This window comes from Cyrtonyx montezumae, unplaced genomic scaffold, assembly GCF_038088225.1.
Source record: "Cyrtonyx montezumae isolate F1298 unplaced genomic scaffold, pur_monq_1.0 scaffold_12, whole genome shotgun sequence".
In the NCBI taxonomy this organism is placed as follows: Eukaryota; Metazoa; Chordata; class Aves; order Galliformes; family Odontophoridae; genus Cyrtonyx; species Cyrtonyx montezumae.
This window is the reverse complement of record NW_027071848.1, coordinates 18,375,690-18,447,778: the sequence shown is the minus strand read 5'-3', so window position 1 is coordinate 18,447,778 and position 72,089 is coordinate 18,375,690. Positions and strand designations below refer to the sequence as shown.

The 72,089-nt window shown below is 38.9% G+C and overlaps 1 protein-coding gene across 1 annotated transcript; it reads right to left on the bottom strand.

Moving 5' to 3' along the window:
- Nucleotides 1–17,638: 17,638 nt before the first annotated feature.
- B3GLCT (beta 3-glucosyltransferase) lies at nucleotides 17,639–67,260 on the bottom strand. Its single transcript, XM_065730240.1, has 15 exons — nucleotides 67,060–67,260; nucleotides 60,371–60,432; nucleotides 55,971–56,010; nucleotides 49,128–49,237; nucleotides 44,444–44,520; nucleotides 41,499–41,610; nucleotides 37,162–37,298; nucleotides 36,025–36,088; nucleotides 31,004–31,135; nucleotides 30,025–30,094; nucleotides 25,676–25,789; nucleotides 24,128–24,227; nucleotides 23,053–23,172; nucleotides 21,218–21,362; nucleotides 17,639–18,022 (listed from the first exon to the last, which is right to left on the bottom strand). The coding sequence occupies exons 1-15, from the start codon at nucleotides 67,145–67,147 to the stop codon at nucleotides 17,855–17,857; spliced, it is 1,539 nt and encodes a 512-aa protein (XP_065586312.1). The 5' UTR covers nucleotides 67,148–67,260; the 3' UTR covers nucleotides 17,639–17,854.
- Between the last annotated feature and the right edge of the window lie 4,829 nt (nucleotides 67,261–72,089).

Sequence of the window (72,089 nt, the reverse complement as noted above, 5' to 3'; positions counted from 1 at the left end):
ACTCTCAGCAAGTTTGTGCATCACACCACACTGTGGAATACAGTGAACTCATCAGAGGGATGTCATCAGGAGAGTCCCAGATAGGCTCAAGCAGTGAGACTAGTTGAACTTCATGAAGTTCAACAAAGCCAAATGCAAGGTCCTACATTCTGGGTCATGGCAACCCCTGCTATCAGCGCAAGCTGGGGAAGAAAAGGATTGAGCACAATCCTGACAAAAAGGACTTGGGGGAACTGGTGGTAGTCAAGGAAGACATCTTTTACGGTGACGGCGGTGAGACACTGGCACAGGTTGCCCAGAGAGGTATTGAATGCCCCATCCTTGGAGACACTCTGTGTCAGGCTGGATGTGGCTATGAGCACCTGGTTGAGATGTAGGCCTCCCTGTTCATTGCAGGAAGGTTGAGCTAGGTGGCCTTTAGAAGTCCCTTCTGACTTAAAAGATTCTATGATTCTATAAGAGAGTACCATGACCAAGAGTAATGGTAACAAAAGTTTCAGCAGGAATGGAAAGATCAGGGCAATTAAGAGCCACTAGGATAATCTGTGAAGGCACAGGTGGCATAGCAGACAAATTCAGACTCGGGCTTCATTGCCTTATGGAAGCTTATTGGAAGTAAACAGAAATAGAGCATTGTCCTCCACGTATAATTCTGTTTTTCCTCATGGCTGATTTAAGCTGATTTTCTTGCACGTCTGGACACAAAGGTGACATTTCTGTCTCCACAGAAAGAAAATACAAAAATGTTTTCATTTGGTCATGGTGTTTGCTTTTATAACACTAAAACCTTTAACTGTAAAAAAGTTGGATCAAAATAGTAACATCTTAAATTTATATAACAAAAAATACTATGTACTTATAATAATATATATATGCATATAAGTCTACATGGATAAATACAATCATGTATTAAACACAATTTTCTTAACATATAAGTATATAAGCATATATTATAAACAGATAAATTAACAAATTAATGACAAAAACTTTTATTACATTTTGAAGTAAAGCAAGGCAGTTTAATTTTTTCTTCAACATTTTCCAGGTTTACCTCAATTTGCTTCAGTAGAAGGCCTTTCACTGGATCAAAATGTCATTTTTCTGATGAGTATATTTCTACTAGAACTTTTTAAGTCACTGTGCTGATCTGTTTGGCAGTAGGAGAGTAGATTGTGCTGGAGAAAAGCCTCAAAATCAGTGTTACTCACATGTAATCTGCAAGCAGACACACTTAGAATACTTGCTGACAGTCTTCCACTTATTGTTATGCTTTCCTAAAGGTTCCATTTTATCTTGTGAGCTTCCTCTGTTATACTGATATCAAAAGTAGAATTGCCAGTACAGAAGGATATTCAGCCACAAGGTTTTCTCTGCATTTAAACAAGATTTTGGGAGTACTTATTACTGAAATTTTGATATTTATTTTTGAAAAAGCACCTTGATTGCATGTAATATTCAAAGCCTTGTGAACAACCCTATCAAATGCTGGTAAAAAATTGAAATATAGTGTTCAATCTTTTATTTTTGCAGACAGGCATGCACAGAGATGAGGAATGGGCATAGCCCAAACCTTTGCTGTGGAGGAGCAGTGTGCAGGCTGACAGTGTGCCCTGTGCACTGCTCATGGTACAGCAGTGCACACCAAGCAGGATTAATGGAAAGGGAGAAAATGGGCTGCCCTAATGTCGATAAAAACTGCAGATCTGTAAAACTGGGAGAAAAAGAGAAACTCGCAGACAAGCAGTGGCTGAAGCCATTTCTTTTATCTCTTGTTTGTTCAAACAGCTAAGCACATTTTTAATTGCCTTTATTTATGGGGAAAGTAGACACACACGTATCTAAATATATTTATGCATGCATAAACATCAATATATATATTTATCTATAGATGTGTATGTCTATCTATATGCATATCAGCCAACATAGAAGACTAAATATGACTCCAGTGGGAGCGAAGTGGCTGAAATCAAACTTTGTAGCAAAGAATAAAAGTAAAGCAAAAAATACAAGCAAGTATTGTTTTTTGCTAGTAATTAAAGAATGAGATCACATGTTGCCTGAACTCTCCTTGAACTTTGGTTCTCAAGCCCTACACATTGACTCAGAAGTGATCAATCTTCTCTGATCCTGGAATCAATAATTCTCTCCCTACAAATAGAGGGAGAGGTCCCATGGCAGCTGGAGTTAAGCTGCAGGCATGCTCACTGCTCATAAAAACTGAGAAGAAAGAAGGAGAAAGGACATAATGAGCTATATTTCCAGCCTACATCTCTATCTAGTAATTAATTTCTTGCAGTCAAATGGATTTTGCTATTATTCTTATTTTCTTACTTGTCACAACAGGGTCAGTCAAACCATTACTATGGCAACCTAGGTCTCTCTGCAATATATGGTCATAAATTGGCAGCACAGTGCTCCTCCATGACAACCACAGGGAACTGGGATCCCTGAGTCCAGCCGAGCTGCTGACAAGACAACATTTTAACATTGACTCTAGAACCAAATTGCAATTGAAGCTGAAAAAACACAGGGTTGAAAATGAAAAATGTAATTAGAACACAAACTACGTTAGGAATCAAGGTCACACATTGTCACAAACAGACCTTTAGTTCATAGTTACTTAAAAGCTCCAACCATCTGTTCCCTCTGGAATGGGAATGCTCTGCTGTTAACAAGTGTTACTCATGGGAGTAGATATGCTGAAGTCAGGCCTGAGGAGGGGTGGAGGAGGGTTTCTGCTCAGGTTGCATGTTACTAGGGAGAGCTTGAAGAGATATGCTTGTTATGCACAGAGAAGGGATGCGCACACTTGTGATATCACAGACTGGATTTGTATCACGTGGATATGTTTCCTACCTGCATCCTGCATCCAGCATTCTGGGCTGGGGATCCAGCTGGAAAAACCTGCTTTCACTCATACACTGGCATGAGAAGAGCCTGAAGAGTGCAGAAAGATGGGCTTCCACTGCTCAGTAAATGAATGGTGTCCCTCAGCAAGGGTGTTATCTAAATAATCTCATACTTGATGATTTTGCAATTTAATTGTGAAAGCTTATGGAGTGGAACTCCATTAATAGCAAAAAAGGCATTTGTTGTTGGTTTGTGTCCCTGTGCTGAACTAGAAAGCAGATTCAACAGCTGCCCTCATTTTCTCTTCGTTGTTTTGTTCACTAGTGGCAAATTCTTCTCTATGGTATCATGGTTGCCATACACTCCCCAGGCTGTGTCTTGGTGCCAGTGCATCCCCTGGGACAGCAGTAGGCTCCAAGAGGAACTGTGCATTGCAGGTACTGGTGCCTGCATACCCTGCACTGAGTCTGTCCGAGGGCAGGGCACACCTGGCAGTCACCCTTTTTGCCTTACAGGCAGTTTGCAAACAAGAAATAGCTGCAATCACTCCAAAACAAGTATGAATAACAAATGGTGCTCCTCAGACCATCCATCCACTTAGCCTCCTCCTGACCATCCGTCATGACTTTGCTGTCATATCCCAAAACTGTCCCAGAACACAAGGCCAGCTTGTGCATTTCATTAGGGACTATGTTTAGACTGTTTTCAAACTGCCCCACCCTTACTGAATGGCAGCTCTACATCTTTTTTCCCTTTTACTTTATATGACTCAAGAAGTGTTTTCAATTTGTAGTAACACAAAGAAAATGCAAGGTTAATCAAAGTATAATTTAGCTCACCTTTTGGCAGTTTTTCACCTTATCAGTGCTTCCTGACCTCTAAAGATGAAGGTGGTTTAAGTTAATTTACAGCTATTTTGCTCTGCAGCTGCCTGCAGTGCTTGTACAATCAGTTCTGATGCCTTCAGTGCTGGAGGATGTGGCCACTGGGTGACAATAACCATTGGAACTATTTGTGGCGGAGCTGTGTGGGCACAGCTGCTTACATCACTGAGCATCTTGTGGCATTTGATGACTGTGTAAATCAAAGAGGAGCAGCAGCAGGCTGCTACCCAGTAAAAAGAGATGAAAGGCAATACTTAGTCTGAATGCAGTGCCCAAGACTAAATATCTAAGCAAATGTAATCAAAACTTCAGCTATCTTGTGACATTGCTAAATAGGGGTTATCTGCTTTTCTGAAGCATAAAGAAAACTATTTAAAAAAATAGTTCTCTTTATTTTTGTCAAACTGTGCTCGTATTTTTTGGTATGTTCACATAGCAGAGAACATCTATGGCAACTACAGCTAGAAAAATATCCACTCTCGTAAGAAAGCACCGTCCAAACCAAAACCTCTCATCTGTGCTTCTTTTCAGATTTTCTTCAGCCAAGAGTCTTGTGTTTCATAGAATCATAGAATCATGGACTCTTAAAGGTCATCTAGTCCAACCCCACTGCAATGAGCAGGGACACCTACAGCTCCATCAGGTGCTCAGAGCCCCATCCAGCCTGACCTTGAGTGTCTCCACGGGTGGGGCATCTAAAGGTGCTCAGAGCCCCATCCAGCCTGACCTTGAGTGTCTCCACGGGTGGGGCATCTAATACGTCCCCTGGGCAACCTGTGCCAGTGCCTCACCACCCTCACTGTGAAAGAAACAACCGTTTGCATTATTTCAGTTACATCACCACTCCATGGGTTGTGAATCACCATGAAAAGCTGTGCTACCATCCAGCCCTAAAGGACACAGAGCAGGAACAGAACATGCTGCAGTTGCGTTTTGCATGAAGGAAAACATCTGTAATTGCACAGTGCTGTGTGTTCAGTATATCCCATGGTAGCAAGTTGGGATGTGCTTCTCTGCTGGGGTATATGAGGCGTGTCAGCCTCTACTCCAGAGAATAACCCTGCATCTGTAGCAATGTTCCCAGCATCTCCAGTAGGATCAAGGCAGATTCATGGACCTTTGCCAGCAGGAGCAGGGAAGTAGTTGTTCCCCTGTACTCAGCACTGGTGAGGCTGCATCCCAAATACTGTGTTCAGTTTTGGGCCCCTCACTGCAAGAAACACATTGAGGCCCTGGAGCATGTCCAGAGAAGGGCAATGAAGCTGGTGAGGGATCTAGAGCACAGGGCTTATGGGGAACTGCTGATGGAGCTGAGATTGTTCAGTCTGGAGAAGAAGGGGCTCAGGAAAGAACTTATTGCTCTCTACAACTGCCTGAAGGGAGGTTGTGATGAGGTGTGGGTCAGCCTCTTCTCTCTTGTAACTAGTGAAAGGAGAAGAGGGAACGGCTTTAAGTTGCATCAGGGGAGATTCAGACTTGATGTTAGGAAATACTTCGCCAAAAGAGTGGTCATGAATTGGAATGGACTGCCCAAGGAGGTGGTGTAGTCATCAACTCTGGAGGTATTCAAGGAGAGCTTAGACATTGTGTTGAGGAACATGGTTTAGTGAGAATGATTGGTGACAGGTGGACAGTTGGACTGGATGATCTTGTAGGTCTTTTCCAACCTTTGTGATTCTACAATTTTATGATCTGGTGGATGTCCCTTCATCACCAGTTATGTGCTCACACTTTTGCACCTGGAGTAGCTCCATCCTTTCCCTGCTCTAGGGGTGTTCTTAACATCGTGACAGAGACAGAAGTCACTTACCTGCACCACTCCAGCTCTGCAAGTTGTCTCTTGATGTATGTGTCTGTATGTGTCAAACAAGATGGGTACATTTTACATAGGAGATCCAGGAGTTTCAGGGAACAAGATGGAGAGTGCATCTGCAAGTTTGTTTAGCATGATGAACAGTGATTGTGCAGCTCACACGGCTGTCTATCAGAGGTATATTTGGGTCTGTGATAAGGACCAGCCCGTAGCCAGGCCATGGAGAACTCTTGGTAGGTACTGGTCCTGGCAGACAGTTTCATGCTGATAGAAGCAAATGTTAGACTGGTGATTCTCCCAAGCATTACTGCTTTTACCCCATTAGGAACTCAGTCATCAGAGAAAAGGCAGAATTGAAAAAAACATGTATAAGAAAAAAAATTAATGGCCACAGTCAGTCAGTAGTCACCTCAGAGCCACTGCCTGTTTGAAAGGGAATTCACTTACAGAATGAGGAAAAGCCCTTACAAAAACACATATAAGAAATGAGGTACTGTGGGAGCAAGCATACCTTGAGTTCAGGAAAGAGAAGAGAGGAACAATTACTGCAGATTATTGAATTGTTACAAGGATTTTCATTCCAAATGTTTGTGTTTTGTAATTAGTTTCTAGTAGTTTTGTACTAAGACATGCTGCATAATAAATGCATGTTTATTAGGAACATTTTAATCTGTGTTTAGGATTATTATTACAAAGAATGGAAAATTGAGGACTCTGTTTATCTTAGGATTTAAAATAGCACATGAATAGCATGTACAAAGAGGAATCCTTTCAGAAAAACAGGTGTAAGAATGACAGGCTGAATTACATTTTGTTGGCATAGGTAGCAGGTATTGTATTTTTGTGTGTGTGAGCGTGTAGCCTGATTTGTCTATAAAATATTTCCTTTTCAATTAGTAAATAAAATGAGAGAATAAACCCACTTCATGTATCTCTGTGTTTTCTTTTTGCATAGTTGCAGTTAAAGTCATATTCTGTTACTCTAATCATATTAGCTGGTAACTTTGGATTGTTTTCATAACTCTCAATAAGGAGAAAAAATAATCACCCTAAGACTTAAGGTAGTTTATTTGGAAAAAGATTTTCACTTGCTTCTGCTAGACTGGCAGAAAGCATGATAAGTGAACAAATCACAAAAGCTGTCTTGCTGTCATGGCTTCAAAGAGGGTTCTCTCCCCAGGAGTCTGCATGCATGAAGTGACAAGGGGCTTCTGTAAAAGTCAAGCAGAGTTGCAAAAAATTAGCCATCATAAATCACCCAGTTCTGACAGCGAATTACATAGTCCCATTTTTCATGACCCATAACTAAAATAAACAAAGCTTTATTTTCCCTTATGAAGATAGATTCTCTATTGTAAATAGGCTCATCTTTCAACAGAAGCAACAAAGTCCTAGTTGAAAAGGCTGTTTGCTTCGTAGACTCTAATGTCTCAAATACAGCAACATCAAAGCTCTTGTAATGTATGTTTGCCACTGCAGAATTGAAGAGGGAATTATCCACTGCTTGCTGGACTGCTTTGAAGATGCCAAACTGTCTGCATCAGGAATATCTGAAAATGAAATGAGGTTATTAACTTCAGTGTTACATGCCAGCATAAGGAAAGCAAAAGTGAGCATTCAAGGCACAAAATTGTCACCTATGGCATGGTGACACAGTGCTCATCTCTATCTTTGGAACATGCTGCAGCCCACAGCCACCACTTCTCACCTGTATGAGGGACTCCAGACCTGTGAGTCATCTACTTTTGTCAACTTTAAAGGAACAATGAAGCAGGCACTTTCTCACTCTGTTTTTTCTAATTCTGGACATTTGCAGAGTCCAAGAATGCTTCCCAGTTGCCACTGGATATTTTTCTGTGTTAGATAAGACTGCCCTACTGCAGTTAAGTTCCTAAATAGAAGAGGCAAAGAGATTTTTTCATTCTGTGAATACTATTTCACTTTCACAAAGCAGGCAACATGACTTTGTGATGCAGTTTTACAATTGCAACAGTCCAACATTGTATGGTCATGGTCTTGAACATTATAATTAAAAGGTAATTATATACATAGATTTTTCGTTGTTTGGTCAGATGCTTACCTACAAAATATCATAACAAAGCAAAACAAATAAAAACCTTAAACCATAAACAGAGTTAATACTGAAGTGAATGCAGATGTTTTCCATTTTGACTTCATGAAAAAAATCTATAGAGAGAACGCCAATAAAATGCTGACTTTCAAGCAATAGTAGGCATTCATGGCTCCAAATAAGAAATATAAATGTTTTTGTTTGCACAGTGGTATCAGAGGACTTCCATGTGGTAGTCTCACAGACAGGCTGACTGGAAAAGCTGTGGATGCCCCAACCCTGGAGGTTGGATGAGGCCCGAGGCAGCCTGGATGGCAACCAGTCCACAGTAGGGGGCTGGAACTGGGTGGGTTTAAGGTCCCTTCCAATCCTATCTAAGCCATTCTATGAAGTACTTCAGAGTTTCCGTGTCTTCAGTCATTACTTTTTACGGAGAGGTCTTGTTCAGCTGCATAGCTTCACAGATTCTTTTTTTAAATTTGTTGTTTGTTTGTTTGTTTCTTCACAAAGGAGTATTTGAGGTAGTTTTACTCTATTCATCATTCTCCCTCTCAAATTGTCCCCCACTCTCTCCTTTCTCTCCAGGAGTGAGCAGTTCTCAGCTCAGGAAGTAATTGGATTTTGCACACGTTAATTATGGGACATTGGACATTACATTCTGAGGATTCCTTAGGGAAAGGAAATCCTTATGTATAATTTTTTATTCATTTTCCAAGGTTACTGCATTCTGCTGTGCTTTGGAAGAAATCAAAAGGTGTTAAAGGTGGTAAAACTTCACATGAACATCTGCACATTTTCAACAGGATTGACATTTCAATTTGATATTTTAACCTTTTTAGCACATACAAACAGAATCTGAGTAGTCAGACAGATTGGGCCACTTCCATCCATTTTCCAGTCTAACTGCACTTTGTGTCAGAATATAGCAGTTCTATGTGAAGATAAAGAAGCAGAGTTTTCCAAATGGAAAAGAACAGAGCAACACTCTCAATGACCCACAGCATCAGTCAGGGTATTCCTCGCTCAGAGGAGACATCTTAGTATGTCAGTGCCCACTGCTGATGTGCTGGGGCAGCAGCACTCCTCTACATACCAGGCACCTCGCCACAGCTCTCAGCTGCTTGCAGTTCTTCACCTCATGCTGCAGACAACTCTGGGAGGTGGCTGTGCATGTGGGAAAATGTGCCCATGAAGATATTTTTTAACCTGAAGCAGTGTGAAAAAATACTCCTTTAAATCTCAGCAACAAAAATGAACTCCCCCCACTCTTCTGGTTTCCTCTGTTCTATTGTAGCTTTATCATATCATAGGCTATAATGATTTGGAATGCACAGTCCTGTGCCCCTGGAGTAAGGCAGTGGCTCCCTGGTCAGCCCCTCAGTGTACCTTCCTGCTGGTGGTGAGGGTGGGCTGGGCCACCAGCTGAGCTGCCCCTATCCAAATTAAATGGCAGGGAACTTGGTTGGGGGATAGAAGTAATTAATAAGAGCAGGATACAGGATCATGTTGGTTCTGCTCTATGCATAGAAATGAGGGGTCAGCTTCCAAACCTGTGTGTCACTGCAGGGCTTCAGAAGAGCTGTCACACTCAGGGCTCACACAGGGCACACACCAGGAAACCATTTGACTCAACTCAAGGGTAACTCAACTGAAGGGTTCGACATAGTTCCACACAATCAAGAAATTCTGTTGGACAAAAGGAAAACATTGACCCAGCAGATTATAAACAGTCCCTTGGCAATGTTCTATTTCAAATTTCCTGACTCTTTACAGAGTACAGGAGAGGGGATGAGCCAGCTTCTCCTCTCAGCTAATGGTGCAGAAGGGTTGGTGGGATAATTCATCTTGTTGCTGTGATATGTTTTAAAATCTCCACACAAAACGTTGCTAAGTACAATTAGCTATTTTAAGAGGAAAGAGAGGGGTGAAGGTGGAGGGAAGGCAAGGATTCTTAAACTTCTCTTGTTGTTAATGGATCTCAAATCCATTAACTGCAATATGAAATGTTTAAGAAAAGAAGCAGGGAGCCTGCTCTGCTGCAGTAGCTGTGCTGAGGAGAGAACTGTGCTGGGTGACATTCCGAGGTCTCCAGAAGTGGATGGTCACAGCTCTCTTGAACAAATGAGCCTACACAAGATTAACAAGATTGCTAACCAACGCTGTTCTATGTTACATTGTCACAGAGCAATTCCCCTTAAAGCAGTCCTGGGACTGCTCTGTCCTGAAGAAAATGGAAGATATTTGTTTGTTAGAGATTTTCTTGCATTTAAACTCCTGTTTTAAAGTATCTACTGATGATTCCATTTCTCCGTGGATAAATTTCCTTTCAGAATTTGTACCTGTGGTCAAAAGCCTTGTAGCTCTCATATCTGTTAAAAGAGCTCAGCAAGAAGTGATCCCATAGATTTATGGAATGGAAAAATAAAAAAATGTAAGAGTAGAAGTCTGGGTCAGGCTACTGACTCTGCATCCTTGCTCTGGTTCAGATGGAGGACAGCATGTGTGTCCTAAACAGCTTCAGGTTCCTTTCCTCTAGCAGGAACAGAGTCAAGCTCTGTTCTGAATACCTCTACAAATCAATTTAAGAGAGATGCATATCTTCAAAAGAAACAGATAAAGCAAAAAAGCTAGTAAGTGTTATTTAAAAGCAGCTGTTGCTGTGACTGTGTGCAAAGAGCAACAGTCACAAATCAAATGCAGCGTGTCCTGCAACAAAGCCCATGTGGATGTAACCCTAGGACCCAATTAGTCCAAAGGAATGTGCTACAGTTCAGCAGCGTGTTGATGCAGGCCAAGGACTTCAACATCTTGTGATACAAAGCTGTTCTTCCTCTTTCTTCTGTCTGCTTGGAACAGCCTTGGGAATTTTGCCACTGAGAGGCTTGCACTGAGGTAGTAATAGCTGGGTCAGCTCGATTTTCTGAGTGTCTGGGGAAGATGCTAATGCCCACACTGAGTCCTAGTCACCAGGCAGTGATGCATTTGGACATGTTTGGGAAAAATGCATTGCAAGCGATGGCTGTTGATAATGAAATCTGCCTCTCCAGCACCAGGTCCTACACAATATTGATTCACTGAGGCACAGGGCTTCCCTCAAGAGTGCAGTTACAATGAGGACACAAGCAGTGGGGAGACAGAAAAGAGCAGGAGAGCACTGCACAAAGCTCCAGAAGTGTCAATGACACAATCCCACTGAATGCTGCTAAGGAGAGATTTCTGGGTGCTGTTTTAGAAAGACACAGGCTCAAAGTTGATCAGTTTTGCACAGCCAAGGTGTTCAGGTCATTTGCATTTTGACTAGCTGCTCTCTGAAAGCTACTACGTATTTTGGTTGCATGTCCTGGATGGGCACTGAGGTCAAGATCCTGACCCATAAGAAAAAAGAAAAGCAAAACAAGACAGGATCCTATGAGCCTGCAAACTGAAAGCAAACACAGCAGTGCACAAAACACTGTTAACCAATTTGAAACTGTGCAAAACGGGAATTCTCCACAAAAGAGCACTGATTTTTCAAAAGAAACATTTTCCCTTAGGTGCCATTCTAACTAAACTAAATATATTAAACCAGAAGTTTAATATATTTTCAGTTTTATTTTTCTTTGAAGAGGTCTCTAAACTAAGGTAAGGAAATAAGGTAAAAGAAGGGAATTTTTTCTGAATATAGAACTTTAGAATAAATCCCTGCTCTTGTTCAGATAATTGAAGCAAGCAGGAAACCAAAGTAACTGTTCTGAAATCCACTTCATTCACATGGAAGGCTGTCTCAGGTGGATAAAACAGGTGTGAGCTTGAGTGATATTTGGAGACAAAGAGGACTCTAAAAGCACCAGTCCATACACATTCTGCTTTCCATTATGTGATAAAAGAGCCTTTAATCCAATGACTGCAAGCAAAGGAGGGTCCAAGTGCGTATCCTGAAGTGGTTCTGGTTGCTCATTTCCATCATCCCACTAAGAGTGAAGTCCTGCTGTCCAAATCTGACATCCACAGAAATTTCCATCTGGGCACAGGCTTCATTGCCCAGACTTGGGAGAATTGAGCAAAGAAGTATGTCTCTATTTTTATCCCAAATACAAACCCTGAGAATGACTCTGAGCTTAGGGGTGTGTGTGTGTGTGTGTGTGTGTGTGTGTGTGTTGGAGCCCAACCCACTGTCTCCTCCAAGCAAAGCCAGCCTCAGATCCTGCTTTTATTTTTCCATAGGCCACAAGTTAGATACAGTGCTCACTGTAGCTGACAGCCTCCCATTCATCATGTGAGATAAGCTGTCAGGTAGCCCCGCTTTTCTCCCAGCTGATGCTGCAGCTTCCATCCATCTTCCTTCTTCATTTCAGAAAGCAAACTGTTCACCTTGGCTTTGCATCTCAACAATGAACCAACAGGGATACCTTTCTATTTTTAGCCCGTGAAAATATCCTTTACAAAAGCCATATATAGTTGGAATTACCATTAATGGGTTTCAAAACATCAAGTTTCAAGACTTGGTGACTGACACTGCTTATTTCATGTAGATTTTCATTTACATAATTCTGTTGGCCTTGATCCCCCAAACTCAGATTTATTCACATAGAAGAACTGGTTGAGCTGACATTTATAGTAAATTTGTCACACTCAAGAGGCTCAGGATGGATCTGCCAGTGGCACCAGTGCCCAGACCAAAGGCCATGCACCTTGAGTTTCTCCCTGCTACATCAGGGGAGCTGCTGAACACACAGTTTGGGTTGCATGTAGGCTTGCTGAGCTGTGACGCCTTGTCTGAGGAAAATGGAAGTAAGCCAAATGAGAGGGAGGCATGAGTTATTTCTATCAAACACAGGATTTCAAAGAACGGATTTATCTCTGTCCTGCAGCGGAATATTTGGCATTTCTAGTTAGACTTCGGAGCAGATAGACCTCAAGCATTTTGTCTTCAAGTATGATCCCTAGATCAGACCATGACTCCTGTTTGTAGTGCAGGGTTTAGAAGTGGCTGAGACTCTCTCCCTGAGTGATCAGTCCTCCTGTTGAAGAGCCTACTGACAGGTTGGTCCCATGCTATTGACACATCAGCTCCAAAGCTTGCTCACTTCCTGGCATGAAAAGCAGCTCAGTTTCCCTGGGATCCTAAAACTACACTGACCAAAGAAAGCATGGCTGTCCTGCAGAGCCTGAGCTTTAGGGTCTTTTTCTTTGGCACATGGTGGTAAATTAGCAATTAAATTGGAATGTATGAGTGGCAATTTAGCCAAACCATGACAACAATTTTCTTGTCTGGCCCCCCCAAGCACTGACATGGCAGAGGAATACTGAAAGTTGTCCAATGCTCTGTGTTGACTCTTCAACTCAGAGATGGATCCTTCCTTGTACAGCCATGAGATACACTGACACTCTCTTCAAACTGAACTTTGTGCAAACAGGCATTACACAGCATCACAGAGAAGACAAAGGTCTGTTCAGCCCTGTGTACGTATCCAAACTCAGAGCCTTGGTTTGAAACCACTGTATTCCTAGGCCATTTGTGGACCTACTTGGGATTTTGTACAGTTCCTTTTCAAATCTGTTCATAGTTTTCAGTCTGTGCAAAGCCTGTGCTGTCAGGTGTTGCAGGCTAGTTTTCTGCTCTGGAAAGAGAACTTGCCTGTTTTGAAACTTCCCTGACAAGTTTGTTGTACACCTTTCAAGACCTTTGGTATGAGAGAGAGAAAAAACCTTCCTTGCTCACCTTCTCTGTATCACTCATTATTAGACAGACCTTGGCCTCTCCTGTGCCTTTTCAGATGGATACAGAATTGTAAAATCACAGAATTGTAGAGGTTGGATGAGACCTCTAGAGATCATCTAGTCCATACTTGCAGGCTCTTAAATGTTCTGTTGAACAAAAAGCGCTCCATGTTCTTACACCTCCCTGTTAACCTTGGCATTGTTGCTCACTATCTTCAGAAACAAAAAGTGAACAAACTCTGGAATGTGCTACTTTTTATTCTGAAAGTATGATGTTTTCTACTTAAATCAGTTTTGACAAGCAAGCATCTCAAGGGGCCACAAGAACCTGACTCATCTCACTGCTTTCAAAGTGCCCATTCAGTGTCTCTCTGCGCCTCATACAGGCAGAGAAAATTTAACAAGCCCAGCCACAGTGCCACTTGTTGGGATCTATTCACTTGGATGGCTCTGCAGCACAACACTGCCTTCAGAGCACGGAGCAGTGTTGTGGCTCTTGAACTGTGCTTCCCAAGGACGGTGCAGATGTTGTCTGCCCCTGGAATCGTGAGCTACAGTTGCTGTGTTGCATGAAACCGAAAGTAACTTGTGCTGTTTTGGGACCTTGAATCAGGGCAGGTGGATGTCAAGGTGAGAGATGACGTACCTCGGCTTGGAGTCTGAGCTCTGCAGAGGTTGTAGAGTGAAGGTATATCTATGCACAAGGGGACAAAGCAATGGATTGCTGCTGGAGGCTGTCCATGGTTAAGGTAACTGCACAGCCCATCGTGGCAGTGGTGATATGTGCAACAAACTCCTCAGAAAGGCTTGCTAAGACTGATGGTAGTAACAAGACCTAAAATCTGAGCACACATACCAATGTGAGCATGTAAAGTTGCATAGACTGTTAGATTTTTACAGCTTGACCCCAATATCTCTTTACTTCCTGCATTTCCACAACCTCCATCCTGCTGGTTGTCACCCATGTGACATTCCAGGACATTCAGTCAAGAAAGGAAACAGATTTTAAGAATGTAGCAGCTGAATTACTGGCGAAGGTCAAGGAGTCACTGGCTCCCGCAAACAGTGGCTACCAGGATGCTGGAAAAGCAGGAAATGCTTGATAAGGGTTTGAAAGATGGGCAGGGCAATTACAGACTTCTAAAATGAGCTTTTGTTGAAGTGTTAATCACACCACTTAGATGTACAAGCAGCACGCCATGGCTCCTGCAAAAAAAAGTCATGTCTTACTCTGATAGGACTTCCAATCTTCTTCAGAAACCTCACAGAGTTCCTCACAAGAAGACAGTAACTTGGCGATAATGGGATGACTGCCCACGTTTTGTTGTGTTAGAAATGTACTTCACTGTTTATTAAGTGTGAAGTCCAAAGCTAGCATTTGTAAGATAGAAGTCTGGGGCCATTCAGCCTGGAGAACAAAAGGCTCAAAGGAGTAATCCCATCAATATCCACAAATACTTGAAGGGAGAGGTGCAATGAGTGTGGGGCCAGGCTCTTTTCCACCGGGGCTGGGACTGGAGGCCGTGAACACAAACTACAACACAGGAGGTTCCATCTGAACACCTGGAGCACTGCTGTGCTGTGCAGGTGAAGGAGCACTGGCACAGGAAGCCCAGAGGCAGTGCAGTCTCCTCGTTGGAGATCTTACAAAGCCACCTGGACATGGCCCTGGGCACAGGGCTTCGCTCGGGTGGGCTTCCCTCGTGCTCTGCTGCCCCTCATGGAGCTGGGTGCTTGGATCAGATGTTCCAACCTCAAGCAATCTGCAATGCTATGAGACACTGGATTCGCAGCGCATGTTAATTTTTTGAAGTTATAAACACATCGAAGTCCAACAGTTAATAATGATCACAAGTTGTTTCCTTCTCACACCAGTTCTAGAACTTGATGTAATCAACTCTGTGTTCCCAATTTAATTTGACTGCTATAAAAGCAGTTTGTGAATTTCATTTCCCTCCTTTTTCTCTGACATTACAACACTTAACAATCCTCTTCTTTTTCCTGTAAAACAGCATTACTATTCAGGCTCATTACAGCACAATTTTATCTTTAGGTTTCCAATAATAACAGTCCGGTTGAGTCTTCTAAAACTAAACTTAATATAGAAGGCTTCACACTTTGTTTTCAGAAACTCTCTGGGTTCCTGTGCTTGAGAAAGAAAAGGTTTTGCATTTAGTTCTTGGAATAAAATGTCACTTTCATCGTAATGCTGTCTGGGTTGCGTGTTATCAGTTACCTCTCAAAAATTAGGAGTGTTGGGGACTGCATACTCAGCAAATTACTGCTTCATTGCCTTCAAAACTATAAAGAGCACAGTCAGAATTTTTGTGCCTCTGGGATTCTTGCAACAAAGCTCAGAGCAAATGGCAACAGGAAAAATGAAGTTGTAAGACTTGCTATTGCAAATCACATTGGATGAAAAAGTTTATGTAACTAAGCAATGAATGAATTGGTGGCTCCCAATCTTTAACACAGAAGCAAACAAGTGAAAAGATAATCAGCTTTGGCTGATCTATTTGTCCTCCACAGGGCACAAGAAGATAAGAAATATCATCAGTTTGGGGTTGGAGTTGATTGGACCGTGTGAGAAGACATTCGGAGAACACAATAGCAGCATAACTATGGAGAGAACTTTGTGATATCATTAAGATTCCCAATTTCAAAAGGACTCGAGTAGAAATGCATTTTACATTTGCACAAAAACAGGGATGAAGATTAACCTCGAGGGGAATTGTGTAAGGTCAGAATATGAAAATTAAAAAAAAAGACATTGAAATTTTGCTCGCCCTTTTAATACGACTGTCCATAGAATATCATTCAGCTGATAGATTTATGACACAGGTGCCTGAGTGGAAATGGCCACAAACTGAAGCAGAGGAAGTTCTGCACAAATGTGCATGGGAACTCCTTCCCAGTGCAGTGACGGAGCAGTGGCACAGCTGCACAGAGAGGTGGTGGAGTCTCCTTCTCTGGAGACGTTCCAGACCCGCCTGGACGCCTACCTGTGCAACCTGGGCTAGGGAGCTGCTTTGGCAGGGGGTTGGACTCCATGATCTCTGGAGGTCCCTTCCAACCCCTACAGCTCTGTGATTCTGTGATACTCTTCTTTTTGCAAAGAGGAAGAGGGCACAACAGGTTAGACAAGAATGCCTTTATTCCGTTTTCAGCTCTCACAGTTCTAAACAGTAAACATAATCAACAATACATCCACGGTGCCAGAGAACACAGCCCTGTATCAGTAAAATGTCTACTGTTTAAGGCACTGATAGTGGGAAGAAAAAATAAAAAATACATAACATGGATTTCTCCTATGCCATCAGTACTTTATGAATAAGAACTTCCTACTCAAATGCTTAAAATTCCACAAGCTACATTCACAAACAAGTGTTTATATGACTTCAGTAACCGGAATCAGCGGCTCCCCTAGTTAGATCAAGAGCTAGTATTGCAGTACTTTGGAACTGAATCAATTTCTAACCTACCAATAACCAAAACAAAACCACAAATGACCTCAGCAGTATGGCTTTGAGACCCTGTATTTGGTTACAATATAGCAAGTCCAGGAAAGATATACAGCATACAAGTGTCATATACTTTTCCCTTAGAAGGAACAGCTTTACAGTATAAAAATTAGTTTAAAACACACTGAAGCCAGTTTTTGTACAAACGTTTCTGCAAAACTCAGTTACTCAAAGAAAACAATGAAGAACAATTAAATATGAATCACTTTTTACATACTGTAAGCACAAAATTACTTATCTTGATGATATAAATTAGGAACACTACAGACTTTTTAAAGCTGGCATCCATACACTATTGAAATGCACACGTCAGAAATCCTGAAGTGTTAGTTCTTCAGAAATCCTTAAGTCCCATTTATACTTGCCAAAGAGATACACCACGATTTAGGTTTCTAAAGGAGCTACAGTGACCTCCCGTGGCCACCTTCGAAATCCCAGTTCTTAACCTTTTATTTAGAAGACGCCATTCCTCAGAAACGCTAATTAACTTAAAGGTACAGAGCAGTTCACACTTGGTCCACCAGGAACCTACAGTATTTCCGTTTGAAATGAGCAATAAGGGATCATAGCTTTCAAACAGCCTAGCTCCTGGTCGCAGAAATGAAGTCTTGTCTCCTCTCTTGTTCACCAGGAACCTGCTCAGAACAGCTTAGAGATCTGCTTTCTGTTTGCAACAACAAATGAAGGAAATGTAAATGGATGTTGTATCATTCACAGACCAAAACAGAATGCAGACAAAGTTGCAGTATGTGTCCAAATGTGTGGCAAGTCCATTAAAAAGCTGTAAGTCCATTATAAAGCTCTAAGGTATTGAAAAAGAAAACAAGCGTAACAAAAGAATCCAAAAGTTGACTACAAGATTTCATCCACTGCTCTGAAGAGATGTAACTGACAGGAACAAAACATTACCTGCTCTGTCACAAACAGATGATCAGTATAAGAACAACACAAAAATCACAGTAGTGACTGCCTCTCACCTGCAGGACATTAATCAATACTTTAATTCTCCTCCTACTTATAAGTCCTCTCTGTTAAATTCAACTTTCTTTCCATTAAATGCCTCTTCTGTGTTTGGTGCCAGCCATGTGAAGTACACCTTCACTGGATCAATATTCCAATGTTTGTGAAATGACACCGGAATCTGGTGAGAAAGGAACTCTTTTGGGTAGTCCATTGGCCGTGCCTAGGAAGGAAGAACAAACCAAACCCATCTGTACTCAACAAGGAAGAACTCCAGAATCAGAAAGTACCACCATTCAGTGGCCTCTGCATCACAACAAATATTAAAACGTACAGGATAATAACAAAGGTTATTCTATATAGAATCATGGGAGTTGGAAAGGACCTCAAGAGGTCACTGAGTCCAACCCCCCTGCCAAAGCAGGTTCCCTACACCAGGTACACCATCCTGTGAAATTACAGGAGATAGTCCAGATCTCACAATCTGCAGCCACCATGCTATGAAGTACACTGTGTCCCATTCCTCAGGGTGAAATGGCCACCACCTACAAACACAAGCAGTGAGCAGTACTGTTTTATCACGTGTTTAAATACACTGTCTGGATTCAATAATAAGAAAATCACTACTGTCTTCCTCTTCCTGAGTGATGCTAAGCCTAACACTGTGACTGTAGGATCCCAAATACAGCTGCTGAAATGTGTGAAGTTTTATCACAGGGAAAGATGATGGCAAGAAATATTATGGTGCCAGAAAACTGCATTATTCTTTATCGGGTTATATCAGAAGGGACAGAATCACAACAAACTCACGTGATGCAGCTCAGTTTTAATATGCCAAGCATGTTTCATTTTCTCAGACAATTGAATGGCATGAAAGTGCATCACTATATAAAAATGCCCACTCTGTGGTGGTCTGTGGTAAAATAACTATTTTCTTTTTTCAATTGTAGACAAAGTATTTGTAACAGAAATGCAGCAAAGATATGCAAAACTTTACTAAGGAAGCTTCTGTGTTACTAAATCATTCTTAAAATGCTGGAAGATGCATTCACTTTTTTTCTAGGTATGAAAGGAAAGAAGAAAATTGAGTGATTAGGACACTGACTGGATGCCTAAGCTCATAACTGATTTAATACTGTACATTTCAGCCACTGGATGGCTGAATTAATGAATTGTACATGCTGCATTCTTCCAGCCCTTTCCTCTACACTCCAGACACAAAATCAGGCAAGAAAATTTTGACATTAAGAAATTTGAGTATGTGTTTTTGATGTTTAAACCACTGACTGTTTATTAAAAAAAGAACTCCACTTGCAGAATCAAGAGGGAGCCCAAAAATCATTTTCTAGTTGTCACAGAAATTCAGTTCTGGTTTCCTTGCTTTAACAGTATTTGTCACAGAACAGTGGAAATCACAGAGTAAGCTCACTCAAAACTCAAAACTGGAGCTCTTTTCTCAGGCTCTGGTTTTGACTAAGGTACATTGAATTGGGATTTGTTGTAAATGATAATAAAGATGAATTAAAATTCAAGTGTAATTCTCTACAAATTGCTAGAGTTTCACTTTCAAAGTGATTCGGTATCAAATGCACGTTATTAAGGATTGCAAATAAATGCTTTGTTTTGTACGTTAAGTGCTACTCTTACAAATCTTTGAGATCACAGAGCTGTAGGGGTTGGAAGGGACCTCCAGAGATCATGGAGTCCAACCCCCTGCCAAAGCAGCTCCCTAGCCCAGGTTGCACAGGTAGGCGTCCAGGCGGGTCTGGAACGTCTCCAGAGAAGGAGACTCCACCACCTCTCTGTGCAGCTGTGCCACTGCTCCGTCACTGCACTGGGAAGAAGTTCCCACACACATTTGTGCAGAACTTCCTATGCTTCAGTTTGTGGCCATTTCCCCTCATCCTATCATCACACACTGCTGAGAAGAGTCCAGCCTCATCCCTTTGCCTCCTGCTCATTAGATATTTATAGATGTGGATCAGATCCCCTCTGAGTCTTCTTTTTTCAAGTCTGAACAGACCCAGGTCTCTCAGCCTTTCTTCATAAGAAAATCACAGAATCATATGCAGATGCACTGATCATATGAAGATGCATTACTTGCTTTCGTCACATTTATACTGAAAGAAGTGATGATGAAATAAAGCAGGAAAGGAAATCATTACATTTCTATTTATGTAGTCAAGGAATTAAAATTCTGTAGTGTTCCAGTCTTCCCATTCCACTAAATAGTAAATGTAATCAGAAAGAAATATCAGCATGGGAAACACTGATAATTGCATTAGCTAACTTCCTCCCTGACCCTGGCAGCTGATTTGGATTACTTGGTACCTTACTAATTTTCAAGCAGCCCATTATTTTAATCTCAGTTTATATTCAGCTACACCAACTTTTAAGCAAGAGGAACATCCGAAAATCACCCAACACAACACTGACTTAAATGCTGATTTTTTTTTTAAATTTTATACTGTTTGGAAAAAACACAGGTGCTTCTTCTCTCTGCTGCCATGGGAGGAAAGAAAAGTATTTATTTATTTCACAATGCAGGACATCTCTCTGGGTTTTAGTGCATTATGTTTTCCACTTCCATGTTACAGATACATTCTTAACTATTCTGGACAGCAGAAACAGGATTCAAATCTATGCCAATCCCACTCTCCCAAACTAGAGAATACATTTAACAGGAAAACTGTCTTTTTCCTTTGTGTTGGTATAGATCAATTTATCAGAAGATATCTGTACCATTCCTTAGAACCTGCCATAAAAGCAAGAGCAGGAGGAACACTACTACATTATATTCGCATACATTCAGTAATAAGAGGATTCAGAATGGTAAACAGTGAATTAACAGAAAGATTGGAATAAGCAGAGAAAATAAATTCCCTGAAAAATTACACAGTCATGTCTCCTTTTCCTGAAGAAAAAATATTTCTGTGTTGTGTTTAGTTTTCTGAGGGTTTTTTTTTTGTTTGTTTGTTTGTTTGTTTTGTTTTGTTTTTTTCCAATGAGGTGGTGAATGCCCCTTCCCTGGAGGTGTTCAAGGCCAGGCTGGATGGGGCTGTGAACAACCTGGCCATGAGGGAGGTCTCCCTATCTACAGCAGGAGTCTGGCCCTAGATCATCTTAAAGGTCCTTTCCAACCCAAACCATCAGGGCCCACCTCTGCTACAGAGTAAATGAAATATCCTATAAACTGCTATACTGTAATAGTTTGTAAGTTTATATGTAACAATTCACACTTTGACAATATTCACATACCCTTGGTCAAATGTTCCAGAGAGAAGTGAGCTGTACTAACAGCATTTTGGTTATGATTACCATACAGTGGTCCACTTTGTAATATTTATGAGTCTTATTTTATGCGTACACTTAAAAGAACAAAAGATATTTTAAACACTAGTATAAATAACTCTCTGACCTGATGGAAGAGCGGACTGTGTGTGATAGGGATTCCTAAGCCACTGAAACACATCCCAAGGACCATATCATCAGGTGCATCCATGCTGTAACACCGGCACTTACTAGCAAGCAGCCTCTCAACAGCTGTTCTGCTGAAAACCATCCTGAGGAGGAGAAAGAAAAAAAAAGCAAATGAAAAGCACTGTACAGTAAGTACTGAAGAAACTAAATGACTTGAAATGATTAAATGTTGCTAAATGATATAAAGTTGAAAGACAACATACAGCCATCCAATGTAACTTATCTGGAACTGGAAGATTTGAGAAGTCATTACTGACAAGTAATGCAAGAGGAATTTTCTGAAAGATAATTACTTCATATAATGAAAACTAATTATATTGCTATTCCAACAATTACTTAGCTAGCCATCATTTTTTACCACTGATAATTGCTCCTACATTTCATCAGGATTTTAAAGGAACATTCTATCTTATTCAAATATATTTTCTAGTTAGTTCTCATACAAACAACGAAAGGAGAAGAACTGTAAATCTCAATTGTCATTCCTTGAATCCTTTGCTGTACCAAATTCTCTCTGCAAATGAAAAATGTTCCTTGAAGCTATAAGAAAGGCTTCCTGTTCACCCAACTTTCCTGCCCATCTAAATAATAACAAGAGCCTGGACCTTGCAGATCTTAAATAAGCCTCCAACAGACCAGAAACATGATGATGTCTTAAATTCATCAGCTGAGGGAATGTACTTCTGTAGAGTACTCCATGTCTGCTTTTTCTGAAGTTACATCATCAGTTAGTCCAAGGCAGGGTACTCTAACTACTACAAATTACACTCCAGAGATTCACACTTCAGATTTACTATACAGCTTTATGAGTTCACAACAAGCAGCATGGTATATTTCTCAGCTCAAGTATAAACCCTACATAAGAAAGATCCTATGGAACTATGTAAAGCAATTAGGAAAGTTAAATAATTTTTATTTATTCAGTCAGTCCTTTTTTAGTCCCTACTTTTCACAGAAAATGACTCTAAGGACACACAAATGTCCACACTACCTGCTTTAGACACACAAGATGCTTCTTAAGATTGCTCTCACTGCAATATGAGCCCAACTGAAATACCATATGTTTGTTAATTTAAACCAAATTCTATACACAATCACAGATGCCCATATTTCTCACGCATGAGCTTAACCCACGATTTATTAACCCACTCTTTATTAGGACAAGAATATCAAATTCCTTCCTCAGCTACCTCTCCATAAATGATTGCATGAATTTCAAAAATACAAAGTGTTTTTTCCTTTTTGCCCACGCTTGGACAAAAACAAAGAACAGAAAGGAGTAATTTCATTGCAGTGATCTGAATGTGCTTCTTTAGGTTCTCCTGCAAGCTCCACCACAGTTCAGATCAGAAATTCATTGTTTTAAGGAAATATCCCAGCTGTCTCTGCACACAACACTTTGAATCACACTGAGAGATGGTCTGCGTGTGTGCAGAATTAATTCGTCAGATGAATCAATGCAGCATGACATGCTTCAAGACAATAAGTGGTGCTGACAACTGATAACAGGCACACAAGTTCACAGAAGCAATCAAGCCAAAACAAGCCCCCTTAAACACGCATGGTCCTCAGCACCAATCACTTTGCTCTACAAATCTGTTCCTACTGGACTGCACAACTTTTTAAGGCATTTAGGTCTTTGAGCATCACTGCTTTTTAATTGTATTAGGAAACATTACTGAACCTGCTGCAACTGATTCGTACTGCAATTCAAAATGTTTGCATTCAAACCAGGAACTAATGTAGATCTCATTAGGAGTTGAAACAAATTACCCTCCTCCTCCAGTGATATAACTATATCCTCCTGTTCCCAAGCCATAACCATAACGCTCTCCAAGAAATACTGGTTCATTTGGGTCATAGCAGCTGAGCAGTTTTCGGAGTCTGAAGATACTGAAAGAGGAAAATCCATTGAAGAAGAAAAAAATTAAACCATAAAGGCATTTATTTCAAAACAGACATGGCTAGCTTAAGTGGTATTCTAGTAAACAGCAAAAACATGACTGGAGAAAATCCAAATATTCTACAGAAAGCAGAGGTACAAACTCTTGAACAGAAATTTGTGATGACTATTTACTATGAAATATGACTGTTTTATTTGCTCAAGAGAAGAATTAATTAGCCCAAAAATATTTTTCTGAATCGAGTCCCATTGAGAAAATGTGTTTTTTCCCAAATCACAATAAGAACTTTGCAAATATTCACTTTATGTCAGCAATCAGAATACAATAAACCAAGATTTAATTATTACAAACACTGCATTTTGTATAGTTACAGCCTTTTCCAAATTCTCCCTGTTTTACAATTTAATGCAAAGTATTACCTTGAACCATTTATTTTGATATTCATGACTATGTGATCCTGATTGTTGACCAGTGTGCCTTGTTTTTCTTACACTGCAGTCAGTTTTCATGCAAATGAGATCTCATTTTCTAATAAAGTCAAGTCTCTGAATACAGTTTTGGCTGGCTCTGACAACTGACTACATAACCTTCTGACTCTTTTAAGCAAGGAACACAAGCTGAGAAGTGGATTGCAAATTACCAAAACCAATCAACTCATACACGCCTACTCTGAAGAACCACAATGGGTGACCTTATCATATTGAGACTATAGGATTACATGGTAACATTATATGCACAGTTTTTATTAAATTACAAGTTTACACAATTTTTAACATCAATTTGGGAATGTTGAACAAAAAGTGATGATTTTCTTCCTTGAAACAATATAAAGCTAAATATAAAAAGTGAAAGAGCTTCATATCTTAAATACTAGAAAAGAGACTAATTGCTAAAATTCCTACCAACATCAAGAACAGTAATTCCTGAAATATTATAACTTATACCTTATCAGAGTGTCATCATCCACTATGACTAACCAGGGAGTTCTGGGAGAGATATGATTCAAATACCTTTCCAAAATGGCAAAAGTTTTCCCACAGTGACCTAGAGGGAGAGGAATAACATAACATGTACATTTAAATACCACGACATTTTGTACAAAACAGTCATTACTGAATTTAAAGAGTGCTTGCTAGGCTAAAACATTTTGGAAATGACTAGAAAAATACTTGAGATGCGAGTTTAAATTATCTCCTTCATTACACTGAATGGTGTTTGTACAAATAGTCGTTGCTTTCTATGCGAGAACAAACTTTTGAAGCATGCTTTATTATGGGAAGCCTTTGAAAACCTGAAAATCAAGCTTTATTCCAGTTATCCTATTAACATGTTGGACAACTCAGGGCAAACTGCTACTCTTAATTTTGGAAACCAAAAAAATGAAGAGAATTAGTAGGATTGAAAAGGCAAGATGCCCTTTTTTATAAGGAGCAGCACAACAAAAACAAGATGATTCAGACTTACACTGATTTTTTTTGACATCTCAGAAAAAAAACAACTGCAAACAGTCTTTAAGACTGAAGAACAGTACTGTGCATTGCTATCAATACTGTGATTAATAAACAAACATTAAAAAATACAGATGGAATATTATAATTGAAGCTACTTTCCAGTTAAAATATTTTGGAAAAAAAAATACTAACTCACTGCTTAAGAGATAAGACAACCCTGGCTTTGCTGATTTTGTGAGAAGATAAATTTCAGGCAGACTGACACACAAGTATTTACAAATTAAATCCAAGATTTCTAAATTACATTCCGTGAAAGATGCACAAAAACAATACTGGAGCAAATCCAGAATAGTTTACTTAGTTTAGAAGGCCAGTAGATCAAAGTTCCTATTGTTTCCCATGGCAATGCTTAGAAGTCATACAACATGTCTAAAAGCAACAGAAGAAAAAACCCAAAAAACTGAAGTCATCATATTCACAGCTTTTTTTTTCTTTTTTTTTTCCATTCAAACACAAAGCAAATGAGCACTCTAAACTCACATTTCTCATTAAAAAAAACCAAACAAAAAACCAACTACAAACATTCCAGTGTTAACAATTAGTTTTTGTGCCTAAATAGAGGCACAGTAGACACAAGCATACAATGTTTGAATACCATATCGAAAGTAGTTCATGTTCAGTAACCATTTGATGCTGTATGAGGCTTTCTGTCACTAATCCATGACATGCTACAGCAATTAATCCTACTTGAGAGTAAGCCCAGCATAATAACACCAATTTTTGTCTCCCACAGTAAATCTACATACCCTTTTTATCATATTTATGAGTATTTAGTTTTCTACTCAAAAAATATAATAATCTATATACACAGGTGACCTATACTCTCCAACCTTTTCCTGTGTGAAAGAAGTATTGTTCTAGTTTCAGATGCAGGAATATATTTCTGAAATAAATATCAGTGAAATATGCATATCAGCCTGAAAACATGCTATCAGTACACAGTTACATGCAAAAAGCTGCCAACAAGAGTAAACTACTTACCTCTTTCAGTATTGGGTACGCCTAAATCTATAGTAGGAATGGAAATGTCTCTGTAATCACTGTAGTATTCAATAAGTGCAGCTTCTCTTTCCCAAGTCTGCTTTACAACTGGTACTGCAAAACAGTTGTTGACATGGAAACATAAGTTACTACTAAACTAACATGTATATGCCCATGTTAACTGACACATTCCTTCACACTGTAACAAAAGCAATGTTTCAAGTACAGCACTATGGTTGTAAACATTCACTCTTTTTTCTTCCCTACAGTATTTAAAGAAACAAATTTACATTTTCACGAAAGTCAGCCAAGACAGTTTTATTTATACTGCAGCAAATTTTCTTTAAAATATGTCTAATAGTTTCATTCACATGACACTGGGGACTGTAACGTTTACATCTGTATTCCAAAGTATGGAATTCATTACTTTTACCCCTGCTACACTGAACTTGCATCACACATCAGTGGGAACATTATTAGAGATCCATCACTCTTCCAGTATTGAAACTGTCACATTTTAGAAACAACACATCCAACTGCACAGCATACAGAATATTCTGAATCACAAACAGACCAGATGCATCTTTGTAAATGCTACACTCATGCTATTACGCAGTATTTGACAGTTAATGCTCAAAAGCACCTGTCTCTGGAGGCACACTCACAGAACATTTCTGAATATCACACAGCCAGCTTTTAGCCCTCGGAAATTCCATTCAGAGGAGCACTGTTTAACACTTGTCCGTAAGAGCAATCCGTCTCTTACTAGTTTGTCATTTGACATGAATATCATCAACATTGAAAGCAGACTACACAAAATTCTAGTGATTATGCTGCAAATGCTTCAACAATGTCAGTCCCAAAACAGTCTGACAGTTGGACTAGATGAACTTTTTAAGTTCCCTTCTAACTAGAACTACTCCTTTCTCATTTCTGGTTAATAAACTATGAGAAACCTTAAAAGAAAGAAAAAAAAAAGCCTATCACCAACCAGAATGGTAGGCACACCTGCAGGATGTTTGGAAGAGAATGATCGGATTAATATCAACCAACTTTTTTCCACTTTAAAAATCAAGTGGTCAGGACTAAGGTGAGCAGCTACTCTAAAACAACATGCATTTTGTTCTCCTTGTTCATTTTGCCCTATGTTCTTCAGCACCACCCACCAAGTCTTGCTAGCAGTAGCTGGTTATTTAAATGATCACTAAAGCCCCAGACCCTATACACTTTACAGCTGTAAAATGTAAGTAATTCCCTACACTAGAAAAGCTGCTTTCCTACTAGGAGGAAATATTAACATCATTTCCCTTTGCTGCAATCTAACTATGGTGTTTGTCAATAACTGACTTTAGCCCCTTGCTGGAACTATTCTTCACCTAAATGCTTGCTGCCTACCTAGTTGCTCACTTCCCTCTAATCTCATCACTTCAGGAGTTATTGAAGGAATATTCTTGATCGACCAACAGTCTGTTGGATAAAATCAGAATGAACTAAAGGATGTCTGCTAGGGTAGAGTAGTAAGAACACAACCCACTAATAGAGAAAGTTGTAAATTTGGAAGAAAAATGCAACTTCACTTCCGCAGTAAACAATATTGTTTAGAAGTTTTAAACAGGTTAAAATTGCAAACAATTTCTGCATTAAAAATCCACAGGGAATTGTATACAAAAAATATTTTCATACAAGGTTAAAGAGGAGGCCTGAAGTCCAAAGTCATGAATCTCACAATACTTTACCTCCTATGTACTAAAAAAGTCACACTATATCAAGTAATACTGCATAATCATACATTAATTGGCACAGAATACCACATAAACATCTTCCTTCCAATTAGAATAAAAAACAAGTAGGCAAGAAGTGATTTTCTGATTTTATAAAAACGTTCCATTTCTAAAACATTGTTTCCTGGAAGAACAAAACCAGAAAGCTTCCAGAAACCAAGCCACCAATTCAGAAGTGTCATAGAAATACATAATCCTTCTAACCTTCATCCAATCGCAGTGACACACCTACAAAGGCTTTTTCACTCTCCTCCAACCAAGGACCTAAACCTCCACAGGGTGCTATAATACAAGGAACTATTACTGTCAGAGGTTGAGCCTCTCAGCTTCTTTGGTGGAATCCCCTCTTCTTTGCATAAGTTAAAGCAAAAAACAAAAAACAAACAAACAAAAAGAGTTCACTGAAGCAGAGACCTGAGCCTCACCACAGCTCAATGGCCTAATAAGGGAGCTAACAGCTAAAGCATCATTCTCTTTCCCTTGCTTGTTTTGACAGAAATGTCACCATCCAGACTAATGCCTATTGCAAAATGAATCCTGCAATCATTTCCAATTTCTAACAACTCACGTTTTCTAGAGAAAGAACAGAAGTTTGAAAATTTCTGGCCAACTACTGATGCAAATAGTTATTATGTACTAATAGTAGTGATCACATGGAAGACATAACTCCACACCGCAGAGATATTAACAGAAGGTCAGCTCTAAGCACTTAACTTTATTTCAGTGTGCCACTTTTAGAACACTGTTCACAGTCTTTAAATCTTCCCATATTATCACATACAGTACATGTTCAGAGAGTTCTATCTGAAGCCAATTCTTGAACAGCTTTTGCACATCAATACCAAGCCTTCCTGTTGCACGAACGTAGATTTTGGCATACAATAAAAAATGACTTACCAGGTAAAAGGAGCTCTCTGAAGCTGGCATCCACTAATCTTTCAAACTCTTGAGTAAGATTATCCTCTATTGCATAACACTGGAAACTGTGAGGAAAGTTCAAGAATTTTCCTCAGTCTTCAACAGCTGCTTCTTGAAAGATTATTATGCTATCTTTTTGAAGCTTAATGTTCCTTTTTGACTTTCTAGCTTTTGATTTGTTTTGTTTCAATTTTAATGCAAGAAATTAAACATGGATCCAGAAAGGAGAACTCTTCAGTGAACTCCAATTACAGGACAGTCAATTTTGTTTTGTCAAGAGCTACTTGCTGAAGATCTCCAATGACTAGTACAAAATAGTGGAATAGGGCCTTCATCAAGTGCAGTAACAACGTCAAGAAAAGAACTACATTAATCTCATCCTGAAGGAAAAACCAACACTTAGCAAATAAGTCTAAATCTTCAAGTGACAGAATTTACCATTTTTGGTGCATTAGCAAACAGCGACTCAGTTACAAAAGGAGCTTTTACCTTCTTCCTATGGCTGACAGTAGATGTGGCAACCTCCCCATCCACCTCCAAAACATAGTACCAGTATCAGCCATTTTTAACAATAATATTCACTTTAAATTAAACTTATGAACAAAGTATGCCAATGCTATTACATACCTGCAGTACTCACAGACTCACAAAATTCAAAGGCATAAATGGAAATAAATCTATTCCCAATTTCTTTATTAAGAAAACATCAAAGAAATAAACTAGAATGGACTGTTAGGTGACACTGAGTAGGTAGAATAGTCTACTGTTAAGTTGGAAGGAAAAATTCTAAGTCCACAAACTGTTAGATACACTGGAGCTGACCCTCATTATGCATTACCTGAAGCTGGGTATCTCTGAGACTTTCTTTTCCTTGTCTCAGAAAGAAGGCAAAACCCATTGAATTGATTTGGTTGAGCTTTGCTAGTTTGGCTGGTTGTTTTTTTGGTTATTGTTTTTACCATGTATGTCATGGTCATATTATCATGTTGACTACCATTATTTGTAGAATACCACATTTCCAAGTTAAACACAACAGTGTTGTACACTTGACAGACGACTGATGCAGACATTGACAAAGTACTGTGTTGACCGATTTTTACAAGAAAGAAAATAGCCTATTTCAAGCACTTTAAAAAAGCTGTGTTCACCCAACTGCTTAGGGTGATTAAAGCAATGTAAGAGCATAAACTATCTTTTATTGAAGTGGAGAGTAAGACATAACGTAGTACAAGAGGACAGAGCTTTCAGCTTGCTCAAATTTCTGAAGCAGTCACATGGGCCACTGCTAATATAAGGAATAATCCAACTACTTGGGGGAACACACTGAACAGCTTTAAGAGTAGCAATATTAATATCACTATAGCTCCACTTTCCATCACAGAAGCTAACTTTATGCAAATTTTCAATTCAGATACTCCATTTTAATATTGTCAACCAATCACTAACGATGAAACACCAAATTACTGTAACTTTGCCTTAAACATTTTGCAGCCCTCCTGAAGAGCTCTAAAGCTTTCATGCTTCCCTGTGGATTTTGCAAATATTTAGACCCAAGAGGTACACAGACAGCATGTATCAGCTTGTTTTCTAAATATTAATTTCATAAACTATACTGTACAGAACTACTGTCTTGACTAACCAACAACTTACTTCTGTCTCCATGAAATTTCCGACATGTTTTTACAGCAACAAAGACATCTTCCTTTTTTATTGGCTCTCCCTATTTGGATAGAACAAAAATGAAATTGCAGGCTCTGGCTTTAACATTTTATAGGATATGTATGCCTATATATATAACAGAACAGAAGTTAGCTTTTCATTGTATAGTGTATCGAGTAGAATAGTACAATTGAAATTAAATTTTTGTCTCTTAGCAAAAATTGGTTTTAAATTCCTAAAATAACATTAACTTTTTCCATTGATAAAATACTCTAACATGAACTGTAACATCTATCACTGGGAAAAAAAAAACTTGTTGCATTAAGAATGATTCACCTGAAAAAAAAAAGTTTTCTTAACTTCTTTGAAATTAAAATAATGATATTAAATTAAGATAGAAAAAGAAGCTTAAAGACTACATACTAGAAATCTGAATTTTCTCAATTCTAAAATAAAGTCGTTTCATCGCCCTATTTATTTCCCTTTGGGAAACCAAATAACCTAGAATTTTGCTCTCCTGGAATCATTGAATTCTTACTGGCCTCTGGTGGGAGTTAACCCATAATACCATAAATGTGTTCTCCTAGAGGTGGAAGCAATAGATTGTACATGAACATACCAAACACTGTATTTTATCTTTAGTCTAAACAAGATTAAATTTCCCATCTGTGGGGAAAAAAAAATCTGAACTTCATTATCTCACAGAAATATACAGAGAATTATTTCAGAGATCATAAGCTGCTCAACCACTGTAATAAAAAGATCAATTAAAGCATATATGATATTTGTTTGCCAGGAAGTATGCTGTGCCATAGAAGGCTGAAAATAACGTTACATACAGCAACAAACTTTTTTTTAATTTACTGAAAATTATTTTCTTAAGGCATGAGATTTTTGAAGCCAAATATTACACATTTTAATAAGACCTGTACCTTTACTAAGCAAGTGGTATTTAGAATGAGGTACTTACACAAAGTGGAAGAAAATTACTGAATGTTGTCACACACTGATCAACCCTATCTGAGTTCACATCATCTGTACAGAATTCAGGCACTGGAGTAAGATGTGGTCCATCCCCTTTCTGCCAAATATATAGGGCAATCTGAAAAAATAGAAGACATTCATATTGGTAATGAAAAATGGATTAACAGTCTCAAGGCTTACAAAGAAATCATACTACAGGACATATTTAGAAGAGAAAATGGAAAATATCAGATGACACAGATGATTTGTGCCCTGGTTCATTTAATAGCTGTATACTTTAACTTTTGCTCACATTTCTAGAGCTAACATCTACTTATTTTTTGCTATAACAAAAATACTACAGATAGTCAAGTTTTGAAGGATTAGATCAGTTTTACGTATTCAAGCATGTCAAAACAACCGATCTTTACCTTCTGTAAGACGAAGTGGAATTAATATTTGCAACTTCCTTTAACAAACAACAAAAAAAATCCTACTTCATTTCTTTTTCGAAATTATTTTCATGATTTGGAATAGGTAGGGCTAGTTCTTCCTATAAGTTTTCAGCTTTTCAAAATTGATGCATACTCTGCTGACAATTAAAAATGCTTGAAATCAGCAATGAAAGTCTGAGAAAATGTAAAATACACTGAAGGATAATGTAACAAGTATTCTGAACTACAGTAGTTTCTTGTGCATTTAAAATTCAACAATCATAAATCTCAGCAAAAATGTTCAGAGAAAGGGAAAGAAGACAAAGGAGCTCTTTGTGTTTACATTCATTTAATTAGTAATAAAATTAACAATATTTCAGTCTATATTTTATGAAACATCAAGAACACTTAGACTCACTCAATATTCCTATTGCAAATCTTGCATATTGCTTATAACTTTACCAGATTAAATATTCACTAAGAATAATTATACACTGGGCATTCTTCAGATCACTTAGAAGATTAACTTGGTTTCTTACAAAATTGTTCAAAAATTTGTTAAGAGTAAAAAGAAGTTTCTGAAAAGCGAAAAGAGTATCTCACTAAGTACGGGTATTCAAAGCTTCTGACCTGCACAGTCGTGCACTTCTAACTCTGAATGCTCAGACTCAAAAATAGGTCAAAGATGTGAAAACATCTTCCATTTTGTATGAGAGCTGTGTGAGCTCACTAATGCAGGAGCTCTGAGACCCCAGTCTGCTTCTGCTTAACTAATTCCAAAGTCACAGCTTTTACTTTTCAAAAGGGACCCTATGCCAACACATCATAAATATTCAAAGAAAGACCCTCCATGCTACCTCATGAAACTGAGTTACCGTACAAGAATTAAGATTCATGAAATTAATAGTGTAGCAAAAAGGAGCTTGACTCTACCCTACAGGTGGAATGGAATGGGTCTCCTCCAAGGCAGGAAAAAAAAAAACTATCTTGTCTTCTATTTTCTATTTCCAATGCTTTTTACAAATATTCCCCAATGATTCTTGCATGAAAAACAAGTATGTGTTTCACTGGAATTTTGGACCAGACCCAGTATGCAAAAAAGGCAGTGAAGAAGAAGAGCTCTAGTACTTTCATCATCTTGGTGGTCTTATATTGGACCCTTTCTAGTATGTCCTGGTCTCTCTTGTACTGATGGCCCCAGAACTGTGCTCCAGGTGTAGCCTCACCATCTCCCTTGATTTACTAGCAATGCTTTGCCTAATGCAGTCAAAAATACTGTTAGCTTTCTTAGCAGCACAGACGCACTGCTGACTCGTGTTCAACGAACTCAATATCCTCAAAAAAAGATGGAACAGAAAAACCCTAAAACCTACACACAGCCATTTTGGGAACTTAGTGTGAATAAAACAAAACTGCCAGATTGTTATGAGAACAGCTAGGACCAGAGGCAGGCTTGAGAAGAAAATCATATTCTTGAGACTTCTAGATTTAACGGGTTTTGGATAGCAAACAAATAGGATACAGTAACATACTAGAGTAATTAAATGATGATTTTTTTTTAATTGCTGCTTGTAACTGTCATAATACAAATGCACTCAGATCATCACAAGTGCAAGTGCACAGTCTTTAGTCTACACTCTTACTACTGTATTTTTTGTTGTAATTGAAGAAATGCAGATGACTGGGAGCCATGAATGCAAACACTAACTACCAGTGCTCAGGAAGCAGTGACTCATTAAGCCACTGCAGGTCAGCAGCAGTTCTGTAGTTTGCAAATTCTTATTTCTCTAAGCCTCACTATAGTTAAGTGGTCTGTTTCTTTGCTGTTTCAGCACTGCTTTGGAAACACATATGATTTTAGCATTTAAGGTAATTTCAACAGAGTACTAAAAGGAGAGGCTCCTCTGTACAGAAGAAAATGGAAGCATGAGTAGCAGTTCAGCCATTCATGGTGGTTGGCGTAGAAGAGGAACATGGAAATAACACATAACACACACACACACACTTGTGGAAAAGAGCAGACAAGAAATGTACACATCTCCAAAGCTATCTTTCTGCCTTGCCGCTACAGTCATGTTATAGGATGTAAACAGCTCTTCATCCCACCTTGTAGATGGAAGACTATGTAACAACAGGAAATGGGATTTAGAAACAGCTTCCAGTAACTGCATTTATTCAAACCTAAGCTATTCAGAACAAATCACATGAAGCAACAAAAAGGCAACGCTTCTGCTGCACAGAGAACATTTAATAATTGTAAATTAATATTATTTTTGAAAGTTTATAATGCGCCAAGATTTTCCACTGAATAATGAATTCTTGAATAAAAATCCTTAGAGTAGTGTGAAACTATCATACTTCAGAAGTGAGAATAGACTGCCCTTTTGGTTACTGAGCAGGATAACAGACTGCTTCTAGAAGAACGGAAACATATATACCATCAACAGTCGAAAGACAGTCTTACCTCTAGATTAAATCTAATGTTACATATAAAAAAAATCTATTATTCCCTTCCAGTTTTGAGTATCAGGACATACACAGTATCATGCAATTACAAAATGTCTAATAAGAAATCTACAAATAAACAGCATCATGACTATACTTGCAAGATGGAAAGGGATAAAAATTATGGATGTAAGAAATAAGGACATAGGAAAGTGATAAGGTGAAAAAACTGATACAGTAAAACACCAACGACTAAAGAAGCACGTTATCAGGACTTGTCAACTAAAATAGGTCTTAAAACATTTATAATCCTTCATAAATTTAAACAGTACACACAGTCACTAAAGATTGCAGATTATGCCCTTTGATTTGATGTCAATCTTGATTCACACAAGGCTGTAGCAAGATAAAAATGATTTAAGGAGTAGAAGAAGGTGATTTATAAAATAAATGAGTGGGAATGGAACTGTCTCTGGAGAGCTGTGAGATCATGCAGAAAGAATAACTACAGAGCTGAAGTAGGCTATAAATGACAGTAAATTTGAAATGAAACACATGCAAAGAACTGCTAACAGAATAAGAAGGGGATAGAAAGAATTTTTCAAGGCAAGTCATCAATTGTTTTTCACGAATCAGTTTGTGGTACACAGAAGAAAAGTCTGCTAGCGACTGTTTTGGATTCATAGGTTCATAGGTTCATAAGGTTGGAAAGGACCTACAAGATCATCTAGTCCAACCATCCTCCTATCACTATCCCTACCCAACTACTAAACCAAATCCCTTAGCACCTCATCTAAACGCTTCTTGAACAGCGCTAGGGATGGTGCCTCAACCACCTCCCTAGGCAGGCCATTCCAGTGCCTGACCACTCTTTCAGAGAAAAAATGTTTCCTCAGGTCTAATCTAAATCTTCCCCGGCGCAACTTGTGGCCATTCCCTCTCGTCCTGTCATTATTTATCAGGGAGAAGAGGCCCACCCCCTCCTCACCACAGCCTCCCTTCAGGAAGTGGTAGAGTGCAATAATGACACTGTTTAAAAGCCTTGGGAGTGCTGAGACAGGCTAGGATATTAGGAATATCTAAATTACTTTGAGGCAAGTTAAAAAACAAGATTAACTGTGTGAAGCAAAAATCTTGAATTTAGAAAAAAAAAAGGACTGCATTTAGGACTACAGCTTATTGCCATGTTTCGTGTAACAAAATGGAGGCTGAGAGGGGTCCAATGGCTTTTGAGAAATTCATGAGTTTTGACTCATGAAAACTATGTGAAAGAATAGCATTGGCACAAAAACAAATTAATTTAAATATGCTATCAATTTATACTCTATAAATACACTATAGATTTGTGTTGGAAATGAGGAGCCTTCTAACCATTACAGAATAAAGACCTGGAAGAGCAGCAATAGTTTAATTTTCTCTCCTTCTGGGCCAGAACCAAAATTTATAGCTGGCTTTCAGGAGAGTATAAAAAGATTACATTTATTCAACGTTTCAGGCCCAAGTCAACAAGCTTACTCCAGATTCATCCTAACTGCCCCATGGTTCAGGAGTTCTTTCTGATGATAAATACAAAACCCTGAGCTACACAAATGCTTTGAAGGCAGAAAAAATAGCATCTATCTTTTTTCAGATTCCTCTTCCTTCCTTTCATGTTCCCTTCCATCAACTCATCCATTTTCTTTTAAACATTGGCAGCCAAATGCAAATAAATTTCTAATTGACACATTTCATTAGTTGACATAATTTCTACTCCACAAGCTACATCATCCCAAGTTCATCAGATCTAATTAGAATCTGACTTAAAAAGTAACTGAGACTTGCCAGTGTCTGAGATATTATTTGTGCCAGTGTAAGTTTTACAAATTAGAAGCAACTCTCTCTCTGTACAGAACAAATCATAGAATATATCTCACTGTATACAACCATGCATGTTATAAATGCAGTTTTATTCAAGAATTCTTCTATGCTTAAAACATAATTTTAAAGTATTAAGTTATTATGTTCTCAAAGAAAGGGAAAGAAATTAAGCATGCTACTGTATTAAAAAATTTTAGCCATCTCTTATTTTTCATTATAAAATTATACTTAAGAATACAGATTTCATAGCTTCTTTTTCCTACTTACGTCAGAAGTACAGCACACTGCTTACCTCATGTTTTAAATCTATTGTAAAGTCTGACTTGAGTGGTTCACTTTTCAATTTAGTTGCAAGCCTGTACAATTAAAGATCAAGACATTTACTCTCTTCAGAAAGTGCATTAAAAAATAATCAATCATTACTGTACGCAGCAAAGTGCGACCAGCATTTTTTAACTATGTACAATGAAAGATATATTCTGCATATATTGCCATGAAAAAAAACTTGTGTTTCTTTTTCCTACCATTTTTTTCTTTATTTGCACACAGAGCAATGATGTTAATATCAGTTATGGGCACATACGTTTTGACACATTTTTCCTGTCTAAAATCTCATTTAAAAACAAAGCATCTAATTGGAAATAAACATCCATATTCTCACTATAGAATGAGAGGGCAATGAAGTCACTCTGAGAACCAGGAATAAATCTGCTTTCTGTAATTTTTAAAATTAGAGAGATGGCACTGAGAAATAGCTGACATTAAATTTTCTTTTAGATATGCATAAGTAAGCAAAATAAATCACATGCACAGGTACAACGAAGATGCTTCTACTTCTGTACATCTACTTCTGTACATGTGTCTATTTACAAATTCTTGAGCATTTACTTGTAATAACTATGCATGAATGTACAGATTAAGAAAGAAATGGAATTTGGTCAAAGGAATGCCTCCAAACTAAGTTTATAGCAGGAGCAGAAAACTATGCAGGCATACCCAGAGCTAGCTGAGCATTACTGTGCCTTGCTACATATCTTAGGTCCTCAAATGATAGTGAACTAGCGCACAGACGTTAATAATAAAGGTGGCAGCAGCAAGAAAATGCAGGCAATAAAACCAACACATGAAGTCAAATAAAGGCTAAACAGACAGCCTGTACTGACTACATCCCAAGCTATCTGCCCTAGCTAAGCTGCAATCAGTACCAAAGACAGCTGAAAATTAAAATCTGAATTTAACCTAGCATATTTACCTTTCTGTGCATTGTAAGCATACATACATCTTTTATACTTAAAAATATTAAGAAAGTATTATGTTTGAAATCATAACTCATTAAAATAACAAGGACTAGCATCTAGAAAAAATTGTGAATTCTCGACTTCATTGCTATAATAAACAATTCAGAGGCAATTAAAAATTCAATTCTTACTTGTTAACGAGTGGAATACTAAGCGCCCAACCAGCAGCAAAGTCTGGAAATTTGAAGACTGTAGGATTTTCAGCAAAGGCATAGTGGTGAATTATTGTAGATTCTTCATCATATAATGCTTTACCTAAAAACCATTCCTGTAAAGAATATAGGAAACAATTTTGTTCATCTACAGCATCCTTTCAGTGAAGGTGATGACTGCACTCATTCTGAATAAAGCAAACCTGTAAACAAAAACAAGGGTGCATATTGTTCACACTAATAGAGACAAAAATTGTATTTGATAAGAGACGAAACTGGAGGCACCTCTTTAAGTTCATGATATTTTCAAACTCTGGATTCCAGCTGTTCAAACCAGAATTGCAGAATGTCTGAGGTTGAAAAGGACCTCTAGATGTCACCATGTCCAGACTCTCTGCTCAAGCTGGGCAGTCAGACCAAGCTGTCTCTCTGGGCCATCTGTTCCAGTCTTTGACCACACAAATTGACTACAGATTAAGACAGTTAAAGGCACTTAATTGCTTTCAGAAACTCTTCTAAATAGTTAAGAGAAAATGTACTCCAGTAAGCATTTGTAAAGTAAAAAACAAACAAAAAAAACCCAAGTATTTCAGAGATCAGAAGCTGCTCAATCACTGTTGATATATAAAAAATATATTTTTATTATAGTTTTTAATATGTGTTTAAGAATTTACCACTGATTCTGCTGTATCTGAAAATACTTCAATACTATTTCTTTAACATTAGTATCAGTTCTCCCAGTATTTCTGTTTGGAATGGATATAGAACAAATATTTTTGCAAATAAGGACTGTAATGAACATAAATATATGTATTAAAATTGCTTTTCATGCCTACATGTACAACTGATGAAACATAATTCTCAACCACCCTAACAGTTATATTATATTAAATCATTCCAGTATGGAAATTTTCACAAAAGGGGATACCCATCTTGGCACATGCACTGAGCTAAAGCTATGGGACGCTGCTTGTTTCAAGAACTCATCTCTGCAAAGGTCCTGTGGTGTACCCAGCCTGTAGCTTGGACCCATAAAATCAGCTATGAGTTAAAGAGAATGGATTCCATCCCTGATGAGAATCCTGGCTCTCCATGGCACTGATAAAAGTGTAACACGGTTTGCATTTGTATGCATGTGTGTGTGTGTGTGTGTGTGTGTGTGTGAGATGCTGAGTGCTTTCCCCATGAATTCTGCACATTTCCCTTCTCTACTTTGACCAGCTACTCTCATTAAAACTACAATGAATATAGCTTGTACTTGACTAGTTACTTCTTTCACTTTTTTGCCCCCATAATCCTCATGTGCCTCCTCATGCTGAGTGCTGTTCAGGAATCTGTTGAGGAACAGCCAAAGTTAAATTGACACTTTCTAATATATGAAAAAGATAAGGATGAAGACTTTTTCAACCAGTTTTTAAAAATCAGTTTCATAGGATACACTGCCCATTATTTATTTACTCTTCTTTTCATTTATACCTTCAATCCTAACAGATCCTGTTTTCTCTTTCCTTTATTGGAAGGATTCAGTAGTGTTCAGTGAGATGATTTAAAAACAAAATGTTCAGAGATGAAAGAGAACAGGCAAACATTAATTTTTATGCATAGAGGTGACTGCCTAGAAAAAAAATCAAAGTAATTCTTTAGAAGCCTTTATGCAAAAGAATTTTGAAAACTTCTAGGGTCTTCAACATTTTGAAACATTCGAAACACAAGCATTCTTGCTGATTTCAGAAATAAGCAAAAATATTAATGTTTTCATCACAGTACCATTTGCAGGACCATCATTCTGCTGGACTACAGCGAGAAATACCTTATCTTTATACAAAATCAGTACACTAATTTTGCCACCAAAACAATCTGTTAATTACAAAAGAACCTTATTTCCCTTTCTCAATAAAATACAGCATATTAAATACCTACATACACACTCCTTGGGCTTTCACAGAGTATAGTTGCTGGTAAAATTAAACACAGTGAAGGAATTCCAGTTTACTGCTGAGCTTCTCTGCTCATAACATTGCTTATTTACTAAACTGATAAGCAGAACATGCTGATTTGTGCAGGCTGCCTTTACAAGATGAAATCAACTATAAACTAAGGAACTTATATAACTTATATAAGAAATAATAGTAAACAAATTGCATACAGGCAAAAAAATTGATTAAAAAAGAAAAAAAGATCTGTTGCAGTATGGATAATTAGCAGCCAGATAACTAGTTGCTAATCATCATGATTCTACCTATCTGTTCTGTATCCACTTACAAACACCAAGACAAGAGTGCCACATTCATCTGCCCACAGTTTCTGCCTAAGAGGACAGGTGATTTCAGCTGTTACATCCTTGCTACGCCTTCTGAGTTGATATGATTCTCCAGTACAAACTGCTTATTTAGACAACTTTTACACATTTTACTACTGACAGCTATTAAGTCATTGTTGCCCATCAGCCCATCATTCTGCATGCCTTTGGGGTTGCAGTTTCTCATTTTGTTGGGATGAAAGGAGAGGAAAATACAATCTGATTTAACCTTGCTGTTATTTCTCATTATGAAAGCAAAGACTGAATCAACTGGCTGTTGAATCTTAGTATCACAGGGGGGTTGAGGTTGGAAGGGAGACTTCTGCCCAGGCAGGGGCACCCAGAGCAGGATGCTCGGGCCTACATCCAGGCAGCTTTCGAAGATCCTCATGGAGGAGGATCCACAGACTCACTGGGCAACCTGTGCTTCATCAACCTCATATTAAAAAGTGTTTCTTTGTGTCCAGACACAGCCAATCACCTGAGTGCTGGCCTTGTGGTCTTTATGTAAATCAGACATTCCTCAGTGTTTATTAGTTTTATTGCAGTCAGTAATGTCCCTCGTTATCAGTACAGGTACTCTCCCTATTCCTCCATGGTCTCTTACAGTGCTTCAACACATCTATTTTCACTCATATTATATTCATATCACTCTCAATAGTTCTGTTACTAACCTCTACATTTTGAGACTGAAAAGCTGCAGATTCATCAACCATACACATGTTCCTTTTGGACCTTTAATTGTGAAAGTGCACACCAACTTTTTATTATGCAGTCTGCTGACATGGAAAGAATGAATTATGAATGAGCTCATTCTAGTCTAGCTCATCTTAAATTACATAAACAATGGATACGATTTGATTTAAGGAAACAGTTATGGACTGTCATACTAAAACGACCATCTCTCTGTACAAAAGCAAAACATACTTTATTTTTAAAGCACGCAAAATCACAATTTGCTGTTGTTAAAGGATTTACACATACTGCACAGCAGATATTAAAACTGGCATGTGAACAGCATTTAAAATAGATTTTGTGTTTCTGTTCAGGAAGCATCAATTAGGTGTTTTCTGAAACAGAAATAAGTGGATATTCCCAAAGCCTGAAAATACTCAATATGCCATTTTGAAAACAGTATGTTTAAAAAGAGTAAGATATCTAAATTAATACTGTTACTATTTTAGAAAAGAATTGCATGAAAATATGATAAGGTGAGATGCCTGAAATGGAAGCAAGTATTCTACACCAAGACCTGAAACAGAGTTCAATACTCAGTCAAGGTAACAATAAGGAAGCAAAGCATATTTCTGAGGTTTTGGCTTCTTTTATTTTTTTATAAAGGTCATTAGGCTTTTCTTTTCTTCTGAATACTGAGAACTCTATATATTAGCAGCTCTCTTACTAGTTTGGCTATAAAATCTACTTTGCTCCTTGGTGACAGCATTTTTTGTTTGCTCTGCAAGTCTTTTGTTGTTCTTTCTCTTCAAGCATACACATTTTTTTCCTTCTCTCTTATCATTAATACAGCTCAGAAGGAAAACGCAATTAAAATATGATACCATATTATATCACAGACAGTTAAGACTAGTAACAGTCATTCCACTTGATGATGATCAAAACTGATGACAGGAAAAGGGGAGGGAGAACACACAGCAGATTGTATCTATCTTTTTACTGTTGCTACATCGTTTCTGGGATATACACAAAGGCATTCTTCAGCTCAGTTTTAACAGTTTTTCAACAGCTATACACGTCCTTGTGGTTCTTCATCTTAAATACCTTGCTCACTTTCAGCCTCAGCATCTGTTTGGGTATATGTTTTCAATGCTTGAAGCAGTAAGCCATAAAAGCAGTGTTAAAAAAAATAATTATTGTCACTATAAACTGCTTCATAACATGGAATTCTGTGCTTATACTTCTGTACTTATAAATAAAATGATTCCTCCCCCTCTGTTTCATCTAAAAACCTATTCAAGCATATTCAAAAGAAAGTTAAATATCTAATTTTTTACTTCACCTTAGAGGTGTCAAATCTTCTAAGTATTTCTAGCAGCTTTACAACTTGTATTCTTGTATCTTCTTCACAGAAGAAAATCCATGAGGAATTCCTACCATAGGCAACAGAGAAACTAACAAAAGAAATCATCATTTACTATGCTTTACTGGTTTATGAAGACAGTGATAGATTCCACCCCATTCCTCAAATATGAGCACTTTGCAATTAATTATTCATTTACACAAACATAAGCTATTACTATTAATGAAGAATTGCATAAATGAACACCGCAGTGAATGGATAAAGATACTGCCTCTGCTGATACCTATTTATATAGCACTAGTTTATTCTATAAAGACAGGAACAGACATACGTAAAGAATGTTTATTCTAAAAATGTACATGTACTACTAGTATAGCAATCTATGAATTCAGAAGCATATACATAGCAGTTTCTATTACCATCCCCTCTACCTCAGCTTTCTTCCAAGGAGTCTTGCTACTGGACATCTAACACTGCAACAATCTGTAAACAAACTGTTAGTCACATGTTTTGTCATGACTGTTTGATGTGATCATATAACTGTCTCCAACTTAAGAAATTAATTATTGCTTTTAATACATTTATACTACACAGACTGAAGGGATTCTCCATCTTCCTCTAAGCTAACACTAATCTTAATGGCGATTTCCTTACTCCTTCAGGAAATTCTCATATTTTATTTATCCACTATTCTGATCGAATTCTTCCACAACTTAACAAGAAAAATTTCCTTTCTTCTGTGTCTTGCAATGCTATTTGATTATTCACTGTTTTCCATCTGTGATGCCATTTTGCTTAACTATAATAATTATAAGAAAGCATACAGTTGTCTTCTTATCTCTGAAATCTAGGGCAACTCTATCATTCAGGCAACAAACAAATTATCATCAGTTGGGAAAGCCTACTGAACTTAGCATTTCCTAGCTGTTCCTTGTAAAACATTGCAAACAAGTACCTGAATGGGTATCTGATACCCTCATGTTTTTAAATATGTACAGTATTCAGTGTCCTGTAAAGACTGAAGGCTTTAGTGCACAGCTAGAGCTTTAGGAAAAACATCTGGTTTTACATCAAAGTAGATTGATCAATGGCAAGGAGAAATCACTGGAATGATACACATGCAAAGACTTACTACACCTTGTGAATATACTACGTAACATTTCACTAAAGGCATAACCTGTTATGTAATTGTTGGTAGACAGATAATGACTTTCAAGACTATGGATTTTAAATTTAGAGTTCCTACAATACCAATTTGGAACTCAGATTGCAAGGAATCACTGAGACATTTAATCCACTTTCAGGGTAAGGGTAATGCATGTCAATGATGTCTTATGATTACATCTTCAGAAAGCAAATACTTTGTCTAACTCAACCTGTGACAAAAAACTAAAAATTAAGAATTTTCAAAACTATTTAGGGGCCTCAAAATGCTGACAACTACAGACCCAGTGAAGTCATTCTGCTGAAAGTTTTCAGATAAGAATAGATTGCAATTCTTAGCATTGTCAAGGCTGATCCCTTGAATCTCTCCTCTTCTTCTTTACATAAAAAAAAATCTAAGTGTTATTAGCCACAAAACATGAACCTATTTCTAGTATGTGTTTGTTCTGTCAAAAATGGTATAAGAAATAGACACGGTGAATCTGATATTCCCGAATTCTCTTTAAGATGAGAATCTTCCAATTAAGATTCTTCTTTTGGTTCCTGATAAAATTTCTTCTACTTTATCATGCAGAAGAGTATCTGTATTTTTGCTTTTAGGTTTTGCTGTCTTGTAAGAGCTATATCTGTTAACCTTGCCTCTGAGACGCAAATAATTCAGAAGAAGGTATATTAGGTAACTGAATGAAGAGCTAAGAAGGGGAAAAAAAAAGATGATGTGGTTGGAACATCATCTTCCATTTTTCAATTTACTTAATTTCTCCTTCTGCATCTTCTCACAGTGTATGTATATATTAAAGATAGTCACTTTATAATCACCATTTTCATATTTCTGCACATAAAGAAAGAAATGGAAAGCAGAAGAGAGGAGAGCATGAAAATCCAATCCTGTTGTCAATCCAATGCAATAAAGGCACATCAGAAGAACAATAATATTAACTAAACTAAACCTCAAGAGGCTACAGAGCCTCTGGCATTGGTTCTAAAGGCAATTTTCTTAAGGAAAGTTTAATTAAATAATTTTCCTACCTGATTAGTTTTCAGCACCCTGAATCTTTAGAACTTTTGGAAACAAGAATCATAGCTTCCTAACAGTTTGCAACATCCTACCACATAAATGAAGCAATTCTTCCCCAAAGAAATTTGAATAAGCTAATTAGAAAAGATACTTGAAATTCTGTCCTCTGACCAAACTAAGATGAAAACAAGCTTCTAAAAAATACATTAAAACCAACATCTTTCCTCTACAGAGGAGTATTACGTCTGAGGAACACAGTAAGCAAAGATACAAATCAAATACAGATATTACTTACTACCTACTAAGAAATAGCAAACAACTTTTATCCTCTTCATTCAGTCAAGTAAACTGACAAGTCAGAGGTTCTGAAATACTTCTCACAGACCTAACACTGTGAGCAAATTGGAAAAGATGCATTTTTAAATGGTTTTCTTTTGACTAGTTTTTTTTTCTAATAACCACAAAAACCGTAAATATTTGAGGCAGGTAGTTGTCCAGTTATACTGTATAATTTCCTCTGTAGCTGGTCTTTTGGAATATCCTCATCAGATTTAATTAAACTTAACAGAAAATTGCTTTAGAAAAAAAAGGAAAAAAAAAGAAGAGCAAGGAAGTGAAAAGATAAGTTAACTATTCCGATCAAAAAACAGTTGCTTCTGAAAAAAAATGTCTTAAGAAGTAATATTTATTCTTTCTTTTAAAAAATATATATCTGAAAACAACCAGCATTAACTACACTTACTCTCTCATTAATGGTAATATGGTCCATGCACCTTCATGTCTGTCCATCTGATGAATAAGCAGAACAGTAGGTAATTCCTTTAAGAAAAATAAAAACACTCTTGTTAAACATAGATAATATACACTTCTTTTTCCTAAGCACCAATTAATCTTAAAAAAAAAAAAAAAAAAAAGATTAAAAAAAATAACAATTACTTTGGAATGCCTACAGGGTTCTTTTTCACTTTTACCAGCGTGCAGGCCTACAGAATAAGTGAGTTAGAATGTTTTGAAACAAGATAACCTAAGTGCTTCTTACAACTCATGACTTCTTAATTCTGTATTAGATATGAAGCTAATATACTTTTTTGCATAGATCTCATGTAATCAATTAAGCAACATATCATGCTCATTTTCTTATCATAAAATATCAGGCTATGAAAGAGTATCTAGAGGCTTGAAATAAACTGCAGAACACTTTTGCCCCAGATGTCATCCATGGTGTCAGCACGCTGAGGGCAGCAACAGCTGCCAACACTAAGCATAAAATAAAATAAATAAAAATTTATTTATTAAATGCTAAATAAAAACTAAGCAACAAGTGACTAAACATGTCAGATCTCCAACCAATTCAAAAACACTGACACAGCCTCCTACTTTAAAATTATATATGATGTATAAGCGAAGAACTATAAAATGAATCTTTAAAATAATTTAGTACTACTTACAGTAAACGGGATCCTAGTGACATGCTCAGTTTTCACAGTAAATCAGCAATACAACTAGAAACATAAATTCTGATCCTTGAATCTAAAAATTATGTCATCCTCATCTCTCGTTCTGTTCTATTACATGCCTGACTATCATTTTGAAAAAGTACTGAGTTTGCTTCAGACTTTATACGCCATTTCTAAGGGTTCAGGGAAAGGCCACAGCAGTACTCAGTTTTCATAAATCCAGAGAAAGATGATGTGTATGTATCTGCCTTCAGATGAACTTACATTCAAGGAAAGATAGAAGCATTTAACCAATCACAACAAGGTCACAACTGTAAATTAAAGTGAAGTGTTTCTGACTATAACTTGAGGTACAAGGCACAGAGAAGAAAAAATTTCAATGAAGCAGAAAGCATTTTTTTCCTACTTTATATAACATTGCTATCCTCAAAACACAACTTTGCTGCCAGCAAAGTGTACTTAAATGTATAACCAAAGCACTAATTCCTGAGTGCCCACATGCTGTAGCTAGCTACTCAAGTGTCTGGAAAAATAGATGCAATAAATATTTGTATTTGAAAGTACATTTTGGGCAGTCTATTGCATAAGGACTGATTTTACAGCAATTTTATCATCAAAATAAAGCTTTCTGCAACAACATATTTGTCTGAAAGAACAGTAATTATCATCACTGTAACGTTTTTACAGGGGAAAAAAGGTGGTAGCCATTGAATATTATTTTTTTTTAATTTTAAAAAGCAATTCCTCAGCAGTAACTGGAGTAAATTTCAACATGCTTATTACTGGGTTGGAAATTGCTAGCATGCTGCCTAGAGTTTCAGCAATTAGAAAATAAGTAAGAAGTCCACTAAGGTTTTTGCAAGTCAAAAAGAATTTACTTCATTCAGTAGTCATCAAGGTTTGTTTCATTTGCCTTATGTTCATGACACTACAGTATCTCCCCAGACACTAGGACTAACAGGTGTCCTGTAGCAAACTGAAGAAACGGACACTCAACATGGAATTTATACACATGTCTATGCTTTCCTCTATCAGGAAGTGCTTTGACATCAACACACTTGCTTCCAGTCTTGTAGATGAGCCCTTGAATAGATTGTTCAGACAACCAGGACACGAGAAGACTCATAAAACCACTGAACTGGGAAAAAATATACAAGTATTTAACTAAAGTTCAAAATGTTTGTCTATCAAAAAATTAACTACATTCCCCAAAAAGAAGGCTAAAAACATAAGCCACTTCTAATTTAATCTATTTCTAAATTTCTGGGCTTCATCTTTCAAAAATCAAAAGGAAGTGTGGAGTCTTCCATTAGCACTTGCTAGCCACTGACATTTTGAACTGAGCAATATAAAAAGTTAATTAACTTCATTCTTGTAATTACTGAGTTTTGAACGATATTCAGAGGTCTTGCCCCCGCATTCAAATGATTATCACAGATCTTACAAAAAAGGATATATTTACTAAATGAAATGTAAGAAACACTCTAAGAATGAATGTAAGAAAGTGTAGGGTTTATTTCACGTGAATAAATCCTTGCAGCTGAAGAAATCTGTTCGTACAAAGGAAACATCTAAACGCTAAAAAACAACTTATCCAATAACACTGGGAAATAAAATAATTTCAAGTGATGTATAAAACAGATCTGCTCTAACAAAAACAAGGTTTATGTTGATCCTGTGGAAAATCTAGCCAGAAGGAAAAATATTTTTACAGGGCAGGACAGAATGTATCACAGCACTTAACTTAAATATAATCCATTAAACCTTGTTAAAACTACAAGATCCAAAATGAATCATCTGACTAGTGGCAGCTGGAATAATCTTCCATGGGATGTGAAGCCTTTAAGGAGAGAAAGCAGGAGCAAGGGCTTTCAGGCTAGCACCTGGAACTGAGCAAGAAATCTGTACGCTGAAGCAACAGATGCACTACGGATTGCACTGCATTGATAGTATTAATTTTAAAAGGTCTCCAACAAATTAAGTCTCTAAAGATAATGATTATCTGAATATACAGATTAAACAACTAAGCTGCAGTGAGCAGGAAGTACTGCCACTAAATTTTATAACCACAGATTCAGAAGTAGCAAATTTTTAAAGCGTTTAATGCCATACTCAACAGCAATTGGCAAATGGACAATAGATATTGTGGCCGTGATTCAAAGGCACAATTAAGCTGAGATAGGCACCAAGAGGCTTTACCAGGTTATAGAGCCAGATGCTACAGTCTGAGATATGCTCAAAGGAAGTAAGAAACAGAAAAACGGAACCTCCTGGAAGCATGAACCTGTCAGATAACAAAGAAACTGAACTTCTGAGCTACAGAAAAATAGTATGGGCCAGCTGGTATCTGATCATACCTCAGATAATAAATAATCAAGAACAGAACTACAAGCACTTGCCACCTGTTCTTACTCTAGATAAAACATCTAAAGACTCTGAACTGGATGGAAACAAGTAGATTGACTAAGAGACAATATTAACAAAAATTCAATCGACATAAGTGACACAAGCATTGCCTCAAGCAGTGTGGAGAGGCTCTGCGTACATTTACATATTTATGAATGTACTTGGATCACTTAAACTGATAATAATAATCTCTAGAGAAGTAGTTGAACACAGAAAGAAGCAGAACCAGTCAAAATCTCTAACATTTCTATGAAATGGTACAAAATACATGATTTTGCTCAAAACAAAGTAAGTCAAATGATAAAAAATACTGCATGCTTCTGTAACACAGTTTAAACACCCCATCATCCATTGTTATATGAAAGTATGTGATATTCATTTTTTCTTTTCAGTACAAGACAGCATCATTCTCAAAACCTTTTTCTTATATTCTTGTTTTTTACATTCCTGGTGAGGCTGCATCTGGAGCACTGTGTCCAGTTCTGAGTTCCCCAGTTCTAAAAAGGGTGATCTTCTAGAAGGACTCCAGAGGGCCAAAAAAAAGATAAAGGGCCTGGAGGCCCTCATGAAGAAATGCTGAGTAACCTGGGTCTGTGTGGGGAAAAGAAGACTACGGGCAGACCTGATAAATGTTAATAAATATCTAATGGGAGGTGGGAAGCAAATGAATGAGGCCAGGCTCCTCTCAATGGTGCATAGTGATAGGACAACGAGTAATGGCCTAAAACTTCAACATAGGAAGTTTTGTACCAAACTGGGGAAGAACTTCTTTACAATAAAGGTGACGGAGCGCTGGTACAGGCTGCCCAGAGAGGGTGTGGAGTCTCCCTCTGTGCAGACATTCAACACCTATCTAGACACCTACCTGTGCGACCTACAGTACAGTAACTGCTTTAGCAGGGGGTAGGACTCAATGATCTCTTGAGGTCCCTTCCAACTACTGCAATTCTGTGACAGTGTTGCTCTATGGCCACAATGCTACATGTGCAATAAAATTCTGACAGAATCTACCTCACAGTATCTTCATTTGCTCTAGTAAAATTATGTACTCACCTAAAAATTATTCTAAGTATTGTTGGAGTGATCGTGTTGTTCACTTCATAAAGCACTTGATCTTTATTTAATTAAAATTATTCTTATTAATTTTAATACAAAAATATTTAATTAATTTTAATTAAAAACAAAGACAAGAAAACACAGAATCACAGAATTGTAGGGGTTGGAAGGGACCTCTAGGGATCACTGAGAAAAAATCACACTCCTACAGAAATAGGGGTAAACTTCAAAGCTTTTTTTTTTATCACTTCAATATCAAATGCCATTCAAACCTAAAGAGTTGTTCTACTAAAAGGTATAGCTCAAATTAAAATTATTTAGTGATAAATTATGGCATTAAATCAGTGAATAACCATTGAAACAGTTTTTATATAAGCATATAGAAGACAATAAAAGGAATACAGTAGATCAGAAAAGGGTGGAATATAAAAGCTTTTCTTTTTTTCTTGTAGTAAAATGCAGGAAAAACGTATATAACAAAGTACAACCTGTATAATCTAAACATACCTTTCCAAGATCTGCAGCCTGTTTTAAAATATCTCTTTTTAGATCTTCCGCTCTCTTGGAATGAAAGGAATTGCTTTGACTCTGGATGATAAATATAACTTCTTTTAATTCTGTGAACCAGAAAATAGATTTCGAGACAAGTACAGTTATTTCCAGTTTTGCTCCCAAGCTGCTGAAAATCCAGGTATGTGTGGGTATTATAAAGGAAGCTATTTCTTTAGTTATACAAACATCTTGTGAAATTGTAAAAAAGCATAATTTAACACACACACACACAAATCTAAAATAGTTTTGTAAAGGATTAACTTATAAAAAGCAGGACATGAGAATGAGATCTGCAGCAACAAAGAAACTTACACACAAAATAATATTAGCCACATTCATTAAACTATTTTTTTCTCCAGTAGACCAGAACTCCTAATTACTACCAAGTTAAAAAGCACTTGTCATAGAGCAGAAATCTCACCTCACTAAGCAATGGATGAACATGAAATGGAAAAGATGCTTCCTCATTAAAGAGCTTAAAACCTTAGCTAGAAACATAAAATATAAGATGGAGACAAACGAGAGCAACAAGGAAAAACTTTCTTATGGTAGGGTAGTATCAATGCCTCATCAGTTTCTTCATAGCATTTAAAATATCCACAGTTAATAACTTCATGTGGGAAAGGAGGTTGAGTAATTCCACAGAAAATAAAGAAGTAGCTTTGCGAACACGAACAGAAAAAAAAAAAAAAGCACTTATTAAAAAGTATGATTATGTGATGAAGGTTGATAGCATGAGGAAGCTGTGGATAGTCCGTTTTTCTTGATGATAGCAGATAGCTTCCAAAGTGCTGACTATTCTAGCAGAGAAAAGCTGCTACATTTGATCCAGTTCAGAAGCAGAATGCAGCAGATGTCAACAGAGGCTGAGGAAGACAATGGGACAGATGCCCCTTTCAAGTCTTAGCAAGTTGATCTATGGTGTATAACCTTCTCAAGAACATAACAAACTAGCAACCAAGGTGTGAAATGAAGAGACAGACTGCAGTTCCTGTTTTGTTGACCAGATAAGGTTGAACTTTACAAATATGGCATACAGGAAATATCAAATTAAAGGCAGCTTAGTAGAGAAAGTTCAGCAGGGAAAATCCAGAGACATGGTTGCCTATAAGCCACCAGATTTTACTACAGACAGTGCTTGTGTAAAGACAAGCATCTCAAGGACAGAGCATTTCAGAGGAGGCATGTGAAGTTTCTTTTCTGGTCGCAGTGCCCAATCTGCAGTGCTACTACAGTATAAATTCAAAGTTTACATTACATAATGTTTATTTTCAAAATGTGTATTATTACACTGTACATCATTTTAATCTAAAAGGCTGCAGACTCATGCTAAGATTTTGACTTCTAGGATAAATATGCTAACTCTGCAAATAGGGTAAAATGAAAAAACAGCAGAGAAACAACAATGGCAGAATTTAGCTGTTCTTTAGGACAACTAAAGAAAGAAACAGTCTCAAGGAAAAAGAGTGAAACAGCACATGAGGAAAAACAGAGGCAAGAGAAAGAATATTAACCCCAAATACCTTCTCCAAGATTAAAAGAACACTGCAGTATCCAACATATCATCACTGACAATGCTCCTGTGCTCTTCTGCAGTATTTCCTTGTTCATTTAGACCTATGACAGCTCAAAGTTACCAGCTGAGTGTTTTTCTGCTTTTGCCCTGACACTTTTTCTCTCCGTTTATTAGTTTGTTCTCCAAGACTAACTCTGAAAATGTAAAATTGTGCATACGTCATAAGCACTGACATACATCTAAGCATGGATTTAAATCTTTTTCCCATTTAACACTCCCTCATACTCTGACCCACTCTATAAACTGCTTTAAAAAACCTGCACAATGAAATCTTCTGAAAAGTAACTATTTACTAACTAGTACTAAATTTATTAATTTTCCTATGCAGAAATTAAAATCTCACCTCACATGCAAAACATTAAAAATATCCCCAGAGATAAAGAGGAACAGCTAGACAGCTTCATACAATTACTGCTGTAGTATCAGTACACTTACAGATATGCAAACAGCTGAATTGCACTTTGTTTCACTTACAGTGCATTTAACAGCGGGGATATCCCACAGCAGAATTCCTTCTAAGAGTCATCTAACACCTGATCTTTTATTTCTGCTTGAATCCCACAGAAATGCTTTCCTCTTCTAGAAGCACTTTAAAACACTTCCTAAGAGGAAACACATACTGTATTAAAGTACCAATAAAAAGTATGTATAATTTGAAACTTTTTATTGCACACACAAATTGCTTCTCAAGTTGAGAAATAGTCAACCAAGCAAAACAAAGAACAGAGTCTTCTGGAAGATTAGTATCCAGCAGTCACTGATGCACTGATTTTATTTCTTTTCTTGTCTTCTTTTGTTTCCCTAAGGCTTTTTCATATCTGGAAAATATCTTTGATAATCTCAAACGCACAGTGATTGGAAAAAAAGGCTGAGTTCACAAAGGAAAAAAAAGAAAAAACAAAATTAGGAAGCAGAAAGGTTAAAGCTTCCTGTGTCATAGCACAGCTATACCTCATTGCTAAGCAGAATAGAGTATGAGTGAGCTTTTAACAACCTGTTATCAGCAATGCACGTTTTTGAGAGGCAACATAGAGCCATAGAACAGGGACATCTACTCAACACTCAAGTTAGATACTGCCTTGAGTTCTCAAAGAAAGTGAAATCTGTACAATAGTTTCAATCAACATACTGCTTACTCAATGATCTTTCCACTCTGCTGTCTTTATATAGTAATTAGCTCCACCAATTTTCAGTACCAATGTCATCTATTTCATTGAAACTATTATACGTATTCAATAAACATTCTCAATTATCTACTCTGTCTATACTCAGCAACAAAGTGTTACATATGTTCTCAGAAATCACGATGTATATTAAACTCACGTAAAATTTTCAGTGGGAAGTGTTACTCCCAGAATCCAACCTTCACACGTTTCAGCATATGACAGATGAGTAATGGCTATGCTTCCCTAAAATAGTCAGTGCCTCACCTCAAGAACAGACTTGCTTTTGTTATTCAGATATGCTAAAAGCTGAAAATAGTGTTAGTCAGCAATGTACCCTATCACTTGGGGTCAAAAGTACCTACCATAAAGTACCTATATGCTCATGATAGGCAAGACTTTTTGCTGTGGTGTGGCAGTGATAATCCAGCACTGGCACTGATTTTTTGGCAGGGTTGTAACACATATCACAGAACCATAGAATGGCCTGCATTGAGAAGGACCTCAAAGCTCATCTAGTTTCAACCTCTGCTGTGGGCAGGGCTGCCAACCACTAGACCAGGCTGCCCAGAGCCACATCCAGCCTTGTCTTGAATGCCTCCAGGGATGGGGCATCCACAACCTCTCTGGGCAACCTGTTCCAGTGTGTCACCACCCTCTGAGTGAAAAAAAATCCTCCTAATATCTAATTTAAATTTCCCCTGTGTTAGTTTAAAACCATTCTCCCTTGTCCTATCACTATCAACCCATGTAAACATTTGTTCCCCCTCCTGTTTATAAGCTCCCTTCAAGGCCACAATGAGGTCTTCCCTGAGTCTTCTCTTCTCCAAGCTATATATCTGTGCAAGAAGCTCTCCATGCACCAGCCTGTCTTGAAAGCTGCATCACATGCTGGCCATAAGAACACAAAGATCAATCTTCCCAGTGACTAAAACAAAAGTGTTTTGTACCCGTTTTCCAAGTCTAGACTTTTCCAAAGATCTCTAAAATCTCTGAAAAGAAGCCTACAGATAGAAACTTTGTTTTCTTGGCACAAAAGGTACAGCTTATTTATAAGACAGAAATTTCTTGTATAACAGTTGGAGAAAGATAAATGAAAAATAACAGGAACTAAGAACTGTCAAGAAAAATCACTGTCCCAAGTCCTTTTATTTCATCCTATGCACAGAAGAGCTTGATAACATACAAATTAGAAAAAAATCAGTCTTAGGGACAGGTAGGGTCTCCATTAAAAAGACAGGAACACAAGGAATGATGCATAAAGACCATCTAGTCCTGCTAATTGTCTTTAACAATAATAGCAATAGGAAACACAATGTGAGAAGAGCACATGATCTTAATTTACACAGAGCTGCTCATACTTTACCAGCATCCACAACTACTGCATTATGAAACACTAGAAGATACATAACTGCCTGTTTCTTTCCATCCATTTACAGACTTGACCTCAAGACTACCAGCACTGTCTGCTTCCACAGCCTACTGTTCCAACACCCCCCTAAAATTTGTTACCTAATGCATAAAACACTTTTCCTTTCTGTTCTTAAGCACTTCTAAGTGTAAGTTTCCTAAGTCATCACTTAGGCTTATAGACTATATAAAAAGTTATGTAAACAGGATTGGCCAAAGGCAAAAACAACAGTCCATCAATGCACCTCTGGATGTTTTATGAAGTGAGACACAAGTTGGCAATGAATGATAAAAACAGAGAGTAAAAGGGTCCAGGACAGACGGTTGCTCTTCAAGAAGGAAGTCTCAAAGGAGCAGGAGCAGAATGTCCCCCTGAGCCGCAAAATGAGCCAGCGGGGAAGAAGACCGGCATGGATGAACAGGGAGCTGTTCTTGAGGCTCCAGGAGAAAAAGCAGATCTATTTCCTGTGGAAGGAGGGATGGGCAACTCAGAAGGAGTACAAAGAAGTTGTTAAGATGAGTAGAGAGAAAATTAGAAGGGTAAAAGCCCAACTTAAACTCAACCTGGACGCTGGGGTAAAAGGGAACAAGAAACTTTTTCATAAACATATCAACAGTAAGAGAAGGACTAAGGAGAATCTCCACTCTTTACTGGATGAGGCTGGGAAGGTGACCACTGAGGATAAGGAAAAGGCTGAGGTTCTCAGTGCCTTATTTATGTCTGTCTTTAAAAGTCAGAGCAGTTATCCTCAGGGTACTCCACTCTCTGACCTGGAAGTCTTGTTTGGGGAGTAGAATAAATCCCACGCAATTCAGGAGGAAACAAAAAACCTACTACTCCAACTGGACAGCCAAGTTGCTTTCCATCATCTATCAGTTGACCAGTGAGGTCCCAGAATACTGGAGGCTTGCCAATGTGACTCCCATTTACAAGAAGAGTTGTAAGGACGATCGAAGAACCACAGGCCTGTCAGCCTGACCTTGGTGCAAGGGAAGGTTATGGAGCAGATTGTCTTGAAGGAGATGACGTGGCATGTGTAGGAAAACCGGGTGATCAGGCCTAGCCAGCATGGGTTCATGAAGGGCAGGTCCTGCTTGAACAACCTGATCTCCTTCAATGATCTAGAGACATGCCTGGTGTGATGAGGGAAAGGCTGTTGATGTAGTTTACCTAGACTTCAGCAAAGCCTTCATCACTGTCACCCACAGAATTCTCCTGGAGAAGCTAGCTGCCTGTGGTGTGGACATGTACACTCTTTGCTTGGCAAGGAACTGGCTAGAGGGCCAAGCCCAGAGAGGGATGGTGAATGGAGTACTGATGAATGGTCTCGAGTGGTGCTCTCCAGGGGGTCAGTACTGCAGCCTGTCCTCTTCAGTATCTGTACTGATGACCTGGACAAGGACATTGAGCACACCCTCAGTAAGTTTGCAGATGACACCAAGCTGGCTAGAAGTGTCAATCTGCCTGGTCATAGCGAGGTTCTACGTAGTGATCTGGACAGGCTGGATAGCTGGGCTGAAGCCAATGGGATGAGGTTCAACAAGATCAAGTGCTGGGTTCTGCACTTTGGCCACAACAACCCCAGGCAATGCTACACATGCTTGGGAGACCTTATGGTGCCAGGGGAGATTCAGAGTGGACGTTAGGAAATACTTCTTCACAGAAAGAGTGGTCAGGCACTGGAATGGTCTGCTCAGGGAGGTGGTGGAGTCACCGACCCCGGAGGTATTCAAAAAACATTTATAGACGATGTGTTAAGGAACATGGTTTAGTGAGAACTAAAGGTGACATGTGAATTGGTCAGATGGGATGACCTCCTTGTAGGTCTTTTCCAACACTGGTGATTCCAAGATTCTACGATTCCAATTATTTTCCATGAGAGTAGCTAGCTGTACTAGGGACAGCTTGGAATTAAATCCAAAAAAGTCCAACCCAAAACAAACAAAAAAAAACCCCAAAACTTTTCAGTACCATTAAGAGTTCTATTATCAACTCCAATATAAGCATGATAAATGTTCCTGGTGGTCATCTTTGACATCACAATGAATTCCCAAATTCTCAGAAGGTGCTACAACAGAAACATGATCAAGTTGTCTCTTTATAGAACAAGATGATCTAGGTGCTCAACCTTGTACGAGTGACAAGTACCACTGCATCCCAAACTTATTTCATTATTCAGCATGCTGTTAGCGTTTGACATCTCTCTTAAAAACTTGCTTCTGGTTGTAACAAGTAGTTTGGTGTGATTCCAGTTATTACAATTACCATGAGAGCCTGGCAGACTCGGTAGCATTAAGTTTCATATCAAATTTTTAGCATGAAAATTGATTAAAAAAACCCATGTGCTACACAAAACTATGCATTAATTTCATAACACAAGTGCATACTTTGAGAAAATAAACTTAACTGAGATACAATTTCAAATACGAATGCAGATCAGCAAGCATATGTTTGATGAGGCTGTGCGAGCAAAGAAAAAAGTATTTGGGAATCAGCAATTAACTAACAATGCTGTTGAGCATTTAGCCACTGTTCACAGTTACTTTTCAAAGCATGACTGTATTTTAAAAACAGACTGAAAAAGAATTTGGAATGTGTAAACTTCAGTACTCACTTACAACAAGTTTGCAAAAAACAATTTTACTTACCCTTGCTCCTTTTACTCACTGTTCCTTGTTTTTCAGACTTCTAAAAGAGGAAAAACAAAATCAGGATCCAGGTAAAAACTCAAATATTGCTACAGAGAGACACAGGCAGTCAAAATCCATCAGAGTGTAAATGCATATATGGTGGTTCTAACTCAAGAACTAAGAAAAAAGAGGCTTTCATCACAAAGAAGAGAAGCATTTACTACATGTTTATACAGCTACATGTTTAGACAGCTTTACCAAGATGTTGTCAGGGCCTGCAGGGATGCAATGAGGAAGGCTAAAGCACATCTGGAATTGAATCTGGCAAAAGTGATAAAGGATAATAAAAAAGGCTTTTCTAAGTGTGCTAGCAGTAAAAGGAAGACTAAGGAGAATGTGGGCTCCCTACTAAGTGAAGGGGGTGTTCTGGTAGTGGGAGATGCTGAGAAGGCGGAGATACTGAACGCCTTCTTTGCTTCTGTCTTTAGTGAAAAAGCTCTCGCTCGGGAATCCCAGACCCTTGTTAGTGAGAGAGCCTGGGGAATGGGAGACTTTCCTTCAGTCAGGGAAGAGGTGGTCCATGAGCACCTAGGCAATGCTGATGTTCATAAATCCATGGGACCCGATGGGGTGCATCCACAGGTGCTGAGGGAGCTGGTGGAGGTGACTGCTGAACCACTCTCTATCATCTTTGAGAGGCCTTAGAGAATGGAGGATGTGCTTGATGACTGGAGGATAGCCAATGTCATTCCGGTCTTCAAAAAGGGCAAGAAGGAGGATCCTGGTAGTTACGGGCCAGTCAGCCTCACCTCTGTCCCTGGAAAGGTGATGGAACAGTTTGTGCAGGATGCCACCTGCAGGCAACTGGAAAAAAAACAGGTTATCAGGAGTAGCCAGCATGGGTTCACCAAGGGGAGGTCATGCTCGACCAACCTGGTGGCCTTCTATGATGTTGTCACTGGCTGAGTGGATGGGGGGAGGGCAGTGGATGTAGTCTACCTTGATTTCAGCAAGGCATTTGATACTGTCTCCCACGACATCCTTATAACAAAAATAAGGAAGCGTGGGACAGATGAGTGGACAGTGAAGTGGGTTGAGAACTGGCTGACTGGCAGAGTGCAGTTGGTGGTGTTGTCATTGGCAGTGCAGGGTTCAGCTGGAGGCCTGTAACCAGCGGTGTCCCCCAGCGGTCCATGCTGGGTCCAGTCTTGTTCAACATCTTCATCAATGACCTTGATGAGGGGATAGTGGCCACCCTCAGCAAGTTTGCTGACAATACAAAGTTGGGAGGATTGGTTGACATGTCATCTGGAGTACTGTGTCCAGTTCTGGGCTCCCCAGTATAAAAAAAGACAGCGATCTCTTGGAAAGAGTCCAGCAGAGGGCCACAAAGATGGTGAAGGGCCTGGAGGATCTCCCCTATGAAGAAAGGCTAAGTGAACTGGGTCTCTTTAGCCTTGAGAAAAGAAGACTGAGAGGGGACCTGATCCAGGTTTATAAATACATCTGAGGTGTGGGGGACAAAGTGTCGAGGCCAGACTCTTTTCAGCAGTGTGTGGAGACAGGACAAGGGGGAACGGACAGAAACTGCAGCACAGGAGGTTCTGCACGAATGTGCGCAATAACTTCTTTACGGTGAGGGTGACGGAGCACTGGCACAGCTGCACAGAGAGGTGGTGGAGTCTCCTTCTCTGGAGATATTCAAGACCCGCCTGGACGCCTACCTGTGTGACCTGGTATAGGGAACCTGCTTTAGCAGGGGGGTTGGACTCAATGATCTCTAGAGATCCCTTCCAACCCCTATGATTCTGATTCTATGAATATAGTAAAAGACTTCAAGAAAAATAATGAGAGAATACATATCCACGACTCAGTTTATACTGGAGCTTTTAACAATTTCAGCTCTTTTTTTTTTAAATACAAATACCTCTTTTGTGAACAAAGCACAAAGTTTGGAATAAGAAACCATCCAATACATACATGCATGTGTAAAAAAACACTTCTACTCATACATGATCCACTATCAAAAATCCACTCAAACAACATTCTTAAAAGAAGACTCAAAAAGCACTTTATGTCAAACAGTAAATACAAAAAGGTTGGGATTAACTCAGGTCAGGTAGCACATACTGGACTATCTGTCACATCATTTTAATAGAGCATTTAAGGACTGGCAACAGGGCCATTGTATTTACATTACTAACTGGGAAACAAAGACAACAAATATCTCAAGAGTATACAGAGCTTCTGGACTGGGTGGAAACGTATTGCTTAAGAACTGGGACTGGAGGAGTTAAAAAACTGGAGAAATAGCTTTACACTTCCTACAGAAACTGTAGAAAGGAGAGTCTCCTTTTACTGCACAGTTGCTTTCTGCTAGCACCTTAGTGCTTTTGTTTGTCTAAATGTAAACCAAATTTGTCTTTATTAACCGTGTAAGGGTGTTCTTAAGATTAATCTTTGTTCAAGTGTTTTGAATCCTTCATACACAGAAATATTCTACCGGCACCCTGTAATAAAGGAATAAGCCTTTATAAAGTGTTCCTGTCCTTGTGACAGTTACTACTTGCAAGCATGTTTTTTCTCCCCATTTTTTTAAATGCCATATCCATTCTACCCTTTCAGTCCTGCTTGCATCAGGTGATTTTTTCCTTTGTTCAGATCTGATTTTACACTGAAATACATAATCAGAATAGAAATTCTATGCACGCTGTAGTCTACAAGCAGACCAGTGACTAAGGTAACACACAAACCAAAGTAAATTTCTCAGATTACCTTCCAGAAAAGACATCTACATCACAGGAGAAAAAAAAACAATAAAATTTGTTCCCTCAGCAACAGACACAGTAATAGAATCCAGACCAGAGCAATCTGAAAGTCTGGTCACCTTTGAAAGCCATGAGATAAATGCACTATACACAGGACTTACACACATTCTGCTCTGAAATAAAAAATAACAACCCTAACAATCCAACCCCCTGCCCTTGGGTTCAGACCAGCCCTTCATTCTAAGCAGGGAAATCCATGTATTAAAATGATTCAAGTAAATGACGTATGTGTCAGCATTAAAATAACTTATTACATGAATTTATATGCAAAATGCATATTAGAGACCAATTGTTACCAAAAAGGCCCTAAGCATCCCGAATGTTTTATTCAAATGGTAAAGTAATTAGCCTTTAATGTTGAATTGAGGCAACTAGTAGAAATCCAAGTCACTTGCACATTTCTCACCACTCCAGATATGTTTTCTCTAGCATCCAATTCCTCTCAAACTGGAATGAGACAGTGTTGGCATTTTACGGTGTGCAAAACGAGAACAGGATTACATTATCCAGGCTCCCAGACATATGATAGCAAATCATGAATTTGCAATGGGGATTTTTTTAATTCATGAAAACTACTGTAGATTCAGCAATCATCATTAGGAACAAATTTAAAAATACACATACTGACTATACTTCTATTGCACTTTGATGCAAGATCCCTAGATTTAAATGATGGTTATAGATTCCAACTCTTGATTAATTTCACTATTTTTGTTTTTCCCCTTAAATCTTGTTGATGTATACGCATAGATCCACTACAGTTGCATCCACGTGTGCGTGTAAAAAAACTTGTACATAGAAGCCTGTTAAAGGACACACATGCACACACAATCTCCCTTATGCTCTTCAACTGAACAGTAAAACTACCTCTGCTCACTAGTTCTACTAATCTGTTAATTAAAATTTCATATGCAAGCTTTACCTAAGATGTGATTTGAGTAGTAAAAACTCATTCAGATAATTTGACAGGAAGACAGCCATATCCCTTTCAATGCACAGTATGCTTAACAAAATGGAGAAGAAAGGAAAACATCTCTGAAGTAATATGGGTTACGTGCTGAAAAATGATTCTAGACAGCAAATAACAATACTATCTGCCCATAGAAGCTATACAAAGCAGCAAAAGTTCTTTGGTTTTCAGGTATTTTTTAATTATAATTTTCTAATGGACTCCTCTGCTGATCTCGGACAAACAAAACAATTTTTCTCAATTATTACTCTGTTTACATCATCACAAAAAAAACCCACAAAAAACAACTAATTATCTTATAAAAAATGTCAACATAAATCAGAAAACACAATGTAACAAAGAATCAAAGGTGGTAAGTTTATTCCAGTACTGAGAGTACACAAGATAACTTAAGATGCTAGTAATAGTACAACTCAAGTGTAACATGTGATGTGTGTCCCACAAAAGATATCTGAAGAAGTCTGACAGTCCAAAGGGATGCCATGTGGCAGTTTGTATCACAGAAGTCAATGATCAAACTAATCCATGTCAAAGATGTAAAAACTTTTTGCTCTGCATTTTCGTAGATAAATTTATAACGTCTGTAAAACGTTTCTGCTCTGGTGGTTAAAATTTATTACCTGCAGCACTGGTACTTCAGTCTTATCTTCTGCATCTTCAAGAACTACACTTAAAGCAAAAGCTGAAAGAAAAAACAGACATTTTTTTTCAAATTATAGGAGCTCATTTTCATAGTTGACAAAGCTCTGCAGCACAACATTCTTTTTTTTACATTAAATGATACTATTTTGATAATAACCTTAATGAATAATCTGTAAGAATCTATGTTTTTGCTACCTGACAATTCTATTCCTGTGCATCTCTAGGAAAAAAATCACTCTGATGTGAAGCCAATTTATCTTGGCTTCAAGGTAGGTAAATCCCGTAAAAAGGAAGGGAGGAAGGGAGGAAGGGAGGAAGGGAGGAAGGGAGGAAGGGAGGGAGGGAGGGAGGAAGGGAGGAAGGGAGGAAGGGAGGGAGGAAGGGAGGAAGGGAGGGAGGGAGGGAGGAAGGGAGGGAGGGAGGAAGGGAGGGAGGGAGGAAGGGAGGGAGGGAGGGAGGGAGGGAGGGAGGGAGGGAGGGAGGGAGGGAGGGAGGGAGGGAGGGAGGGAGGGAGGGAGGGAGGGAGGGAGGAAGAAAGAAAAAGCCTATCTGTTCAGCTCAGTCATTCATTCACCTGACATCAGCATAACATGCTGGCACATGGGGATCTGTATTTCTTTCTGCCCTTAGGTTGAAGCTTGAATAATCAAAGCTTCACCTGGAATCACACTTATGATATCACTAATATAAAACTGTATCAAGCTTGAAGATGGCTATTTTGCACCTCAAATGCTTTCTCTGAACAAGTTCAGCTGCTGATGTCTCAGAGATCCAAACAAATGTTAACAAAAAAAAAAAAAAGAGGCCCAGAAGAGCTAATTTACACAAACCTGGCATCATCTAAAACCTTCATACTGACACCACATACATTTTTGGACTGCATTAGAAAAAAAATCATAAGAAAGGGTTTTATAAGTTTTTGGTCACTTTCTTGCTGATGTAGTCTAAGCAATTTGTCTCAGTTTGCTCACTTGCAAAGCAGTAATTCTATTTAACATAAGAAAGCCTTGCTAAGATTCCTCGTGAGGATTCTTTTTTTAAAACATATGAAAGATATGCAAATTAAAGCTAATTGCTATCACTTGGAAGGAACTAAAGGTTCTATTAATCATGATCAAGTACATAATTTTCTTGAAAACTAAGAAAAACACAGCACATTCAAATGAAGTGCCTCACTGCAACTTTAAATCATATACCATTTGAAACTGATTTCCAAGTGAATTACTAGCAACTTTGAAATTCTTAGGCTGGAAATCATGAATGTAGGAAAGAAGTAGTTCAAAGCCTGTGATGCTCCATCTCTGATTACCTACAACACTCCACTCTTTCAACTGGAAACTGAATTTCATCAAATATCTGGGAGTTATGTAACATGGTAGATGTAAATTAACCATGGCCAAATTTCAAGACAACATCTAGCCAAGAATAAGAAAACAGGGTACAAATAGGGGTTGTGTGTGTCACCCCACTGCTGCCTTCATGGGATATTTCATACTTCTATTGCTCTGGCACTGGGGCTGGACTGGATGATCTCTGGAGGTCCCTTCCAACCCCTACAATTCTGTGATCCTGTGATTTCAAAAGGGCAAGCAAATATTTCAGTCTTACTATTATATCCCTTGCTGACAGCACATCCTGATCATCAGCTTCCCTCACACAAACCAGATCCACATGTTCTACTGAATACAAGCTGAAACAAAACACTCTTAATTTTGTGAAATGTACTAATTACACAATACTAACATCAACAATAATCACCCCACAAATTTGGCTTGTTTGCAGAACTGAATGTAAGCAGAATTTTCACAACTTTCAGATTCTATTATGCAGCCGAGGAAAGGCATCCTGAAATAGCCAAGATTGACAGGAGACGCTGTCTCTCACCACAGCATTAAATAACCCGTGTCACACAGCTTCTAGGATTTATAAAATATTAATGTACACTATCCTTGAAGCAGAACAAATAACACTCAGATAATCCTGAAAAAAAGGACCTATTTCTTATATTTAAATGGAGTTTCCTGTGTTTCAAATTGAGCTCATTGACTCATCCTGCTGAGCAGCACATTCTTCACAGCAAAAGTCTCCAGGGTTGGTCAAGCCTGACAGCCCCTTCATAAACACACACTGACCTCTCCCAATAAACTTATTGTCCTTCATGTGTTTGGAACTGGTTTCTGGGATTATCTGCTCCATTGCCTTCATTGAAGTGACACAGATTCTTGACCTTTATAAAGACAAGCATGATATTTGCTCTCTTCTATCCAAGAAGTGGCCGTTTATCATGAACTGCTGTGCAGTGAGAATGTCAAGCTCCATCAGCACTAGTAGATGCCTCCTATCAGGGCCCACCATTTCTGTATGTTCTGTTTGCTTAAATGCTCCCCTAAACTGGTACTCCTTCAGCAAGATTAAGCCTTCCTTGCTCCAGACCCTTCCATGAGCTTTATCAGAACCCTGGCATTGCTGAAGAAAGGTCTTACCAGCAGAGACCAAGGAAAAGAAGATTCTGAGTTCCTCATTCTCTTCCACATTCTTTCTTGGCATCTCTTATCACCCATTCAGCAGCAAGCCCACATTCTCCCATCCCCTTTTGCTGCGGGTACAGCTGTAGAAACCTTTTGTTACTTCCACCTTCAGGCAGGCTTTTGTCTTCCTAAGCAAACCACTGCACACACAGTGTCTCTATATTATTCTCAGGGTGACCTGACCTTGGTTCTAACTCTTATGTAGTTCCTTTTTACATTTGAGTTTTACCAGGAACTTTTTCATCCATGCTGGCTTCTTGCCATCTCTGTCTGCCATCCTGCACATGGGAACGGACCACTCTTGAACTTGCAGGAAGCAAACCCTGGAAATCAACCAGCTCTCCTGGACCACCTCCCACATCCATCTCTCTGTACTGTTGAAGAAGGCAGCAGAATGAATAAGCCTGGATAAAAATGATTTTTGTTGTAGATGTCCTTACATACAAGGAAATTTGTACAGTGACACATACCATTTATTAAGCTGAAATCTGACAGTGAAGAATCTTCAGTCTATATGCCATTACCCTTACTCTCAATGGTTTCAGACACACGGCTTCACACTCTTCTCCAATGGATAAACATATTGAAATAATTTTGTATCTTTTATGTTAAATATTCTAGGAATATGTGTAATTTTTTCTCAAGCTAATACACTTTGAAGATGAGACAAGAACTCTTCTGATTATGTTTAAACTACTGAGCAGACTGCCACTAAGAAGCCTCAGGATTCTTCACTCAACAACTACACTTTTCATTCAGGCAGATCACATGAATTTATTTTAGCAATAAATGTGCCACAGTCCCTCTACAACCTTATTAGCAAACCCATTACGGTCACACAATATTATTTGCTACGAGCAAAGCACTCCTCAGGAACTACACAGGTGCATGCTTGTGGGGTAACAAGTCGACCAAGATGAAGTGTTCGGGCTTTGCAAGTTGACTGATGAGCCTGGAAAGAGATATCCTCTTCAAGAGATGTATTAGAGAAAGGGTGCAGTGTAAAGAACATCGTAAGTCCAGCTGCTGTAACACTTACCAAAACAGGGGCAACATGGGTAGCGAGGAAATAAGAGTGCCTTGGAGCCAACGGGTGTCCCCAAGGCAAATTCATCCACCCACATTTTAATCCCGAGAAATGTCTGAAAAAGGCATCATGAGCAGAAAGACAAAATATCTAACTACATGCACATGGGCTGTACCTTGCTCACTTGTACAACACATACAAGCTGTTAACAATGTGGAAAGCATATTTTCCTGTTTTGTATACGCTACACAAGCACAAGGAGTGACAACACGTCTGGGAGCTTAGAGATGCTATGTTAAAAAAAAATAGTAACTTTTCATTTCCAAATATCATTACTAATTCAGAAAAACGCAGGAGACTTCTCTCAGTACAGAATTCCCTATGAAGCACACCAATCTTTGCAGCCGCAGGTTTGTCTGCCAAAGCCAGAATTTCCCGCAATCTCTTTGAGTTTGTTGTTGCAATGCAAACCTCAAGTGGGCCACTGACTTACCCAAAAGCACACAAAATATATTAACAAGAAGAAAGCTATTACCTGGTAAAAATTGAGGCTCTGTGGGTGCCTCCACAATGAAAAAGGCTATGGTATAAACTGTACAACTGCTCACAAACAAAACAGCAAGACACTGAGTTTTGTAATGTTGTATTTGTCACTTGGTAATTTAATGCACTGTGCACACTGATGTCTGTTATCACATACAGCTATTCACACTGACAAAAGCAGCCAGAAGCTGAACATGCCAATTGCCAGTCCTTTCATCATAGAATGGCCTGGGTTGGTAAAGACCTCAAAGACCATCTAGTTTCAACCCCTCTGCCATGGGCAGGGCTGCCAACCACTACAGCAGGCTGCCCAGAGACACATCCAGCCTTGCCTTGAATGCCTCCAGGAATGGGGCATTCATGACCTCTCTGGGCAACCTGTCCCAGCACCTCACTACTATCTCAGTGAAAAACTTCCTCCTTTCCTCCTAGCTGCTCAAGAACAGAGGCAAAGTAAAGAAAGCAGAGCTTTAAAATCTTTCTAAAATTTCTTTTTCTTTTCATCAATCTTATCTTTACTTCCTTTGGAAGTGGGGATAAAATCAACTGAAAAAGCTGAACAATATTTCTGAATCAATTTCCACAAAAACTAGAAATGTAATCAGAGAATGAAAAACAAGCAGCTTTAATTGCTCATTATTTCTCTCAAGTGTCCCATTATTTCGACTGGAATTTTGGTGAGTTAGGAGACTTGCTTATGGCACTATAATGGGAAAAAAAAAATTGAAAGGAAAAAAAATCCAACCTTTTATTTTTATTGTTCAGCAGCTGAACTACAGGAATACCTGCCAACAACAAGGAAAGTGCAAGAAGATACTGTAGCACTAAAATGCAATACATTGTGTAAGTATAATGTTATAAAACCATATTATAAATGTAGAAGTAATCCCCTTCTCCATTACAGTACCCTTTTAAGCATAAGCAGTTTTCAGATGTTTATGATTCTACATACATTAAATGCGAAAGATGTTAAAATCTGAGTTACTGCTTTTGATTCCATAGACAAAATACATTTCAGGCAGAAAAGGCTATTTAATGAAAGGCCTATTTTTGTTTTGGCTGGGGGTTAATTCCTTCCTCCCATGCCTTGAATTTTCAAAGAACATAGGTCTATCAATTGACATAGTTCCAGAGAAAATCTGCACTGCCACTGTCAGTCAGAGATAGGATCTTTCATAATTAGACAGCGTAAGAGCCTTAGGAGGCAAAATAAATTAGCTCCGTGCATTTCCATGGAAGTTTTTGTAACACCTCTTCATTGTTGCTGCCATAACAACATCAAAGACCCTGATGGAGGCAGGTAAAGTTAAGACTGGAGAGAAAGACAGGGGTGGGAGGGGAGGAGCTGATGCAAGCAAATATCCAGCATCTGAAGCTTTTCGTAAAACAATAGCAGCTCAATTTATTTCTTTACTGTACCTCTTTAAGCTCATAGGCAAAGGAGGCAACTGAAATCACTGAGTGAGTATTGTGTATCTTTATGAAAGGTGACCAAAAAGCTGTGGAAGAAAAGGCATCATCACCGTTCCTTCCAATTGTCTAATGCTATTTGGACAAAATCATCTGAATACATTTTCCCATTTTGCAAGCTGCCACCTGCAAGCTGGATTTTGTACAACAGCTTAACTGCTAACAGACATGCTGCTTTTCTTCCGTGAAATACAGTCCAAATTATTACTTTTCCATGAACAAAGTTGATAGTTTTGCAAATTTGCCAGCTGAAAAGCATATGGTACTTATTAAAGGAAGGACTTCAAAATGAAGTACTTTTTAAAATAGAAGAAAGCCCTGACACTACAAAAAGCTTCAGGTGGATAGATCCTATAGCAAAATGTACTAAAGGAAGAATCCACGTTGCTAGACTTCTGCCTTCTACCGGTATGTATCTACACAAAACACATCTATACACAACGCACAGGGAAAATCGAAGCTGCTGTCCTCTGCCTGTCAGAATCTGTCAGAAGTTATGGGTGCTATAGCAGTGGAGAAAAACTACTCATTCTGAGAAGAATGAGACGCAGCGTTAGGAAGAGCAGAAAGGGACCAGGACTCCAAAAGGACAAATGTTTTACAGTCAAAACCCAAACATCACCCCGGTACTTTGCTGAAAAAGGGACGTGTTGGTACGAGGCTTTATATTTCCTTCTCGCAGACACTTAGCCGGGCGGCGTCCCCCCACCCCCCCAACGCCCGCTCTCGGGCGCTATCTCAGACACGAGGACGAGCGGCCCCAAGGCAGATCCCGAAGGCTGCACGGAGCTTTTCTCGCCCTGACGGGACGGCCCGGCCCGGCACTGCCGGCTCCCCCAGGCGACCCCGCAGGGCGGGCAGCGGCCGCCGAGGGGACCCGCGTCGCGCAGCCGGGCGCCGCTCCCACGCCCGGCACGGCCCACAACAAACTTCAGGGGAAGGGGCACTCCTCCACGTGGGGCGGGGCGAGGAAGCCGCCGCGGCTCCGGTGTACCCCCCAGCCAGGCTCCGTCCCGCGCCCCTCTCCCCGCTCCGCGGGGGCCGAGCTTCCCTCCCTTCTCCTCGCCATGGCGTCCCGCCTCGGGCCCCGCACACTCACCCCTGGTGCGGAGCGGCGGGAAGAGGAAGAAGACGTGGGCGCAAGCGGCCAGAAGGAGCCAGCGGCCGCGGCCGGGATCCCGAGACATCTTGGCGAGGGCCGCCGAGCCGCTCGGGGCGGGAAGGAGAAGGAGCGGGGCGCGAAGCACCCGCTGCCCGCCTCTGCCGCAGGAGCGCGGGCGAGCGGCCTCCGGCGGGTGGCGGTGCCGCCGCCGCCGCCAGCTCCCGCCTCCCCTCCCTCCCCCCGCCAGGGCCCGGCAGGACTGGGCGCCAGAGTCGGGAGGCGGAGTGCGGCCGCGGCGCCCTCTGGCGGGCGGCAGTCGCTCCGCCTCACGCAGCCCGCGGCCGCCGGGCCCGCTAATCTAACCGATCCCCTGTCGTGGCTACGGGCAGAACACCCGACGCGAAAACCTGAAGCCATCTTCATAAGTAGAGCTTCCCAGAACCGTCATCAAACATCAAGCATATCTGTTACCACGAATAATGACTTTAACACTACATTAAGAAACTACAAACTTTCTACAGACAGTCACCCCAAAAAGGCTTGACTGTTAAAAGATTTTGTTATTCTTATTAGCTTTGTCTCTCATTAACAAATGTAAATATGGTCAGTCAAATGATACTCAAACAGGAGCGTCGTCCAAATTAGCAAGGGGCCTAATACTGCTCCAAAATCAACCTCACACGCCTTTTCCCCAAAGGAGCAGAGTGCTGGGACAAACTGCACTGAGGAGGTGGTGGCCACCTGGATGCTTTCCTGTGCAACCTGCTGTAGGGAAACTGCTTTAGCACGGGGTTGGACTGGGTGATCTCTAGAGGTCCCGTCCAACCCCTACCACTGTGTTTATGTAAATGTTCAGGCAGCCCATAATAACCCATGTAACAACATGGCTCTTGCATTATCCTTGCCAGGAACAGGCCTCCATTCATATATTGAATTTGCAAGGCCCTGGGGCTGCTGTCAGTCAGGCTTGCTCCGCTTTCTTGACCTGCCTGCACCTCTATTTCTCTGTTTCACTGTGACAGCCTTTCCTCTAACTGACCAGGTGCTCAAGACCAGTTTTACAATTGCTTATCTTTGTTCAGCTGCAAATCATTGAAGAAAGATCAAAAATAACAAAACTTGTTCACAAAAAATGACCCCATGTAGATTGTGGAGTGAGGATAAAGAAACCAAAACAAAGATCATATTCTTTACAAGAATATGACTTGTAATAAGTAATAAGTAAGCAGAGGGACAGAATATTCTTTAGAAGAATATGACGCTGACTGCTTGCTGAACATCCCCCCAACAGAAGGGAACTGGCGGCTTTTAGCCCCAGAGGAGCAACAGGATGGCAAATGAACCAGCAGGAAAAGAAGTGGACTCAAGCAGTGTTCTTTCTTCTTCTGTACAATCAGATTTTAACAATAATGGTGAGATTATTCACATTTAATTTATACTAACAAGAAATTCTTGGCTTTACTTACATGTAAGGCATGATTTCTCTTCGCCTTCAAACAGTTTTGAGTGTGACACCCAGTGCCCCTAGGGAGAAATCTGAGGGGCAACCTCATGGCAGCCCACAGCTCCTCACAGGGAGCAGAGGGTCAGCACTTATCTCTACTCTCTGAGACAGTGACAGGGCCAAAGGGAACAGCATGGAGCTGCATTAGGGGAGGGGCAGCTGGGGGTTAGGGACAGGGTCTGCACCAAAAGGCGGTGGGCATGGAACGGGGGCACAGCTCTGAGTGCCAGAGCTCAGGGAGCACTTGAACAACATAGGGACTGGATTTTGGGTAGTTCTGGGCTCCGTGATCTTGGGTCCCTTCTAACTTGGGATATTCTATGATTCTAAGGAGTATTCTTCACCCTAGGTACTTCCAGACATGAATTCCAGTTAGATCTGTATATACACATTTTCCCATCAAATACAGAAGATTTCCATCACACACACTCCCCTCCAACCCAATAATCCAGTACATAGCGATCTCACCAATAACAAAAAGAACAAAATCTTTTGCTCAGTTGTAATCAATGTTCTGGTTTCTCACAAGCATGAGAAATTTCACTGTGACAGCCTCAACTCGTAATATTATCCAACTGGTAAGAAAAAATATCACTTAAATGTTTTAAATTTTATGTTCAGGGTTGGGAGGAGGAAGAAATATTTTTCTTCAGTTCTACTGTGCATATAAACTCAGTTTATTTATTTGTTGTTCTAACCACCCCAGTGGATTTTTCCATCTCAGAAAGGATGAAAATAATGAACGTTCTGGTAAGGAATACAGAAGTTCAGAGCAACACTAAGCTTTCCTTCCTGAAAGCATTACATATATCAATAAATAATTCAAATGTAGCACTGATGCTGTCCCATCTTTGAGATTAACTAGGGAGAATGTAAATCTCAAAGAAATCACATCAGATATATATGAATAAAGTTATACATATTAAAATTTTGTCCTTTTATCTTTCTTGCCACATTGTTTCAGGCAATAAATTTAACCAACTGTATTTTAGAATGTCCTCAGAAGTGCTCCGTGGCTTTTTTATTCTCCCTGCAAAGTCACCATCTTGGCTTCAATCATTTTGCACCCCTCAACTTTAGGAAGCTATGTTGCCTCTGTTTTTTCTTGACAAGCTAATTTTTTAACTTGAATAATTTGATTAGACATTTACCTAGGTTCAGAACTAACTGCTTGGAATGTTTTAATCCCATAAGCCATTGATGAGATGATTCCATTATAAATTATTTTAGTCCAACATTTTTGAAAAGCTATAGTATAAACACTCCAAAATCTGTATCTGCTGACAAATAGCTGTCAGGTTAAAATTATGGGGAAAATATATTATTTTGATTTTTTGAGACTGTTGGGTGATGAGAGGAAGATGATTTATGCATCAATCTTTGTATTGCACACAGTCAAGGAGAAACAAGGGTAATAATTCTACAGGCAAATGTAGAGGACTAAAGCTTTTCAGCCTTGATTATAAGCCATGGGCATATTGCCCACTCCTTTGGTCAAATGAACAGCTTGCCTAAAAGAACTGTCAGACTTCATACACTTTCCTATTTTGTCTCCTGCTGCTTCCATCTGACACAAAATTGCCTCTACCAAGAATATCTGAGCCCGTTATATTTTCCCTGCTGAAGTACAGCCATTTGAAAATAGAAAACGTTAGTTGTAAACTACTTGATAATCTCTTTCTATCAATATACGAAAATATTATCTTTTCAATTGAAAGAGTCAAAGCATAGCTGAACATCAAGGGATTTAAGTGGGCAAAACCACATAGTGACCAAATGCCTCCATTTATTTTAAATAGCTTAGTGGCCATCTTGACTACATTCCCCCTTCTTGTATTCCTACAGGAAAAGAAAGAGTAGAATTGTTTCCCTTCTCTACTGTGCACTAAGTCATAGTGGCAGAGGATAAAACAAGGTGAATTGCTGAAGGAATGTTGCAGTACGTGGTCAAATAATGTCTTCTGATTCAGTCTCAGCAACTTTTCTGCTATTTTGATGGGCTGTAGATAATGGTTTTCATTCAAACGTTGACTAAATTGCATCAGCTACTTGATTACTGCCTCTTCATGTCATGATTCTCACAAATGGCTTCCACATATTTTGTATTACTTTACTACATTTGCAGTGTCAACTATGACAGTTCAGGAACAAAGTGAAGAGTTGCTATGCCATTCCAACGTGGCAGAAAAAATAAAAATAAAAAAGGGTAGGCAGTAGGACAGACAAGTAGATATAGTAACATCCAGAGACGTCCATAGAGTGTGTAACAGACACAGTAGATTTCAATCCAGGAAAAATCCATCCTGCAAGATGATAATGCCTAAGACTTTGGGGTTTGTCTGTCTTACAATTTTAAATGATAGTAATTGCAAGAAATGCAGGGGGAATTTGTATTCTGTATTCTGCTAAGAACACCACAACCAACGAAAGGAATATAGGAGCTAATTTCTTTAGCTGAAATAACTTTCCTGTGAGCCAATTTGGATATACACAGTAATCACCCCCAGAACAAGTGCGGTTGGAAAATACTAGCAGGTAACACTGCATTTTATTTTTACATAACTAGATTAGGCATGGTTTTCTTATTTTGTCAGGTCTCTGCATGGATCTTTGCTGCTACACTGTTTCATAAATACATCAGTTTTATCTTAAGAACTCGAGATACTTGACATGATACTTGAGAGGAATCTCATCTCCAGTTGAGTAAGTAGTACCAAAGTCATTCTGTAGGAACAGGCACCCTCATAACGTTCTGACACATGGGGTTTCAAACACCTACCGAGTTTCTTGGATAGATACAGAGGAACAGCATGTAGAAGAACAATTTTTTCATGACAATTATTAGACAGGAACATTTCCCCATGTAGAATAAGATAACAGGAGTGACTCCAAACCTCGTAGATCCCAAAAGAGCTTTTGACGATTACATCATAGTGTTACATTCTGCCCTGATATCTGAAGCTGCATAACATGGAATGATAAAATACAACAGTTACCTTCACACTGACAACTCTGGGCTGCACTGGCAGCTGCTGGCCTTTTCAGTCACAAACAATTCCTGAGGGGATGCACCTTCAGTTTGCAGATGATACCAAGCTGGGGTAAAAGTCAAAACTCTGGAGAGAAAGCTGCCATGCAAAAAGCTTTGAGAAGCTTTAAAACTGAGTACCTTGTGTAGTTCAAGGACAAATGAAGAATTCTGCAGCTGGGTCAAAATAACCTCATCTAATATCAGCAGGCTGGGACTGACTGGCCAGGAAGTAGCTCAGCTGGAAGAGGCATAGGAGTCCTCATAGACAAGTTGAGTGGTGCCTCTGTGGTAATGAAGGCTGACTGTAGAACAGGCCACATTAGTAAGTGGTGTAGTCATCAGCTCTAAAGTGATTAGTACCCTTCAGTCATTATTTGGAGGCAGCATCTGGAGCATTTTATATAACGTGGGGTCTACCAGCTTAAGACAGACTGATAAAGAGATGTAAATCTATGGATGACCACTGAGTTGCTTGAGGGCATGGAATACATG

Coding starts and splice junctions, on each gene's coding strand:
- B3GLCT (XM_065730240.1), bottom strand. CDS start 67,147: ATGTCTCGGGATCCCGGCCGCGGCCGCTGGCTCCTTCTGGCCGCTTGC. Junction 60,433..67,059: donor CCCGCCGCTCCGCACCAGGG/GTGAGTGTGCGG, acceptor TTTTTCTTTCAG/CTTTTGCTTTAAGTGTAGTT. Junction 30,095..31,003: donor GTAATTTTCTTCCACTTTGT/GTAAGTACCTCA, acceptor CTATCCAAATAG/GGAGAGCCAATAAAAAAGGA.